The following is a 61,332-nucleotide window of genomic DNA, read 5'->3' as shown; positions in this document are numbered from 1 at the left end:
AATTTCTTAACCACTATATTCCTCTAAAAATGTTGGCCCGTGATACCAAAGCGTGTCTCAAATTTGGCCCGCCGTAAAAAAAGGTTGGAGACCCCTGTCATAGACAATATATTATGTCAATGATTTTTAAGATTTTTTTATCAACAGAAGTGTTTTGCATAAGTACATTTAAAATTACATTATACAATACACCCAGGTGATTATTAACTTATTCATTTTAATTATTGTCTTATAGTCACTATCAGTGGAGTCTTCTTTTAGTTTTGAAAGATGTATGATATTGATTAAAGAAAACCTGGAATTGCAAAGAAAGATAGCAGAAATAGACCACATGTTGGCAGTTTGTAATGCTCTGGAAAACAAAAATGTTTAAACAAGAAAAAATCTTACATTTAAGTTTGACTTTAGGTAAATAAATTCACTATAATATTAAAACTTGCAATGTTGTACATTTGTAAGACGGAGACAACACATGCAAGTATAATATTCTCCGTAATATAACTTATATTGTGATTTTACTTAAATTATTTTTTACACTGTCTTACATGTATCATGGAAATTTAATATTTAAACTTTCTTTTGTATTTTTTTTTTATTTTAAAAGCCACTAGTATATAACATTGATAACTTGACAATTATTTTAAAATTTGTAACATTTATATTAATATAGTCGTATATAATTTAAATACAACATTTTATATAACATAGTAACATAATACACTTGGACTGGTATCTTTTAATCTGTTAATTTTCAAGAGGATACAATTTATTTTCAACCCTATCATTTATATATTATATATATACGTCTTATTTTTTTTGTAGTTCCGTTTACCAAAATGTTAACATATTATAAAATAAGATAAGAGGAAAATTCAATTGAAAAAAAATAAAACAATAGATTACTAATAACAATATTTAATATGGATAATCAATTTTAAATCAATTTTTCTTTTTCTTTAGAGTAGCAGTACCATACATAGTGTTTTTACGTTTAACTGCACAACTCAAACTAACTAAGGCAAATGATAGAATAGTCAAAAAATAATTAACAATGAATTCTTTAATATTACAGCAAGAGGGGAAGGATATATTTATATCATTACATATTTTATCTATTATAATTTTTGAGTTATTGTGCATAGTATAATTTTAAAATGTCTTATAGACGATATCACAGTTTAAAATTAATTGAAAAACAAATGAATTTGGATACATCAAGCCACCTTTATCCAACTGCTTTACATAATAATTATAATTTAATTTTGAATCCTTTAAAGAGTTTTTTTATAGAAATATTTTACATTCTTCACATAATGATTTTTTAAGCAATTTATTTACAACAGCTCCTCCAATAAAAAATAACATATTTTGATCTTGCATATTTAATTTCTTAAAGCTATCTAAACTATAAGTATCTAAAAGTATAGAAAGATCAATTTCAGCATTTATATTAATAACAGGAACACTAGAATTAACTTTTTTCACTTGGGTTTTCTTCTTTAAAAAATAGTCAATGAGGAAAACGTCAGTGTCAGAACAGTATGAAGATTTTTTCTTATCCGAAACGAATTGTGAAATTGTTATGATGTTTAGAGCTCTTAAACACACAAGAGCAGATGGTGTTGTTCCTCCTCTGCGACGAACTTGTGAAAATACATTTTCCAAGGCATCTTGATTGAATCGGCGGGTTAGTGCAAAATCATAACCACACATTATCAAATAATCTGTTACATCTATTACAGATAGGGTTGATAGAATTACACCGCAATTTAGAGGCCTTCAACTTTTACCAAATGATATACCTTCAAAGATGTTAATTATTTTATATAAAAAACTGTGCTTTTCCGTTTAATTGCGTTTGGTGATACTTGTTTTTCTTACTCTTGAATTCATTAACTGGAATCACTGATGCACTTGCCTTATAAACCAAGCAGTAGTAAGGGCTTCTTCGTGAATCAGTTTTAACTTTACTGCTAATTCTAAACCTGCAGCAGTTTTCAATGAAAAAAATCAGATTGCAGCTCCTACATTCATCTTATCAAAACTCGAGGGATTGAGATCTTCGTTTTTAAGATGATGAAGGAAGCAAAAAGGCTTTTCCGCAGATACTTCTGCTTTCCAAAGATCACGAATATAAACTCCTGACACAAATGAAGAAGGCATTTTTTCAAATTCTTGCAATTTCTTAGATATATGAAGTCCTGTGCGAAGTATTGCACTTTTCAAGTTCTTGAGCAAGTGGCAAACATCCAGAATTATATAAATACTATGATTGTTACACTGAAATGTACTTTCTCGATCACCATTTGGTTTTATTGTCACTCCCAAAAGAGACCACAATCCTCTATTATTAGAACCCATATCTGATGTAACAGATAAAACAGTTAGACCACAACTTTCAACAAATAAAATACTATCTGTAATTAATGTCTTCATGTGTTCTCGGTTTGTTGTCTTATCAGTCACATCACAGGCAATAACCTGCTTCCAGTTATATTTAACTCCACGAGCAAGAACTACTGTAATGTGATTGCCTAATGTTTTTTCATTGTTCCCTAAAGTTACATGCCCAAAGTATTTGTGTAAATTTTTATCATAATCTTTTGTTGAGTGGAAATCATCATTTCATCTACAGATAGGGCACAGAATTTATCAAGATCATCCATATACTGAACTTTCTGAATGAGTGGATCCTTCATGTGATTGTAAATACCTGTTTGTAGTGGGTACTGTTGCAATTTACGGTTTAATGTGCTATATGAAGGTATAGGAAACGTTTGTGTAAGTAATTATACCCACTCACACCAACACTGAATCTTAGCTTTAGTGATTTGACAATAGTTTCTTTAGACCATTCATGCATTTTGTTGGTTAACAACGCCATAATTTGGTCTTTATTCAAAAATGTTTCTAACAACTTTGATCGATCCTCTAGTTGTTGTTTAAAATTTTCATTTGTCTGTTCTAGATATTTAACAAACTGCTCATTTGCTCTTTTGAAACGGTCGTTTTTAGGAATACTAGGTTTTTAGATTTTGTAATGAAGGGTGAGATTATTCTGAAGGATGGCAAATAAAAATGTTAAATATTTAAACATGACACATTTTTGTTACTTTAATTAACATTTCTTCTTTAAAATACATTACAATAAACGTCCAAGTCAACACACAATACATACATTATACATAATGATAAATTGATATATTCAATACTAATGCGGGCGACATAGGAAGAAATCATTAATACATATTATTTAACAATAATTTATAAGTTAAATAATGAGCTTCAAAAAAAAATATTTTTGTGAACCTTTTTCTTTTTTAAACATACTTAAAAACTTATGGCAAAATGAAATATCAGAAAAAGCTAAAAGCTTTTGCCAAATTTATAAAACTGATTTAGATTAAAATAAAATTTGCCTAGGGCAAATCCGTCTCTAACACATAGGTCACATAGGTACCTATTATAGCAATAATAATGGATCAAAATATAATAATAATTACTATTATTTTCATTACAATATTCTTGAAATTTCGACATAATAATAACGAGAGACGACGTGCACTCCACGTTCACAACATTTTAATTAAACAAAAAGAACGTCATATTCTCTAAAATACTAGTGTAAAATAATAATCATAAAAATACTAATAATAATCATAGAATTAATAATAATAATATTAATAATAATAATAATAATAATAATAATAGTATCTACATTATATAGGTAATTATACAATTTACGATAATTTGATTGTTATAACTAAAGTTCCAGTTTACCCATATGGTTTTCCATGTCTTTACTGAGTATATGCAGTTTTGATTTTACTTTCAAGTAGTCAGTTGTAAATTCACATGGAAAATTGATTGCTGTTCTTTAGTAATGATTGTTGTTAGTTTTTGGTCTCCTGAAAATTGATTTTCATGACTTAACACTCTTGAAGTTAACCACAAATTATATTATAATATATATTATTTATGAAAAAAAAAGAAATTCAAAATACCTTTATTGCTTTTTTTGCAAGATACCCAGAAGACATAAATTGTGGTACAGTTTAAGTAGTGGTGTTATTGCCATCACCATTATTCACACCAGATGGTAATAATTCTTGTTTAACACATGTTTCTATTCTTTTTTTTGTCATAGGAGACTTATTGATTTTATTAGATGGTAATTTGAATTTAGGAATTTTTGGACGCTCGTCCCAAGCCTCTGAAAAAAAAATGTATAACATTCAGAATTAACATTATGTTTGATTCTTATCTAGCTATTTAAAACAAAAAGTTATGAATTATGGATATTGAATATAGAGTAGAACTATCTTTATAAAACTAAAAAATAATGTACAATTTGTAAATAGGAGTATATAAAAAAATCTGATTCATTTTTAGCATACCCATTAAATGTGATACTTTATTATAACTAATATGATATGGATTGGGCAAATCATATTTTTGGTATTTTTTGCGGTCAAAGTGTTTTAAACTAATTTTTACACCGAGAAGTATATCATTCATCCATTTCACATTAACCACTGGTATTTTAAAATCTAAAGCTTTGTTTATCATTGCACCTTCTAATCTATAAAAACAAAATATATAAGTACATTTAATTATTTAGTAGAAAATTATACAATTTTAATTAAATAATATAGTAAGACACAATTTATATTTATAGTTAATTGCGAAAATCATTTAAAACAGTGGTCCCAATCTTTTTTAAGACTGTCGCCCCCCAAGGATGAATATTAACTAAACTTATTTTAAGCCCATAAGTGCATGCATATTTTGTACTTTTAAATGCACTAAATTCCTAGTCTTACTAATAAATGTGGGACGTTGGGACATAGGTAATCTATAACCTATATTCTAGCCTAACCTATCCTATATATCTAGAGCAGTGACAGGCGTTACAGATTTTGCTATAATGATCTTTTTACCCATAAGAAATTTATCGATTGTGAAAACAATCATACGTTGTAGCGCATAGTATCTATATTTTAGGTTTAGTATATTACAGTAAAATTCAGTTTTATTGTAAAGACATACACTCACCTACCGAGTCAAAATTTTTAATTATTTTTATTGTTGACTAAAAATTTCAATTTAATTATTCTGTTGGGGGAAAAAACTATTATAAATTTTTAACGGAAATCTGACTTATTCAAACTGATACTCATATTTGACGATGGTAGAAATATGATAAAGGTGACTTATTTGAAGGTTTTCCATGATAAGTCAAATCATATGGTATATGTTATATAATCATAAATTATGTATGGTTTGATATTTTAATTAAATATAAAAACATGTGGACGCATACAACAAGAGTATCAAATTTTTTGTGAATCTCATTCGACACTAAGTTTAATTCATACCAGCGCCCTCAAAGCCTTTTTATGGCCGCCTAAAAGACTTTTATTAAAAAATAAAATTTTGTTTGAAATAACTAAAAATTATCATATGTAGATATACGTGCAATGAGTAACAACCAAAATCATGATTCAATTCAGCTCGCTATATACGTATGTAGGTATAAAGTTTTTAAAACAGCCATATCAAACTCAAATTCTCTTGGTGAAAAATTTGTTCCCCCCAGTGTATTAATGAAAGTGTAAATTGGCCAACTACAAAAGACTGAACCATTTATATAATTATATTTTTCTAATATACTCAAGAGCTTCATAGTCAGGGTTGGGATTTTATAGCACTTAAAATTGCATAAATATGCTCTATAATATTACATTAAATATCGCTAAATATGCGCTAAAAATATGCAATAAAAACAACAAAATATACAAAAAAAGATATTAATAATTAATAATATTTAATCACTTACAAATTATTATAGGTAGTTACTTAAGATTTGAAATAATTTAGTCACTCTGATCAGAATCCAAATGAATTGACTAAATAACCCATTCAACGCTCGTTCGTTGATAGACGGCGATTGATAATCGCAGTAGAAATCGACAAAAAAAAACCAAACTAATTTAGCAGATAACAAAAATTAGAAACAAATACCTTATACCAAATTATCATAAGCTCTGTTTTTAGCTTACTCTGCTATTTTTTAAACATCTCATATGAAATATGCAAATGCTGTAAAATCCTAACTGTTGATAGTATTATGAAATATATCCACTCATTTATTATTTTTATTTTCATGCATAATGCGCCACGAGGTCTGAGTCCATGTGTACCACCCTACAACCATTAAATAATAACTAAAACTTAAAAACATGTTTATATATCATATAAGTGAAAAAAATATGGGAAATATAAAATATAAGAATTGTAGTACATAACTTGCAGGATTTTCTGAGAAACTAAATACTTTTTAAAGTAGATAATGAATGTTCACTGGTAAAATAAGAATCTTCATGTATCTATACAGTATGTTTAACTATGAAGGGAATACAAAAAATATTTAGAATGCCTGACGCTTAATTTTATTTAGAGTTTTTTACTGCATAAAAGACTTATTATTAGGGGCTTCATGCCCTTAAAAACCTTAAACTATGCATGCACTTATGCCCCGGAGAATCACTAAATATGCTATTAAAATATGCAAAAAAAAAACATAATACCTATTGGATAAAACCTTTTTATTTTAATATCTAGATAATCTTTTAAAAATTATAAATTGTAATTTATAATAATAATCTTGTATATTAACAAATTATTGATAATTTTCTTTTCCGATTTTTTTTCCTTTTACATCATGTTTTAGTGAATCACGCACATGGTGTACCAATAAGTAACAATTAGAATGATCAGCGAGGAAAACAAACACTAATTTTAAAATATTTATTTTCTATAAATAATTAATCATACTAATATCTGTCCATGATATGTATTGAAAAGTATGTTTTTTTTATTAAATTATAAAACTTACACCTACAAATTATAAAAAAATTTTCAAAAATGCACTTATAAATGAAAACTAGTCAAATATGCAAAATATGCAACTATAAGTTTTAAATATAAACTCGCATTGCTATGAAACAAATTTCTATATTACCTAGCCATGTATTTAATGATTATTTAAAAACATGCAAACTCCTAGAAGTCCCTAGCCCTACTTATTATTATACCTTTTTTTTAAAATATAACATTTAAAAAAAACTATATACACAAAAAAACAAATTTATTAAATTGTACCCCTCCATTTGAAGTCTGTAGTGAATTTTAATGACTTAAATTTTTTAATCAACTTGTTAAGTTTTTTTCTATCTAATATTATGTCTAATTTAAATACTATTATGTAAAAGGTAATATTCAAAACAATCATTTAACATATAGCACAGGGATGGCAAATAGTATTTGTTCAACATGGCAATTTATGACACAGTTAAAAATGCGCCACTATTTATATTTGTTAACGCATAGAATTTTTGAAAAATATAAATGAAAAATTAATCATAATAATATAGAAATTAATTATTAAAAAAATCAACTTTTATTAATTGTTAGAAAAATTTTACTTCATGTTTAAGATTTTTTTATGTCTGGTTAATATGGGTTATTGCTATCAAGGTATATTAATTTATATAGATACATAAAACTATGAAATTCTTTTGGGTGCTATCAAAAATTTTTCGCTTGCCATTTATTTGCCATCCCTGATTTAGCGTATTATTATAGGTACCTCATAAATCTCAAAATTTATATTTATCTTAAAATACTTTTAATACCTATATAATATGATTATAAAGTGTATTAATAATAAATTCTTACTTCAGAGCAATTACGATGTAAGTACTACGGGAAATTTTATTGTTGACCGTAGCACCAGTCACTTCAACCATTGCTCTAACTTTATAATAGTCATTTTTGCTAAAATTGGCAATGGCTATTTGTTTATTTTGGTATGGCAAATTATCTTCACTGAAACATAAAAATAAAAAATAATTTATAATTATTTTTTTTAATTCTGCACAAAGCAAAAAAAGGTTTAAGATTTTATAATACCTAATAGTGATCTCTTTTTTATTTTATTTTTTTTGACAACAATTATCATATACAATTGTTAAAATTGAATTTGGATGGTTCTTTAAATAGGTCACTTTTTATTCATTTAATAGCTATTAAAGTACTAACCACTATATTATAAACTCTATACTCTGTTCAAGTTAAGAAACATATTCTTCGGCAACCAGTTTTCGTCGGGCAGCAGCCAGGCAACACCCAATTGTCCCCAAACCATTTCAACTATTTTACACTTTCCATGAAGTATTGCCACGCCACTACGCATACTACGTTAGCTGTCAATTATGTTTCTTAAGAGGACATTGCACCCGCATGTGTTGTCTCCGTTTTACAATGTATAACATGGCAAAAACTGTTTTGTGCAAGAAGGCTGCAGAGTCATAACTAAGAAACAAAATTTTCACTAAATAAAAAAGAGAACTTAAGCTGTGCAATATCGTTTTTTTATTTTTTTGTTAATGGAGTTTGAAAAACACAAAGAATAATGGATTTTGAAACAATAAGAACTTTTTTCATATAAGTGATATCAAAAAAAAACAAACAATATTGCACAGCCAAAGTTCTTCTTTTTATGTGGTGAAAATTTAATTTATTAGTTATGACTGTAGCTTTCTTAGTTCTTTACCACGCAAAACAGTTTTTGCTATGTTGTACATTGTAAAACGGAGACAAAACATGCGGGTGCGACGTCCTCTTAACTTCAACACAGTATAATTAAATATTAATAATATAATAAAAGCAATATTTTCGCCATCAATTTTATCAACCTACCATAATATTAAGAGTAAAATAAATTACTAATTGCAATAAGTTATAAATAATATGTACTTAAGTAAATAAAATATAAAAATATATCTCAAACTGACAGACCGTATCAGCTCAGAATCGTTTTTGGTATACAATGGTCAATGATATATCAATATTATACACCTATTAAATATAATATTATGTGCTACAGTGTAAAGTAGTAATTATTATACTAAGTTATCTACAACTTAATTTATGGGTGACTATTTATATTTTTATTCCCAAGTAAAAATTAATCAGTTACGATAATGAAATAGGTAATAGACTAAATTTGTATTTATTTCAGTTGTTAGTAAAAACTAGATTGCAAAACAACCAAAATTGAATTTTTGTTAAATTATTAAAGAAATACAAATTGACCTGGCTTAATTATTTACTGTGATACATCTATATCTGTAAATATCCAGTCAAACCTCTATAAAACAAACTTGAATATTTGTTGAAAAAATTTGTCAATTAGAAGTTTCTTAGAGTGAATTGACTTCTTATAAAATTTAAAGGTGAGATTATCAATAAAAATAATTATTTCATTGTATAGAGTTTTGTTAAATTGAGATTCCACTTCACATATAAAAATAAAACAAAACATATTTTACCTGTATGGTATCGGTAAATGATGAGCTAGCCAAGGTTTTATTATTTTCTTTGCACCAATAATATCCCCGAGCCAGTAATCAGTTACGCATTTTTTATGTTGATTTAAACCCTGAAAAAATTAATTTGTCAATAATTATTATAGGTATTTACATAAGATAGCAATATGTTATTTTTACTCTAAGAACTTCAACATTTTTTTGGGAGATACCAATCACATGTGTAACCATATTTGTATAATGATATGCAATGGTTCCACCATGCTCCTGAATACAATGTTCATTAAAATATAAGTGATTGGTCGCTCCTGCTACTTTTCTAAGATCATCGACAATCCAAAAATGACAATTTGATAGAAAACCATCAGGGGATGCTGCAAATTAAAAAAATAAATAATGGTATTAACTTTAATCTATGTATTAAATTATATTTTATTATCTATTAAGACATATATTTTACACACAATTAAAACTTAGCAAGTATTAAAAGATAAACGTTAGTATAATAGGTATGCTATACATTTTTTTAAGAAACTATATAAAAATATTAAGGTAAGACGAGGATTTATACTCATATTTTTTTGGCTTAACTCAAAACTAATGACAGTAACTAGGTACTTTAAATTTTCACCAAATGTTGATCAGAAATTTTAAAAATATTTTGTCTCATATTGAGCTGTTTATAGCCATGACAAATGTTCAAATTTATAAATAATTTTTCACCACTTTTAAAGCTTAGGATCATTTTTTAGAAGCATTTAAAATTAAAATGTTATAAAATTTATCAAAATCCCAAAAATTTGCAAACTATTTTGTAGTTAAAGAATTTTAAAATGTTCAGATTTCTAGCTGTGGTTTGAAAATGTAAAACAAACTTTCTAATAAGTAGTTCATACTCTAACCAAAAAATCTAAAAAATAAATAAGCACAATATTTTGTTTTAGATATTTTAAGTTATTTGACCGAAATTAGATGCCTATTTAAACAAAGAATAACAATTCTAGTTATTTTGTTATAATTTAAAAATATTATTTATAGGTACTTTAAACTTTTTAAGCATAACTAATATACTTAATATACACAATGCGATTTTCAAATGTCATGTTTTCGGCAAATATTAACTGAACTTACTAATAATAAAAACTGTATATGCAATAACATCATAAAATACACTTGGTAATATAGGTTGACAGACTTTCTTCGCTCAGAATTGTTTTTTGTATACACTGATTTTAAATAATTTAATTTAGATTTAACACATCCATTATAGTGGCTTACAAGACATCGCACCCACATATGTTGTCTCAGTCTTACACACTTGCGGCATAGCAAAAACTGTTTTGGCGTGAAAAAATGTTTGATGTAATGGACAATTAATATGAAAATTAAAAAAATGGTTATAACGAAGGTGCAGGCTGTGCTGTCGGTAAACGGAATTTGTAGAGCCTAGAAGCGCTTTATTATGACATTTTCATTGAAGGATGACTATACCAACCCATTAGATAAATTGAAATATGATGAAAATTGATAACAAACCTAGATAATTATTTCCGAATGACAAAAACATCTGCACATGAGCTGGGATTCATTTTATCTGGGATATCATTACACACGGCATTGTACTTTATAATAACATTTACTAAAAATATATATATTAGAACAAAGCCACTTAATATTTACTAAATATTTTAATAATAATAAAGTTAATTTAATTTATGTTTATTTAATTAAGCTGATATGAATCTTATGGTTTTTTACTGTAGAATATTATTTTTATCCAGAAAAAGATTTATATTATATATCTTACGCTGAAACTTAGGAGACTGTATTTGACGTGGAAGTGTTATTTTCCTTCTAGTATTCTGAAATGGATTCATAAATTAATTCAAATAAACATATTAAGTAAACAAAATTTTTTGCTCTTTTTTTTTAATGACCTTCAATTTGAAATACATAGATACCTATGTCGGAGACATTACATAAATTTTTATTAGATTTTAACACTTGACTGTAAATAAATTATGTTTTTGAATTGAAATTCAAATTGAAGGCGAAACATGTACATTATATATCACACAACATTATAATTGTTCATTATAATAAAATATATTATACATATAAAAACTTTAAATATACCTTTGACGATGTACTTGGTTGTTCAAACGCTATTTCTGATTTTAACTTTTCTATTTCAGATTTTAATTTGCTAAATAATAAATAATATGAAATTAATAAAAAATTGCTGAATCAGAACTTAACCTCAGATATTTAAATTAACATAAAAATATTTATATACTTGAGCTCAGCCGAATTCCTTGCCTGATATTCGTATACCTCTTTTTGCAATAAAATCCTTTTACTTCTCTCTTCGTTAAATTTGTAATCTTCAGATGCACTGTGTAAAAATAGATATAATTAAAATTACGTAAAAAAATTTAGAAGTTTTAAAATTGCATTATTTTATGAACTAACAAAATTACTTACTCTTTCTTTGGATTTATATTAATCTCATTACTACCATTAAGGTGATCTGAATATATGGCATTTATCTCATTAAAAGCAATTTGGCTTTCTTTTAAATTATCCTCAGAGGTATTAAGTTTTGATGTGAGATCATTCATTCTGAACTGGTACATTATATTGGACATCTTAACATTACTTAATTGCTTGCTAAAACAAAGATTCTAAATTAATTAATTGTAATTTTTTATTTTTGATTATAATTAATACAAATAAGTTATTGATAAGTGTTTTTAGAGTTTCAGTTATACGAATAGAAACTATTATATAATATATATTGTTCATTTATCCTGCTGATTTTTTCCTGTGATAAATTATTATTGATTTATTATTTTTTTAATACATTTTATTTTTAATTTTCATTGCTTAATGAGTTCATTAGAAAACCAAATTAAGAATTGAAATTTTAATTATTTTTCTATAAAGTTTAATTTCTTACAAAGCATTAAATATTTATATAGTATATTATATATATTTAATTTAAATATTGTACGATTTATTAATCTGCCAGACTTCAGTAAATAAACGTAGAAGACCAAATTGTAAATTAGTTTAAGAATTGAAAAGCTTATAAATTAAGTCTATTGATAGTGTCTTAATTAAAATTTAAAAAATCTATTTTAAATGAGTTTTATTTTTAATCAAAATTATTATGAATCAGATTAGTACTGAACATTGATATCCAAGTTGATATACTAAATATATATACTAAGTATACTTTGATTTGTTCAAGTTTTGTTCAATATTTTCAATATTATTTGTAAGTATACAAATATTTACTGTAACGAGGCCATTTCTTCTGTGGTTATAACTGTAAATAATTGACTGTCCGTTGGAAAAAGTTTGATGACTTGGGCTATATGGCTTTTACAAGTCGGACATGAGCGTGCTTTAAACCTTTGGACATACAATAACATTAAAAATTAAATTTTTTCTTACAATAAATTTATATTAAAATATTTAGCAATATTAAAAAATGTCTCACCTATACCATTTCCTAATACAATTTAAGTGGAATATGTGTCCACATTCTGTAGAGTGAGAAGATTCTCCTAAAAGTTCATCGCAAAGTGTGCAAGAGAACAATCTCTCTAAAAACAAAATCCAAAAAGAATTAATTAATTTGAATTCAATTATATATATTCAAAATTATGTATATCATTCAAATGAATTAATATAACTTAAAATATAAAAGTAGCTTATTTCATACATAAAAACATAAGACACATATGAAACCTTCATAGATTGTAAATTTTATCATAATATTTTAATATAGTGACTATACATTTTTTCAACAGTAAATTATCTTTTTGAAGAACTAATACTATCCAATGACACAGGATAAACGATTTAAAAAATAATTGTTGTAACTAAAATAAAAACTTTGTGTTTATTTATCCCTGGGAAACATAGGCGGTCCAACGGGTGAAGCTTCTGCAGCCTGTGCTCGTTAGCTTTTAAAATTGTTAAATTATTGACAATATAATATTTATAATAATTTATTTATTTATTAAATTATTCATCATTATAAGTATGCATAGTACGAAGAAGTTATAAACTACCTACTTGATTTATTTAAGCCAAAATGTAAAACTAAGACAAAAAGTTGGACATCTGTAATCTCAGTCTGTTTCGAAGCAAGTACCATGCCTGGTAGTACTGTAGGAAACAAGCTAAGTGTAAAGTGGAAAATAAAAATAATGTTCTACATGTCCATAGCAGTATGCTTGCTGTCTTAATTTGGCCCTAGTAAATTCTCAGTGTGAAAAGGAAAATTCATTGTCCAGTTTTAAAAATAATAGATGCATATTTAATTTTTTTGGAACCTACTTTACAATTGATTTATATTTTTATCAAAGGAAGTCCTACTAGACATGTTATTTAAGAAAATATAATTGCATCATTCAGTCATGAATTTACATCATTTAAATCATTGTCTACACACGTGTTTGTGTGCGTGTGTGTGTGTGTGTGTGTGTGTGTGTGTGTGTGTGTGTGTGTGTGTGTGTGTGTGTGTGTATACAATGCAACTGCGTATAACTACAAAATATATTGAAATATATTTTAGGTATACAAAATAATGATAATAATTTACTGCACTCACCGTTTGATTGCTGCATGCTGGTACAATTATTACTCGACGGAGATCGGCGACCGCTAAGCGTAAATTACGTTACGTAATCCAAAGACTACAGTACAGTACAAAACCGAAAACAGCGCTGCGAATCAACTGTGCAAATCAAATAATTATAAAAATAAAATGAATCGCAAACAGAACGCGTAAGTTAAGTTTTGCTAGCCTTACCAGATGCAGATGGGCAACCTGTATATTTTCGGGAGTAAACAAAAACTATGAATATTATCACCGCGGCCAAATCAGTGTGGCCACAGTGCAGGTATAACATTTCGTTTGCTCCATGACAAAAAAATGACGCGATTGCTACCTGTCACCAACATTGAAATTCATACTAACTAGTAACTACCCGATTTAGCCTTCCATTCTTTAGGATCTGACTTTTACATCCCTTAGGAGTTGAGTTATCTTGGCCTCTAGTTGCTGTTTGTACGATTTCCGTGTGACTTATTAGTTGACCTCTGACCAAGTATGTAAGTTATTTAATATTCTTTTAGTACCTATAGTCTATACAATTAGGTTGTGCTATAAAATTTAAAAATGGATAGTAAAGAAACGGGAATGCGTTGCTCTGTACAATTTTGCAAAAGTAAAGCAAGTACTAGGAATATAAGTTTTTTCCAATATCCAAAAGACGATCGTCTAGCATTATGAATAAAAAATTGTGGTTCCAGCAACATACTCTACACATTCCAATTCAATGCTGTCAAATGCATCCACTGTATTCACCTAAAAAAAATATTAAATTATATAAAGGTACCTAAATGGCTAAATATTTAAAAATATTATTATGATGGTTAATGTACAGTTCAAAATCTTTTAACAAATTAAAAGTTTCTTCCTGAACTGATGCGTTTGTTGAAGAATTTTTAGAATACAATATAGCATCTTTAGTTTTGTGACATTCTTCATTATTTAATATATCAGAATCTTTAATTATTTAACTTGTGAAACACTCATTGTTTTCAAAGAAATTATCTTCTAAATACAGAAACTGTATATGTGTTGCTTGTAAAAACGAAATCTGAATGTTTCCCCAAAATATATCATCGGAGACTAAATAATGTACATAAATGAAATAATTTTAAATGTGAGCTGTTAACATTAAAAAAAAGTAGCCATCAAACTTATAATGACTAAATAAACTTTAATTTAAAATCTAATGCTATAATATTATTACTTGCTGATCCAGCCATTCCCTTTAGATAACTAAACATATTTTCAATAATATCTTGGTTTAATTTTCTTGTAAGAATATATGAAACTTCAATTTGTTTATGATCATTAAACAAATTCAAGAGTGATGTATTCGATATTATTATTCCTATAAAGTATAAATTAACAAACATTTATATTCATTTTTATTCAACATCATACTTATTTGTATAATTAATGTACCTTTTTGAAAAGGAAGTAGTGTTTTTTTGTCGTGAATTCTCATATTTTGAATAAATGTTGTCATCTTATTAATTAATTGTTCTTGATTCTCATAATCTAAACCAAAACCCTTTGACACCTTGTCATATTTATCCTGAGTATTAAATAAATCAAACCATTTATTAAATAAATAAATAATTTCAGAAGCCTAAACAAAACAAAACAAAAATGTAAAAATCAAATTTTTTCTGAAGAAAATGTTACCTACTTACATCTTTCCAATCATTTATTTTTAGGAGGCCTTTTGCACCAAGGAAAGTGATTGCTTTTGAAACAGTATTCAAAAATACCTGTGTGGCCAATTTCACATTCATTCTAGTGGGCCCTTCTAATGAAATGTGTCTTTCACTGACCTTATGTGCAAATTTTAAATCATGACCATCATTTATTGCCATTATTTCTTTAATAATCTATTTCCCAACATATTTTCGATTGAGCAAAACAAATCCTCTTTAAATATTATAATATGATTAAATATAGATTTTTTTTTAAAATCTTACTTGTCAATGAAATGGTTTTGTGCCAACTTTAACAAACGCGGAATATCTGCAAATACATGTATTTGTTTGCACGTTTTTGGATGGCGAAATGAAGTATTTTCAATTGTAATTATATTCCAAACGACTCGAAACGCTTGGGGCGTTAGCTTTAGCTGAGGCAAAATAAATATAATTTTAACATAACATATAAATACCTAATTATTGAATTACCTACAGCGGTAAATCCGGGACGTCATCGTCCGTCACGTACAGACTGTGTCGTTTTTTAAATAAGTACCTAACCCAGAGGTTCCCAACTTTTTTTGACTCACGGCACCCTTAATCGTTTTTTAAAAATCCGGAGGCACCCTATGTTCTAAATTTTTATTTATTTTTGTTTATGAATTAATTAACAATATTAATTTATAATTAAAGAACTTGTAGAACTTATGTGACACTTGGGCTTGTTTTTTTTACACAAGTCTTTTATTTGTGATCGAATAGTTGAAAGACATACTCTCATTTCTTCTTTAATGAACTCCATTTTTATTCGTTTATTTGATTTTATGTTTACAAGAGTGGAAAATCCTTGTTCACATAAATATGAAGTCGAAAACTGCGGTAATATTTTTAGAGCTTTTTTTGCCAATTTCTAAGTGAGTTTTTTCAACCTGAATCCAAAATTCATTTAATGAAACATTTTTGTATTTTAATAAAAGAGTTCGATTGTTTCGTATTTCGGCGAGCTCTTCTTCTTCTTCAAGACTGAATTTGGTTAAACTTATATTTTTATCAAATGGGTCATTCATCCAATCATACTCGGAAATATCTAAATCAGGAAAATACTTGTCTATATTTTCTTCTAAGGCAGTTAAATGCGCCATTACAAATGTCATAATTTCGGAACTTTTTTGTGTCACAGTCCACAGATAATGAAGGAAACATCTCAAATTGATTTTTTTGCACACGTTTTTTCCAGATTTTTGTATGATTTATTTGAATTAAGTATAAAAATATGTCTGCTAAGTATGATAATTTTTCCAACTATTTTTCGTTCAACAGTGCTATATTTTTCATGAAATCGTTTTTTCTTAAAAAATATATTTCAAATAATTTCGCAGCACTCTGTGGTTGGGAATCTTTGACCTAATCCAATGCTGAAACTAGAAAAATAATATAACATAATTACAAAATATATTACTGCTGTATGCATAATAGACTACCACAACCACCTTGCCTACAGTTCATGGGTAAGTTTTGGGTGAGACTGTAACGTCCAAAACGTATGGTTATTTCCTGTTGTGTATTTGCTCTTAAGTATACCTTAATATTCAAAAAATCCAGCAATCCGTGTTCTGTATTATTATTTATTGTCTATTGAAAAAGACTAGCTATTCATAGTGTTCAGGCGGCTCTAAACGATTGGATTTTTCATGTATTAAAGCTGACAAAAAATAAACATACTCCTAGTAGTCCAATATTTGAATGTTTAATACTAATCTATGTTTTGTAGGAAAAACTTTTCCATTTATTTTGTTTTGTTAGCACTGTAAAGTACAAGTCAATTTTGAAAAATTAAGTCAAGTCATTTGGAACTGTACTAAGTAAGCTTTCCAAGATGTCCAATATCTGTTTCTTACAAATCATAGAAAATAGGCTGACAAATTCAAATAAACTATGTATAGAAACTATGTACACAATATTATTTGTTGACATATAAAATATTATTACCTAATAACAACTGTGATATATCGCATACCTACATATTAATTAGTAATATTTTTTTTAAGACATACATTCAACATAAGGGCAACATTATGTAACTTCCATTGCACACTTAAGCCCCTATCATAACAAATACAAATACAATTACAAACAATACAAATTTGATACAATTATTTCATGGAATTTTTGAAAAAAAACCTTTATTTTCAAGTCCTTTTAAATTTTAAATTAATTTTATACAAACCCTAGATATTTTGTCAAAGAGTTCATACATGTATAAAAAATTAAAATCGGACATTCCGAAGTATGTGTAATTTACTACCGCTGCGACACCCTTAAAAATAGAAGACATAATTTTTTTCGAACGTTGATATTTATCAAGAATTGATATAATATAATATGAGTATTTACTGTTTGAAAGAATCACCCTGTACCTATACTATACCCTATCTTATAGGTACTATAGTCACCTATAGAACTATTCGATCTATTACTATTATTCCAACAATATAAATAGCATTAGTTAAAAACAGAATTTCATAAATTGTGTGTACCTACCTATTGTTATAAGAATTTAATATTATATTAACTAGATCATGACAAAAGTGTTTAGTTAGGTACCTATGTCCTATGTATGAAATAAGTTTATCACATTTTCTGCGCATCTGGTACAAATTTTAACAATAATGTGTTAGAATAAAGTGTAACTTTAAATATATACACAACATATATTTATGTATATATAGGCATATAAATTGGTTAACCATTTTTTTTTCAAATAATGTCGATTATTTAATTATTCATTTCGTTACCAGAAACACATCATAAAATCATTGCCTTTAGTCAGGAATTGTCATATCTTTATTCTAGACCTGAGTATTTACTATGTAGGTATGCTGCACTAAGTGAAATGTAAACATGAGTCCATTGCAGACGAAGGTAGTACAAAATAAAAAAAATCAAACAAGTGGAGGACTTGAGGCAGTTTTTCCGTATTGTAATTATTATTAAATTAAAGGCCGTTAGTATATTTTGTAACCACCGACTTTTGCACTAGCTATAATATTATTGTATTTTGGGCCGTTTTGATAATTATAAATATGATAATTATAAATAAATAGGTACCTAGGTATGTACGCACAAGGTTAGAGCTACGGATAACATAATAGTATATTATTATATTATAACCCACGAACGATCTTCCGAAAAGAATGGTATGACAATTAATATGCATAGTAATCAAAACTAACTAGTTTTGCTAATATCACATATTATTTTATTTTATTTTTTTTTTTTTATAACAATAGGAAACTACAAGACGCAGTAAAAATAGAAAAACATTAACTCTTCCATTATATATTATTATAGTACGCATACTAAATTACAAACAAATTAATCCATGTGCATAAATAATCATTTTCTTCTGAATTATATGTTGACATTTCAAAATCATAACTAAAACAAGTAGTTCTTGAGTACCTTACTTTTGTGTACAGAGATTGTGTCCACGATAATGTGTTTGGAAGATTTTCGTGGTGATGTTAAAATGTTAGCACCTATCTAATAATATTGATAATATTAATCCATAAACATTTACAATTTGTAAAAATTCTAATTGTAAAAAAATACTAAATTCAATATAACATCTATTTTATATGTTTGTATAACTATTTTATCTTTTGTATCAAGATTTTAATTACAGAAAAACTACTGGTTTGAATTTTGAATTGAGTACCAATATTAAAATTTTTTTGAAAATATCCACTAATTAATTCACAAATAACTAATACGGAGCCAAGGAAGGATCTCATTTGAATAACAGGCATATGTATCATCACAAAAAAATTAGTACAAACAATTTGAATGGAATGATATTAATTTTTCAATAAGTATAATAAACATTTCCAAAAATTCGTATATATAGTTGTAATACAGCTTACAGAATCCGTGTACAATTTATGTTTTACAAACCACTAAACCAGGCTGTGGATAGTTAAAAACAAAACAGAATAAATATGTAATTATCGTATTACATCATAATTCATGTATATTTTTTACAAGTGTCAATTGAATTAAACTAATTATTATGAATAAACATGTACTAATAATTATTAATAACTAGTTTTGTTTTTGATTTCAACGTTTCCGTTATATTGACTTATTATAATAATACATTACTGTAAACGCAGTTTGCTGTCACCGCACCACCTATCCCCGCCGGCATGCTTATATCTTAGTGGTGATGCCCTAGTTCTCCCGGAGAATAAAAAATAAAAATCTGAAATTTTCGAAATCACTACTACCAACTTAGAAAATGAAAAATCCCACCAATCTATCCGCAACTGTAGTACCAACCTACTAACAATATATGTCACCAAAAATTCTCGTATTCAAATGTATTTATTTTCCAATTCGAATTCAAATATTATCAAATAATTATTAGACTTAATTAATAGGTTTCGAAACCTAAATAAGTGCTTTTGGGGCATGTATTTCGGAAAAACCACGAGATAGGGCGTCAGAGTGTCAGACGCGAGAAATCAAAATGTTTCTCGTAATAATCTGCATAACTGCTACATAAAACATTGTTGTAATGTGGAAATAAGATGTTTTAAAAAGATAGGAAGATTTAAAAATTCCCAAAATCATAATAAATTTTTATTATTAAGTAGTACTATGCACCAAACCGCCTTAATAGTTAATAATTAATTTTTTCTATTACCATAACTAAATGAAAAAGAAACTATTACTCTTAATCTTTTTTTTTTACTTATATTAACACAGTTCTTTTTTACAGACATTTTATTTTAAAATTTGGACGAAATTACATATTTAAACCAAGAATAACGATATTTGTTATTTTGTTGTAACTTAAAAAATATTATTCGCGAGACTTTTTAAGTACATTATTATACTGTAAATAGTATATACACAAATCACAACGACATTTTCAAATGCAATTTTTTTGCAAAAAATAATTTAACCTACTCTAATCCAAACGCCTTATAGTAAAATAAATTAAAATAATATCATACAACTTACATACCTAGTAGTATTATAGGCTGACAGACCGTCTTCGCTCAGAAACGTTTTTATATATAATGATTGTTGAATTCAAATTTAACACATCCATTAAGTGCACCTAATGTACAGCAGAACGTTAACCATTGTCCGCTTTTTTGATTTTATTTCTCAATAAAAATAATAGTATACAATTCTACATAGGCTTATGAAAATGTAATGAATTGAGCACATAATCGTATTTAGTACCTAGTACCTACTTACTTTATAATTTAGTACACTAATATTTTAATAATTTTTACTGAGAATTATTAAAGTAGTGTAATACTGTACCACATAAGTACCGCATAATTATAACTTCAATTTGGTAACAATTAAAGTACCTAGTTATATGTATATTCAAGGCTGGGTATTAACGAGTTAACAACTTAGAAGTAAAGTAAAAGTTAGGTTAATTTTAACTAATCAACTTAACTAAGTAGAGGTACTAGTTTGGTGTTATAATTAACTTAAGTGTAACTTAACTCATTTGCCTCTACATTAACTTAAAACAACTCATATTTTTCTTTATTTTCCCATTTAAGTTAATTTTGAATATTATTATTATCCAGAAAAGTATATTGTTTATTACGGGTTTTCGGGTTATAATAACTATAGAAAATATTATCAGAAAAAATATAAGATAATATGTGGATGATTCTAGCGCCTCCAGTGGCGTTTTTTCGTGACGCGTACTGTAATAAAATAGAGGGAAGTGTGTCGGAATGGGGAAAAGAGAAAGACTGTTTTTTATCATTGCCTCTCATTTTGGCAGAGGTCTTATCATAAATAATATACTATAATTAATATATCTATTTATGTTAAGACCTCTATAACCTCAAAATATTTTCATGTTCTTTCCCGTATGATAAGCACAAATGGCCTATCCATTCTTTAATATCTATGGGAATATGGATAAACATAACATAAACTATAAAATATCTTTGACTTCATTTGAAGTCTTAATTTTTTCATTTTTGATTTTATATTATTTCATATTATTTTTATTAACTCAATAACATTGGTGTCAAACTATTAAATGTATTTAGTTATAAGTTTTTATTATTAATCTCTTGACTGAACAGCGTTCAAAATGGATTCCGACGTAGACTCCGAACTAAAATCAGATTTCACGTCGTACCTACAGCACATATCCCAAAGAAAAGTATGTACCAATTCCGTTTAAAAAAAATTTGTTTATGAATGATTAATTTAATGACCGTTGTATGTGAATGCGTAGAAATATCAACAAAATACATCAACCGAACACAGTTATTCGTCAGCCGAATATCAGCAAGACAATTTGTGTTCTACAATTCAAACATTATTTATACACAGATTTGTTCAAAAGTAAACCTAATGCACTATTTTACCATATTGTGAATCATCCAACTAACTTGGCACAATTTTTTTTCTTTTTAGCGAAATTTCTACTGATGACATTGACATTGAAACTATTGACAAAGATGAGAAGTTATTAACATATAGACCTGATGTTGAAGCTAAATCAATAGAACCATATAGAAATTCAAAATTACCTAGAGACCCTGAAATGTGGGAAGATAATATTAACAAGTATGTTTCCAACTTTCAATATCACTATAACAATTCTGAGTCACTAAATAGATATTTTTCAACTGCTTGATTGTAAATGCAATTAAAAATTGACTTGTATAACTGAATATGATACTTGAATGACATTATCATCCAGGAAATGTTAGAAATTGTGAAAACATTTGATATTGCCTCTTTATTAATGTCAGGAATCAACTTAATTGGACCTAATACGAATAATATGTTAATTAACATTATAATTTGTTATAGACAACGGTGGAATAAACTTGAACGGACTTTGTTTGAAAGAGCTCTATCTATTTTATACTCAAACCGCTTATCAAGATTAACATATGAAGGTACAGTACAAGAGTATGTTCAAAAAATCATATGTACAGAAAAATCAGTGGCTGAAATGCACCATCTATTAACTAATTACACTCATTGGGACATATCATTGATGCAATGGTTACATAGACTATTCATTTCTAATTTACCAGATGACTATCTTGCATCCTACATTGATATATTAGAGGTATTTAAATAGTTATATTATTTTTCTATTTGACTTACCTACTATGTGTGATATTTCTTTAATAGAAATTGAAACAAATTGCTCCATTATTTATAAATGATATGATATCAGCAAATTCAATAGGATGTTTTAAAGAAGAAATTAAATCAAAATCAATTAATTTGGATGAACCTGTTGATCCTTTTAACTTAATGTTGACAACTTACCCACCCGTAAGTATAATAAATGATTACATTTAATGTTATAATTTATATTCAATTTAATAAAGTAATAAAAATATATTTTAGCTAAAATTACCAAAAAATCCTGTTATAATATTAGTGCCAGACTTTCCTGGGTATTGTACACAGCCAAATACAAGGACTTATGATTGGATGAATGCCCTATCATATTTAGCAAAATTAGATGTTGCTTTGGCAGTGAAAGGTAAATAAAACGTTTACACATTTAATACTCATACACTTATTTTGTCAACCAATTTGTATGATATTTTTAAAACAATAATATGAAACATATTATATTATATTTAAGTCATTAATACACTATATCTTTATTCTATTGGGCATGTTTAAGGGTTCTATCTTGCCAGCCCTGTTTTACAAATAATTTCCCAATACCATAATGTTTTAAATCACTTCCTGAATGTAACTCTCATAAAATGTTTCTATCTTTATTGTTATTTATTGATATAATTTAAAAACGTTATTGTTTATATATTATAAAATATTTAACACACTATATATTTTAAACTATTTTTTTCAGGCCAGTTATGTATTAAAATAAAATGATTAACGATAAAAATATTATTAAAAATTAAAATTGTTCTTATGTACCGATATATTTACAAAATACTGAATTTACAGTTTATATATTAAAAATACACAAATCATCATATTTAGAAAAAAATTCTACTTCATAATATTAATTTTACTTGAAAATAGATTGCCTGAAAAAAATGTTGATAACAATGAAGTATTGAAGTATTATGAGTACCTATTTATTATATATACATGTATTAGTTTTTTTGAATCACAAAAATTGAATGGTTAAATTATTATCACACATTTAATGTATGGCCTTGTACATAATATAAATTAATTATTTTTTAATCAAGTTAATATGTGACTATTGTATTTTAGTACCATGGGATTATGAAGAGTACTCTCGTGAAGAAGAAGTAGATATAGAAACCAGTTTAGAAGCCATGGTAGATGCTACAAGAAGTAAAGTTGTATCGGTGCGATTTGAAGATCCCAGCAGGCCTATTATTCTGGCTGGTGTTGGAGTCAGTGCTGCTATAGCTTGTCAAGTAGATATCTTTTATTAATTCATATTTTTAACAACATAACATCATACAAATTATAATAGTAAATATTAAAAAATAAATATTAATATAAATAAGAATATAGTACTAATATTAATATATTACTACGAGTATACTACAGGTATCCCCATAACTATTTTACCTATAAGACAAATTTAAAATGATGCAAGAGTTAAAATTTTAAAGGATCAAAAAGAAAAGGCGAGTAGTTTACTAGTATGAAGAATTTTAATTGAATACCATCCAACTGGTTGAAAAAAAATTAAAAATTAGTTATACGTTCATGCAACCGCGTCAAGCATAAATAGTTGATATAGATTCGTTCTATATAATCCTCAATCATTACATGATAATAATAACAATAAGTATATACAAATAGTTTATAAATTGTATTAAAACAAAATGTTGTGTTAATGTGTTGTAAATGTAGTATACAATTAATGCAAATACAAGCTATTAATTTGTAGTAATACATGTATACAATATTATTGTAATAAATATTAACTTATATGTATTTGTTTATGTTTTTAAGGTAGCTGTTCTAGAAAATGTTGAAGGGTTAGTATGTTTGGGATTTTTTGTTAATTCATCTGAGGTAAAAAGAGGTTATGAAGGCGATTGTATTTTGGGTCTTGAATGTCCTACAGTTTTTGTGACCGGCCAGCTTAGCATATTTTCACCGTATGTTGTTACTTTTTTTATCAGTAAAAATTATTATTAATAGCAAGTTTCCAAAATTTCATAGGGTTTTGGATATGGAAGAATTAAGAGTAAAGCTGAAATGTAAGACCAATCATATACTAGTTGGTGGAGCAAATGATGAATTGGTCATGAACCATACTACTAAGATGAGAGAGGCAGTCACTCAAAAACTTGTTGACAGATGTGTTTTGGTATAATATAAACTTGTCACTATTAAGAAGATGCCACACCAGCATGTGCTGTCTCTGTTTTAGAAATGTAAAACATAGCAGACACTATTTTCGCGGGCAAGAACCACTCAAGCTGTAGTCCAAGTTAAGCAACCATATTTTAACCACACTAGAAAGAGGACAACATTGACTGTGCAAAGTTGTTTTTAATTTTTTGATATCACAAATAGGTACAAAGTTCTTTTTGCTTAAAAATTCTTTATTTTTGATTTTTCAATCTTGAATAACTATTTTTTTAGTCCTGATATCAAAAAAATAATACTTTTGCACAGTAAATGTTCTCCTCTTTATAGTGTGAACATTTTGTTGCTTAGTTTGGACTACAGTCTGAGTCATTCATACCCACACAAAACAGTTTTTTCTATTTCTTACATTTGTAAGACGGAGACAACACATGTGGGTGTAGTGTCCTCTGACGCCTTGTCCTCCGTAAATCCAGCGAATCCGACGATTACTATTCTTATAATGCTGTTCTGTCACAATACAATGCGACCGATATGACGAAATACAAACTGTTTTTTTTTCATCGCATTTGTTGGATTCATGTAGGACAAGGCATTAAAGAGATGCCATACCCACTCTTGCTGTTATTGTCTTACAAATGTAATACATATCAAATTTTAGTTCAGCAAATCATAGATCATTTCACTCTAATATTAAAGTTTACAACACTAAATTGTTTCTACTGAACACAAATTTGGTATGTTGTATATTATTTTGTAAGACAGAAATGACCCATGGTATGGCGTCTTCTTATTAATGAACTTTTAACAAATATTTATAGTGAATATTTGTTTACAGGAAGAAATTGGAAATTTCTTGAAAGACATTTTGGAACCTACCACAAAAATAATTTGTACACCTGATGTTGAAAATAGAGATTTTAAAAAACCTGTGTTCTCCAAAAATAAACCTAATAGTAAGACATTATAATTTTTTTTTTAATACTATTAAACTCGCTGTATTTTACATAACACTCTGGTTACTAACTTGTATGTTATCTTTATATTTAACTAATATTTTTTTTTTTTTTAAATCTCAAATTATAACTTTTAAGTAGATACATTTTATTTTAAAATATGCAAACCTTTAGCACACCTCAACAAAGGAAACAAAAAACGTATGGTTCCTCCCAATAAACAAACTATACAGAGACAAACGGCAAATCGCAAGACTATCAAAACACCAAGTTCTTCTATGGGATCTAAAGTAATTATAAACGACAAAGAACTTATACCTGCTCCTTCATGTTCTCTCAGACAAGAATACAAAAATATTCAGTGTGAAAATGCCAACTCTACTATAAATAGTATTCGTAAGTTATTTTAGAAAAAATAACATTATCCACAAATTTTACTTTTATAACTTTCCACGAGGGCGTGTACGAATATTGTTATGCCTATGTAGACATAGGGAATATAGGGTATTCAATTCCTCCCCCGCCCCGTTTACAACATAGAAAGTATTTAAATGTATTCACAAATCTTCAAAACTACCAAAATATTTTAAAGTATTTTTTTTTTTTATGATGAACCCACACCAATATTAATTTTTGTGTACTACTGTAATTGCAATGGGAATAATTATTAAACAGATACTAAGTCAAGATCATATTGATCATTGTTATAAAAAATGAAGGGTTTAGTGTTATTAATATTATTTAAATTTATTTAAATTTAGAGAAGCAAGAAGAATTATTTATACCAAAATTAGGAAATCAAAAATTTTCTAATCTAACAGAATTATCACAGAAAGAAGACAATTTCAATATCAATGTTTCTCAAACAAGTATGTTCCAGCTCAATACATATTAGTGTTGAGTTGTGTGTATTTTATATTTTCATCCACTAATGATCTATTTTTCTCCAAAATACCATAGCTTCATCTTTAACATTTATGAATGGTTCGCCTGTAATGTTCACACCAGACCAAAAGAATATTGTAGCATGCAGTTCAAATTTCCAGTCGCTACATAATCAAACTGCTGCTCCTGTTATGGAAGAAATCACACCTGATCAAATATTGAATATGCCAATAGTCTTTGCAGATGAACCCCAAGAAAAAGAAGAAGTGAAGCATAGTGTTGATAACAGTTCCGATTTCATTGAGAATTTAAATGAACAGAAAATGATTGTCAAAGAAAAATCTGTAGACGAACATTTTGATGTCTTATGTCCTACTATTTCGAGGACTCCGATTCCCAAACGTCTAAAAATTAAACAGGTATGCATAATAATTAGTAATTACATCACAAGACTTGAGCTGAAATGTTCTAAATAACGATGCAATGTGCTCTTAAAAATATATACATGATATAAAATACCATAATTATCTCTAAACAACATATAAACATATGTTTTAATATTTTATAAATTATACAGTTTTTCAATTTTACAGGTTGCATATGACTCACCTTCCAAAGTCAAGCTAGTAGTAAACAGAGCACCAAAAGGCCTAGTACCCTGTGGTTACCAAATATGCACTGTACCCAGTCAAAATTCGGGAAATATTCAATTAGTGAACAGATTACCCATATTAGGAAATAAAATCAGAAGAATTGAAAGAGAATTAAATTCTGAGGTTGTACCAAAAATTGTCACGATTCGTAACATACAAGACGGTAACATCAAAACTATCAAAAGTATTACTAGACAACAAATACATTTGAATAAAATTAAAACATTGGCGACCACACAAAAGCTTAAGAAAATTATATAATATCAAATTTTAAGACTAAAGTTACACACAACCTTCACAAGCTGCAATTAACAAAAGCAAATGAAATGTTTATATTTATGTTTTTTAATATATAATATTACATACTATTGATGTATTATATTAATTATACTATGTGTCACAAACATATATATGAACACAAATAAATCCGTTTTATTGGAAATTAGTTGGTGGTATTCTATTTGTACGTTTTCCAAATCTTACCATTTGCACTTTGGTCCATGCAAAAAAAGGTTTCCTCAATGCTTTGATTACATGGTGTACGCTTATTCTCCACCAGCGGGTAGGTATGGATGTGTTATCATAAGGTTTACCAAGACAAGGACATTATAGTGTTTTGTTGGCACAACGTTGTAGAAATTCATGTGTAGACGCCAAAACATTTGTTTACTCAAATTTCATCACTCTAAAATAAATATGTTTATACACATTTACACAATTTTCATAAATCGACAAGTGTTTGTTGATTGTTTTTTTATTATTCATCAATCATCAATGTTAACTGGATTCATCGCTATTGGTCAGAGACAACAATATAATGGGACTGTACATCTTTTGTTTGCGCCCCTTCTCAGGCTTGCCGAATAGTCTTCTTTGCTCAGTCATTCATATCAAATGGTTTGCATCAAAAGTCATCAATTCCTTGGAAACAAACAATACAGTGTTATACAATAGGTATTTGTCCAGTTGTCCTCATACAAGCCTACTATTCGAAATACACTTCTACCAGCTTCTTAAGTTTACAAACTCTCAGCACAATATTAATATTTGTAAAATTAATTGTAATTATTAATTAATAATGATTTAACTTCAAAAATGACAGCTTGTATTTATAAGTAAAATTCAATTTACCTATTCAATTTTTCTTATTTCGAGTTTAAATAAAAACCACAAAATATTTAATGTGACCTTTTAAAACTATAATAATTAATAATTATTTAAAACTAATAGCTAGGTATGTATATTATGACTATATTTTATTCTTATTTTATGAACAACAAATAAAATGTCAAACAAAGAACATTTATGTTGCATCTTGAATAGTAGTAAATTACCTACTGTGCATAACTATTAATTATACTACTCACCACCCTTTTGACGGCCGCAAATAAAGGCTTTCAGTAACAATATGATTCTTCTCCATATTCTCTATTGACTTATCTGGATACAGTATCATTGTTTCAAACCGATCTATTATATAGGTACATCAATTATGAAGTTTTTTCTTTCCTCGAGTCCTAGACAATTAAACATGGTTCTTAACTTTTATGTAGTTTTTGGAAGATGATTTCAACATTTTTTCCAAAAATAAAATAAATTTAAGTTTAATTTGAATTTTGAAATTTTTTTTTTACCATGGGCATTTTCATTAAGTACATATTATGTTCTATATACTCTACTTTAGATTTGAGACAATTGGTCCCCACGATAAAACGCCGTATACTGACAATTGACCCCCCTCATAATTGTATATACGTATCAATTCCCTATATTAGTCACTACCTATATTGTACATTTTATGTATTATAAATTGCAAGTCGCAAGTGTCTCGCAATTGTTCCTAAAGTCCATAGGTATCATACTTTATTATTTAATATATACATAGTCAATTATAGTCATCAAAATAATTAAAATGTCATTCTTTCTTTAAATTCATACCTAAAATATCGTCCTAATTGGTTTTTTGGTTACACCGACATAGCGTGCCAACATTGGATCAAGGCTGCGTTTCTTAATATTTGACATTAATTAATATTGGTTTTAGATTGAATTAGAAGCATATTAATCTTTACGGAATGTTGCTTAAAAGTGAAATTAAATCGAATCGTATATTCAAGTAGTGACGTAGTGTTAAACATTAAATGTTGATATAGCATTAAAAATATAATGCTTATGAAGTCATTAATTAACACTAACTTATATTTAATAATTATTGCATAAATCTTAATCAACATAAGACAAACCTTTATAGAATCTAAAACAAATATTCATATACACAGGTACATTTATCTATAATATATTAAATAAAAAAACAATGGTATTTTTTTTGTTTTATAATAAACCTATTATGTGTATACCTTACATAAACATATTATGCATATTATTTATTCAAATTTGTTCAAGAAATATATAATCAAAAACTTTTTATAAGTTAAAAGACGTTATAAAAAATTATTAGTCCGTAAGTTGTATTTGTACTGTACCTATATATTTATTTTTTTTTGATATTGAATAGAGCCTGAAAATGAGATCATTTTTATATACTTTTCAGCAACATCAGTGATGTTTTAATTTCAATTTTTTTCAATTTTTTTTAGATTCTAAGCGGAGCGAGGGACATTTTCAGTTTTAAAATTGATTAGTCTTTTTTTCTATGCATTTCAATAAAACTTTATTTGTTTTTTGTTTGTTTGTTGACATACACAATAATTATTCAGTGAATTTTTACATGTCTGGAAAAATATATAATCAAATAGATAGGTAATAAATATAATATAATAACAAATAATTGATAAATATAGTTTAAAAATTTATTTTTTATATTTTATTTATTACAAAACGGTAAACTATAGTGGCATTTACTATGGCAAAGTATTCCCTTTTTCTTTTATGATTTAATTATAAAAATAAAGGATAATGATCAGTAATTAGTGAGTCTATAACCACTGAATAAATATTATAATGTTTGTGATTATCTCTAATGAATATATGGTCGATACATAAGTGGAAGTTAAAAAACTCTCCCTTATGCGACTGCGGGCAAATACAATCCATCAAACACATTGTGGAGGAATGTCCTCAAACTAAATACAAGGGAGGAATAGAGGGACTTCACAAGGGCGATGACGAAGCAATGGATTGGCTGTCTAAGACCAATGTTCGCCTTTAAATACATTATGAGCTCTTCTTATTATTATTATCTTTGTTATTGTTAATTTTATTTATTAGTTTATTAGCTTATTGTAAATCTATCTACTCTAGTACTCGTTACTTTGCTAATTTAATGTTTAATGTTTATTTAGTTTTATTTTATGTTTATTTAATTTTGCTTTTCACCAATAAACCTACGCCATGTGCAAGAAAAAAAAAAATATGGTCGATGCAACTATTGGTCAAAGGTCTTGTGGGGCAATTAATGTATTGGATAAAGTTAAAAGAATTTAATAAATCATAGTATAGTGTTGTAGAGTTTGTGGTGTCAGATCAATTTATGTTCATATCACCTATTAGTATTAATGTAAGTTGTCTATAGGAGTTAAATATATTAGAAATTATTACCTCGAGATCCTCGATAAATTTTAATTTCCCTTGTGGTTTTATTAGTTAACAATACGAATCATGTATTGAAGAATATACCTTAGATTCTTATTAATTTGTAAGACAATTGCTGATCATTTTCAGAAAGGCCATGTCTTTTTTCACACATCCATTTGTCTTGAACAAACTTGGACATATAATTTTGAATACCATCAGACAATATTACGACTAGTCTTTGACCTTTCTTCATTGTTAGTAACAATACATTTTTACATTAGTCTATTTTACATAAAACAGTTAATAAATATGATATTATGTTTAAATTATTTATGTAGACACCCGTTTGTTGCCTCTACCGAGTAAACTATCTGTATACCGGCCATGTAGTATTCCCTCATCCCTACGGACAAGTTAGCCGCCGACTACGGTTCTTAACTTGTACAAAGTATAGAAAATATTAACTAACCAATATTCATTTTACCAAAGTACAAGCATGCAAATGTAAAATGCTGTTTTGATTTTTCTGATGTATATTATTTTTGTCCCGTTACTAGCAATGAATTATTGTTTTTACTGTTCAATAATGGAATTACAAAAAAAAGTTTTTTAAGTTTAAAAAACACTAAAATAAACTATCCGTGTTTAATCTAAGTTCCACTGTCATAATTAGAAACATCATGTACATACTATTGTTGTGAGAACAAGATCTAAAGAATATTAAACATTTATGATTGATTTATTGATTTAATTAAAGCTAAATCACCACAAAATTGATTATGCTGAACTCAGGATGTGTCCTGAATGACATATTGTTATTAACGTGTAATTTACGGTATATTTACCTACTTATCAATGAAGTTCAATATGTTCATACCAACATTTTCGATAGTAGCTGATACATTACTACTCATAAGATGGGCATGTTTTTCAATTTTAGTAAAGTCTATGTCATCATCACTGGAATCACTTTATGCAATAACTCATTTTGTGACAATAAATAAAATCCATAACTTTTTGAGTTCATATCATATAGTTGTTGGTTGTTCGGCAAGTCAAATCAGTCATCGAAAAGTTGGAATACTTCTGATTTCTGAAGCCTAAAAATGTTAAAAAAGTAATAGTTAAATGATTAAATTAATTCATTAAAATATATTTATTGTACCTCAAACAGTAATTATATTCCACAGAAACACTTGGACAGCTAATTGATCATTCATTCTGGACGCTCCTTCCACCATGATAAGCCTTTTATCCTTAAATTGTCAGTTGACACTGGTGTATTTTACATTTGATCAGTTGGTGGCTGTATTGATTATTACCTAATAATACTTAACTAGGAAGTTGTTTTATTAATTAAAAAATAATAAATACTTACTAATCAAGAAAATAATCTCTAGCTAATTTGATAAAGTGAGGAACATACAAACATGAAACATCAGAAAAAAAAGCAATATTATAATATATTTTTTTGAAGTTTTGGTTGTGGAAATCAATATTATCTACATCGTGGTTTTACAAGTAATAATTTTTAGTCCATACCATATTTTGCCCGACCACAAAATATATTGTTCACAAATATTTTATTATCTTTATATATCTGTGATAAGTACTGATTTTGTGTTTCATCTACTGGTGCAGTTGCACCCAAGGTCTATAGATAATATAATCCGGGATAACACCAGTGCTACGACTATATACTAATACGACATTGTATTACTCCGAAAAAAAATTGTTATTGTCAATATTATAACACTGCTCCGATATCAATTACTTCGAACATAAACTATAACGATATTATATTATATTCCTTAGAGAGCTATAATATAAGAAGGTATACCGCCATTTCGGTTGCTAGAAAACGTGATAGTAGAACAGTACTATCATTTACCATTTCATCAATTAGACTTGTTACTTTGTTAGTGTTACAGTTTCATAAATCATAAGCATTTGATTAAAATTTTTACTAAAATTCGTTGTATAGTCTTATTTAATAACAAATAACAATGAACAAAAACAATTTCTCAAAGAATCAATCACGAAAAATTACTGATAAATATGGTGGTTGTTCAAGTCAGATTACAATTTATAAAGAAACAAATGAGGTAAATAATTAAAATTATTCACTAAGTTTTTCAATTTTTCCCTTACCTATTAGGTTTATAATAAATATAGGTAATATATTAGACATTTAATTATTGCAAATAGGTACATTATGTTCATTACACAATAATTTTAAGTTAATTTTTATCATAGACCAGAGGTCTCCAACCTACGGCCCGCCAAGTTTTTTTCACTGGCCAGCCAAGCTAACTAACGTTTTGAAAATAATATATTTACTATGTTATTTTCATTAAGTTTTTAATTTATTGAATTAGGAACTAAGTACTAACACTGACTAATAATAGAAAAACTCGTTATAAAATAAAAAAAGGATATAAACAAACATTCATTTTTCTAAATAAATCTTATCTATTCTTCAATTTCTTAACCGTTCTATTCCTCTAAAAATAGACATTGTATAGATTTTATTAAAGTATAATCCACGCTCCACGGTGTAAAGTACATCTTCTCAGATTTCAGAACTTCAGAATTTGTAAATGAAAAACAGAAGCACACTACACGGTGTCACAGCTAGTATGATATTAAAATTTATATTTGACTTATTTTTTCATAAAAATATAGAAAACATATGATTTACTTTTAATATTATATTAATTTAGACCATGGATAAATTAGAAATTTGATATTTTAATATATTAAATATTTGTTTTGACTATTAGGCAATCTCAGTGTCATTTTTATCTTCAATGTGACAAGGTAATAATTATAATATTTTCTTAGGTACACTCTTTGTAATCATTTAAAGCTCTTCCATCTTGTATCACTAAAAATAATTTGAAACAAACAATTGCCGCTGGACCCGCAAAACTTTTAATATCTAGCAGATATTCTTTGATCCCAATCACATCTTATAATTTGAAATTCATTAAGCTATTTGTTATTAACATAATTTGTTGACACCAGTTTCTATAAAAAAGTTTTAGTAAATATATTTTGTGTAATTTAATTATTCTTTTCACATTAATCTAAGACCACTCTGTCTGTGGTTGACGAGTTATAAACAATTTTATATCCATTCATTCTATTCAGAGGATGATGGAATCCATAACACATATTAATTGTGATTCAAATAAAAGCTGGCTACACTGGTAAACTGGCATTTTATTTTTTGAAGATATTTTAGATATTACCTCAAAAACAGGATGTACTATGTTTTGAATTCAATTATATCAATGATACATTATAGATGACATTTTCAAGAGATATTGGTATTGAAATACTAACTTGTTTTTTTATTTTTGTATATAAATTACCATTTTTGCCATATTTTGACAAATAAAGAGCTTATAAATATAATAAATGATTTATATCTAAATTTAAATTGGTAGCCCAAACTGTAGCCCCTTCCCCCCCCCCCCCCCCAAAAAAAACCTAGGACATACAATTTTAATTTGCTATTTTGCAATGGTCTGCATGCCTTTAATATATTCAGCCCCCCCCCCCCAAGTCAAAAGTTGGAATTGCACCTATGATTATATGAGTAAGCTTGTTAACAATTTTTAACATCAAAACAAGAAATTTAAATATTTTGTCTTACAGTCGTTCGAACCAATGATAGGTAGATAAATTAATATTATGTGGTGTTCTTATCTTTTGGAATACGTTTTTTGTAACAATTTATTTTAACAATTAAAACATATTATCTGATATTGATGGAAGTTTGGTAGAATTTCTCCTGAATAATAATTAATAAGAAAATATAAAAATGATATATTTATTTTAGTAATATATAAAAAAAATATATCTATATATATATATATTATATATATAAATATGTAACAAAAAAATTATGAAATATTTTTTCAATTTAAAAATATTCTTAAGCCACCTTCGACCATATCACCACAGACGTCACATCTAGCAGGAGGTGTTGAGATGCAGCTCACACAATACCATCCATGGCCACAGTCCAACAGTATGTATTGCGCCTGGTCTGGTACATATTGTAAATGGTGCATACATCCAAGGCACTGACTTCCAGTTGGATTGAGTAATGAAGTATTTGGCATCCATTTACCTTTTAATAAAATTTGTATATTTTAATTATAAAAGAAAAAATCTTCAATTTACTGTATCATTATTAATATTTACCATCTCCTAGGTTAACATGCATTATATGGATGTGTTGTGGGAAATTCTACTTTGCAAACTCCGTATTTATCTAATCGAATCGCACACTCATCGCAGCACCATCCGTGACGGGAAGGCACCAAAATGCTGGCCGAATTTACTTGGCTCCAACTTTCAAGGCAAATAAAACATCTGTCTACAGGGTCATCTTTAGAATAAAAAGTATAAGTGAGTTTTTATTTTTCAATTCTGTTCAAGAGGACGTTACTAGGACATTTGTTGTCTCCGCCTTACAAGTGGGTATCATGGCAAATTGTAAGCTCGGTAGAACACGTTTAGCCAGTGGCGTATTTTCAATAATTTTTTGGGGGAGGTTTTAAAATTTTAAAAAGTCATAATATAATAAAGCTTACTTGTTTCATCTTACTTTGAAACAAGAAATAACAAGAGATAGAATGAATACAAACAATATAATTTTAAAACTGAAAAAATGTCACAATTTTAGTAAAATTAATTTTCAGGATAATTACATCAATTAGAATATCAGTTAATTTGTCAAATAAAATAATAAAATAATTTAAATACAATGTCATCTTTAACTTTACATGTTTCTTCATTTTAAATTTTAAATTGAAAAGGGTAAACGTGTTTTCTTTTTCGCCAGTTCTTCAATTACCTCTGTTAGTGTAATTTTATCTTTTGAATTTATAGATAACATAGCTAACCCGTTTAGTCTTCCCTAAAATAAAAAAAAAATATAGATAATTATTATACTGTTATCTAATTATTTATACTCATACTTTATAAATAAATAAATAGGTACCTCTGAAATAGAATTTCTAAGATAAGTTTTTATCCTCTTCAAGTTTGAAAAAGTTCTCTCATTTGACGAAGAAGAGACCGGGAGTGTAGCCAAAATTTAGAGAAGTTTAAAAATGTTTGGGTAAATAGATATATTACATAAAGTTAAAGCCTCCAAAGCATTTTTTGGTTTATGATTTGTTTGCATAAATTTTCTTTGCCATAACTTATATTCTGATTCAAATATTATGTTAGAAGATCCGTTTTCCTGTAAATCTTCAATATATTTATCTGAAAGATTCTTAAAGTCTTCGAGGTGACCGTTTTCTTGAAACAAAGAGTCAAAATTCGACAAAGTTACTTGATGGTTTATGAACCTATTGTCTAACTCACTAATAAATTTGTCCAAATAAGGAATAAATATTGATGCTCTGTAAAATTGCTCTGGTGAACTTGCTGGAACATTATTTCTATGAATTTGTCTGTTTGAAAGTCTAGGCATTTTAATTTCAATATCAAAACTTTCAGCTAATATTTTTACTTGTCCAAATATATCTTTAAAAACTTCTTCAGCATTTTTTCTGAGATCTTGTAACTCCTGTTTAGTATCATTGGCTAGTATTACTGCTACTTTTAAGTCAATATTTGGATTTTGTAATAATTTTGATAGAGGTAATCCTATACTAAATCCTTTATTTAACACGAACAGAGATACCAAAAATTCTAAATTTAATACAGCGTTTCTAAGAATCCTTGCTTTACCCGATGTTTCACTATCAACCCATTCAGATATTATTTCTAATGATTCAATAACGTGATTATAAAGCTCTATAAAATCATTAACTGCATGAAATCTTTCGATCCATCTTGTTTCGCAACTTCTTTTTAATGTTTTTTTTGATGATATCTCGGAAGAACTTTCAATTTGATGATGTAAAACAGATTTTCTTTTTGGATAAATGAAAAAGTCACGGACTTTACCTAAAGTTGATAAGCAATCTCTTAATTCTGCTGCACTACACGATTTAGAAACTGCCAGGTTTAATGAATGTGCTGAGCAATGTACGTACATTGCCAATGGGTGTATTTTTTTTATGTGTGCTTGAACTCCATTTAATTTAAAATACTCTAACGCATGTCTCCAATTATCATATTTTTTTATGACCAACGAGCCTAGTGACTGATTGTTAATCCCTCCAGAGTATTTGGAAAAAGCTACGCAAAATGTACAGTACGCTCCGTTGTCAATAGCAGAATATACTAACCAAGAATAGCTAGAAAACCATTTAAATTGAAATTTTAAAAATCTTGGTGTTTTTTCTTTTCCAACAATAACTGCTTTTGTAGGAAAAGAAAAATTTTCATCGGGCATCCAGGTTTTATTTAATACTTCTTGTATTTCATTTTGTGTTAAAACTTTTTTTATGTAATTAAAAATATCACGGGTACTATAATTGACCGAAGAAGTACTATGTTCAGCAGATTCATGAACCAACGAATCAGTATTATTTGACGAATGTTCAATATTTTCTTGGGGAGTTGTAATTGACGTAGATGACGGAGATTTGAAAAATGACTGTATATTTAATTGTTTTTTGGAAGACATTTTTTGAAATAGTGAGATAGTCAAATAATTCTTATGGATTCAATTTTAAATTAATTTAAAATGATAATAAAATTGTTTGTAAATAAACACATAAAAACATACAGTTAAGTACACAAGTATCCAGATACAGACTACAGTATAAATATTAAAATAAAATAGTATAACTAATATTATAACTTGATTTATGTATATCAAACTTACTTCTGAATATTACAATACTGAACGAGATCTGATGCAACAACGACAACGACAGCAAAAGAACAAGAAATGAAAATAATGCAACGAAAAGATACTATTCAGTACGAGCTTGCACACACGGGCGGCGACAAGCGTATAGGTCCTATCTGTCAATCGATTCTGGGTAACACAAATTGCAATTAAGATAACGCAGCGATATTCCACACCAAAATAACCCAACGGTTTTAGTCGTTTTAGATAGCTATATTATAGACAGTCTATCTACTCTATCTACACCGTTAAATTATTAGAAAACCCGTAATAAAATATTTATTTAACATTTAGTAACTTTTTTTTTGTTCTGGGGGGGGTTTGAACCCGAAAACCCCCCCCGTAAATACGCCACTGCGTTTAGCTCCGTTAGTTTAAAAATTAGATTAAATTGCCCTCTTCTAAAATTTAAGGCTAAGTTTATTATATGGCATCTCGTAGGCTTTGTATTATATTTTAACTTTAAAGCGAGTTATGAGTATTTCAATATGTAACATAAAATTTACAATTTTAAAATTAAAAATAAATATTAATATTATAAAAAATACATTTTTATAACTCGTTTTAAAATTAAAATATAATAAAAAGCCTATGAGATACTCTACAAAATAATCTTACCTTTACATTTTTTGAGGTAAATTCACTCTAATTTTTAAACTAGTGGAGCTAAACATGATTTTCTGAGATTAAAATTAGGTATCTTACGCACTTCTAAGACAGAGATAACAAATGTCAGTGTAACGTCCTCTTAAATGAAAATTATAATAATAATAATAATAACTTGCCTTCGAATGTAGTGATATCTAAATCAATTGCCTGGTGAGCTGGTTGAGTATTTTGTTCTGAAACAAAATGGAAAGTTATTAAGCTAATGTTTCAGTATTATAACATTTAAAATCAATCTACTGTCAACAAAAGCATCATCCATGCCAAGCTCAACTATTTCATAGACCTCTTCCTCCGCTAATGTATTATCGATATCTGGCTGTTCAACTTTAATACAAATTAAATTGTAGAATAAGTGAATATTTATTCATAAATTATTTATTTTATTTATTATTTTTAAATTTGTTAGAATAATATACAATCTTTAATACAGTTACAATAAGCATATGAGTGTAGAAGAATAAATTACAAAACATTAGTACTTGGGTGGAGAACCAGGGTGACACTCCAACATTTTATTTATAGAAATACTCTAAGGCACACTTTCGTTTTCTGAAAGATCAAAGGGCTCATTTCGGTCTTCATTATTTGCTAATCATACAAACAAAAAAGTCATATTTCGTTAAGACAATATATTTTTTATCATAATTTATTTCTATATGCTTACCTTGAATCTAGATTGGCGCTTCAATATTGTCTGTATTCCCTATAATATTTATATTTAAAGTATAGTAACTAGAGTATATTATGTATTTTTAACTTAAATGTATAGTTGTATATTACCGAGAAGATGGTGATCTTCAATTAATCCAAGGTTACCACCACCTGGTTATTGGCGCACATTTGGATGCCAGACCATTCCATGATTTTCTGGAACTGCTGCTACCCGTTGACAACCACGACCCCTCCTAGGTCTACCAGCTCCACGAATGTGGAATGGCGGCAATACAGGTGGCAGAGGCTGAAGTCCAATCATTGGTAGCTGTCCAGGAATGAAATCTTCGAGAAGGATTTCTATAATTCCATTTTATTGTCATTTAGTTTATACACCCAATTGAAGTTATATGGTACCTACTATTAACTAAAGGGCCTATTTGCATATCTATATACCCTCTCCCCGAATAAGATACTCTTCTTAAATATGCCATTGTAATAATACAGCTATAACGTATGTTTCGTAGAGCATCAGCCAAAATGCAGTTATTTGTGTCTCTGCTAGACACAATAGATCTTCGTACCTTTAAAGTTTGATTTATTAAAATTAAAATTTATTTCAAAAATGTAAGCCATATATAGTTAATTGTCTCACTTGCTGGCCATTGATTGTTTGTAACGTTTCCCTCCGTACTCTACTTTCAACCGATCGTAATCGATCTGCAGAAAATTATAAAAACCAATCAAAATGCCAGCTATTGTCAATATATATTTTTATTAAAAATCAATTACCGTAAAAAGACCAGACCAGACTGGGGGATGTATGCTTATGGTGGACTTAAGCATGCTGTGAAAACTTTCCACAAAATTATTAGTACGGATGTTTACACCGTAAACAGAAAACCCGTATGGAAGTACTGTTGTCAACCGGTATTGTCTGACATAGTCCACTAACTGAACAATACGGTTCAGTACGCCCATACGTGTTGCCAATCTTGTTATTGCCAGAAAACCCCCAAGAATGTGGAAGTCTTCTGGCAATTCTGGCATCTGTTGTGGTGGCAAGTGTGGTAAAGACATAATCTATATAGAAAAAATAAAAATGTTAATATTAATGTAAGAATTTCTCATATCACTAGATCCTAATCCATTGGTCATTAATTGTTATTTCTTATTACCATTTTCAGTATTGTAGCAGCATGATGGTTTTCACGGAATAATGTCACCATGCCATGGGTCTGGACAAAACGTAAAATGCTCTGCAAACAAATAGTGCATTTGAAAATATAATTTCTTTATTGACTAAGGTAAATCACAAATGCTGAAATACATTAAAAATATCAGTGAACTCGTAAACTTTTTTTTAGTTAATAATTTTTTTAAACTACCTAATTTCTTTTAAATACTATTGTATTTTACATTGATATAATATAATATGACGTGTACATAAGTTGTACTAAGTATACTCTGTTCAAGTTGAGAAATATAGTTCAATATAATTTATTATGATTAGAGACCGGACGGAATTCTATGCATTTGCATGTTCATACTGAGTGTATGCACTTATACGAGGGTTTGAAAAGTCGGCGATTCAAATCTTACTGATTCCATAGATCAAATTTAATTTTGCATATATTTCCATATTTGGAGGGTTAGTGCATATTTTTTCGTAAGTGCATTTAACATGCATATTTTTATAGTTTTAGTAAATAATAAAATTATTTCATGTTTTCATTTTGGAAATTAGAATTTTTATATACTGGCAAAAAAAAAAATGAGTGTCGACACTCAACATTAGTTCGATACAGTGTTGATAAACTACTGTTATCTGACAAAAGAAATTACATTAAACATTAATTTCTTAAAGTTGTCGAAAAATTTAACATTTATTTTTTGGCTACACTACAAATTCAAAAAATGTTTCACGTATGTTTTAAGTTTTTCACGTTATGTATTTCTTTAAATTTAAATTATTTCAAAAAATGTATAATGATGTTTTTTTTAATATTTAAAAATGTTGATAATTAAACTTAATAAATTTAATTTAACTTGAAACTCATAAAAATTGTTATACATAAATCTGTTTCATATCTAGATTAAAGAATCCAGAAAAATACTATACAATAATAAAAACATTAATGCACAATTTGATTATTACCTGGCAAAAATGGAACCAGCACCCGATCAATTGGCATTCTGGAATCCCTATTTGTATTGCATTTCGCATGGCTGTTTCAAAGTCTGAAACAATACTTACATTTTGCCAGTCAAAAATATCTTCTGGTAAATTATTTCGCACATATTGCCACAGTCCTAAGTAGACGTTTTGTGTTCTGCGATTTAGTAAAGCATATACCACAGGAACTGACTTAAATTACAAATGTAAATTGAAGAAAATAAAATTTAAATAAACCAAATATGTAAGTAAATTGATTATCTAATGTTAACAGATCTCTCACGACATTGTCCAAGACAGCGTGGATTGTGATCAACTGCTCGGCATCAGCAGGAACTCGCGGAATGACACCAAATGTGCCATCAATTGCCAAGACTCTTGCTTCACGCAGGTATGGAGCAATGCGTCGTAAAAATGCCAAATTTAAAAAAATCAATTCTTCATTGACTATGAACTCTAAGTTTCCATGGAAGAATGGTGCATTATCGTCTACAGAATAAAGTAGACGACTTTGCCATGTTGGTGACACAATAATCTCTCCCATGGCCCTGAGATTATCTGGTATTGGTGGATTCACACTTTGTTGCACATAGCGCATTGCCCGTAGTGCTTGCTCACGAGACACCTCTATAGCTGCATTTGGAAATCTAAAATATTGTTATTCAGGTATTAGTACATTTTGACAACTCTAAATGAAGTATTAAAATAATTTTGTAAATTTGTTTACCTCCTCGCCTCTTCTTCTAGAATTATCCGTGCAGGTGTCCCCTCTGTTAAAGCACGCCGTCTCATTGCATCGTAGAATGCCCCAATCTCTATATCATGCCCCACGTGATGATTGTGTGGTTGATACATTACAATCGGACTATTTTCTGGGAATATCGACATTGATGCAGTAGCAGTGCATCCCCATTCGTAACGTGAACATCGAAGCTGTCTATAAGGTTTTTTTTTAAGGTATATTAATCATATTAAGGTCTATCAACCAGTGTACTCAATATTAATGCATTATATTTTTTATAAGTATTCAATACCAACCGTTGATTAGTGGATTGATGATTTTGCACATATGTATCTCCAACATCATCGGCATATACCAAGTGACCTCTGAGCCCAGGTACTCTCCTCGATGGAGCTCCTTCATTGCCAAGAAGAATATCGACCATTCTATGAGGTGACCGAGATCTCAACCTGAATCTTTCACCATGTTCATCTGATGAATTGTGTACATACATTTTTATATTAAAAATTATCAAGCAAATACTAGTTCAACATTTGTTTTAAATTTACAAATAATTTTATTTTTTGTCACTAAAACGTTGAATTGTAACTGAAAAAGTTAACATATTTATTTTTATGTATATTATATAAATTTAAATATAGAAATATAATCATCAATGATAAATTATTTTTATTAGCTCTTAATAATTAGACTAAACATTAAAGATATTTGAAACTTAATTTTAATACTATGTTACCACTGATCAAGTTCAAAAATGTTTAAATAATTATTTTGACTTACCTGCCATACTGGTAAATCTTGAAAAAATCAAACAAAATCAAAAAGTAAAAATCAAACTAAAAGACACTTTACTATTTATTTACAACTGAGTTGACGCTAATTAAGACTGTATAACATACGACTTGTGGCTTTTATAGAAAAAAATAATAAGTTACCTATGAACCATAAATTACTTTAGTGTTAACGCTGTTAATCATTATTCGTGGGACGTGGCATCATCAACTCTTATTATCTCGACTTTATATTTTGATTACATATTAAACTTAAAATAAAAAATTAGTGTTGTGATGCATGTCCTTTAAGTACCTAATATATTTATGAACTGTGATATAAAACTATTAAACTGTAGGTACGTAACTTCGGTATACATTTGGGAGGGCTAATCTAAAACTTTGGGGCTTAGCCCCCACAAGCCCCCACCTAGCTCCGCCTATTTCTTGGGGGGACGACTTAGACAAATTTAGTCAATTTGCGCCTATGCCTCAATTCATGCTTTGTCATTTCAGATATTTTCACAATGGTGATGATTAGATGATTTGAAAATTTAAACGACCACAAAGCCAAAAAAAAAAACCAATTTCGGTATATTTTTCGTTCAATGAGCAATTCCAGTGTTTGGGTCTTACATAATATTATATCGGTACAATTTTAATTGATACAAGCTGCTAATAATAACTTAATACTAATAGGTAAATAGTACCTAACTACAAAATTGAGATTAAAATTAAAAATGCTTTAGCCTCTTTAGCTCAACATATAGACACATTAGCGTAGTGGTGTGGTGAACATTGATTAATCATAATGCCCAGGATATACTTCAGTAATCTTATAAAAAACCAAATAATCGAAATTAGACATTTTTAAATCATGACCAAAATGTGTTTATAAATGCTATAATTGTCTAACTTAATATTATAAATGGATTTAATAATCATTAAAGTTCTTTTTAAAATTTTTACCTATGTAATATCCAGTATCCTAACATTTACTTACCTACCTAATAACTAGGTAGATACTAGATACTATAATAGGTTAATTCTACAGAAAAAGTTGATAATATTATTCATTGATCGTTTTTACGTGCAATATTTCTATATTAGACATTTCTAAGTAAAATGTAGTTTAAAGATAAATCGCAAATGATCCTTGTCTCCCAGAACATGTCAAGTACCCTTTTTCACCAAAATATGTTTATATCACCATTTTTATAAATTATAAAAATTTCGTGCTATAAACAGGTATAAATATATCAATAAAAAAAAATTGGTAACAGGTTCCCACTTCCTATTTACCTACTATTTAAAATATATAGGTAGTTAGTACTTTGTTAAAAGTTATTCCTTTCATAGCTAACATTAGACATTTTGATAGAAGACTCCCTTAAATGGTCTTACTTCAAACAAAAAAAAAAAGTTTCCCGGAAAGTAACATTAACTTTTTATGAGCGCTTGAATTTAACATTTATATGATATTCATCAGTAAATTAACGAGTTATTTATCTATCAATTTTTGATATTTTGTTGTACCTAATACAAAAACTAATAAGTAATAACCATAGACACTTGAAATTTTCAACAAATGTTAAAATGAGTTAAATGACTATTTTTTAGGTATGGTAATATTTTCAAAAAATGTTTCCTCTTTATGAGCTATTTATAGCCACGAGAAAAATGTTCAAATCTTGTAATTTATTTTTCAGGTAGAAATTCATAATTGTTTTTCTGTTCATAGCTAACTTTAGAAATTTCAATAAAAGGTTCCCAACAAGTTTTACTACCACTATCAAAAATAAAAAGCTCAGTGGAATGTTATAGCAATGAGCAACTTATTTATAGCAATGAGATATTTTCGATTTTTATTAATTTTTATTTTAACTATTAAATTTGATTATTTATACAAGCAAGTACGCTCGGCTGACACAACGTCTCCGGTTAGGTTAGGTCAGAATCAGTGTCAGCCTGGCCCAGGTTATTTTTCAAGAAATAAATGAAATTCACCAAAATGTACCTACTATATATAGCCCAGTGGTATGCTTTTGGATCCATTACATAATTGTATAATAATAATATAATATTATACATTTTATTATTTTAATAATACTAAAATCATAATATCTTAGTCCGTGGTAATATTAAAATTATATGATAATTTTAGAATCTATAATTATGTTGAAATACGTACTGTGATGTTTTATCGATATTATATTACTACATATATATCGATCCATATTATGTAATAAATATCTATAAATTTTTTTTTAAATATTTTTTTGAGTTTTGGTATTTTTGAGAGGCCCTTTGAATAATTTACCTCTTGGGCCCTTTAGATCCCAGGCCGACACTGGACTGAATCGTTTTTCGTACACAATATGATTTATCATTGAATTCAAATACATATAACACATCCGACATCTATTGCAATGACATGATGCTGATCATCATTACAACTTATCCACCTTTTTAACATTTCAGTTGTTCTTCTTAGCCACCATCTCAGTTTACCTCAGTTATATGCTTGTAATAATTGAATATTTGAATGTATTAATTCATGCAAATTGGTAATAAATCATCAATTTGAGTAACACTGAATAGGTAATTTGTTATCTTCTTAATCAAAATTTAGCAATACAATATTATAAACATAATAATATATATACATTATATATTAGGTATATATTTATATGTTAGTGTATGTATACGTGGACTATAATATGAATACAGTTTGTGGTATATAAATATATTACAATTAACGATACCAGTGCAACACAATTTATAATTATTATAATATAAGCATGTATTCACCACTTCATCAGTGAAATACTTACCTACATAATATTCTATTTGTAGGTACGTAATCACTAATCTAGTACATATTCCAATTTCAAAAACTATAATATGGGAATATACAACTTAAATACTTTCTTATAACAATCATCCAACCAAAATTCAATGTTTTCCATATAATCTGTGACCTGTGGTTGTATCACAGAACTATAACGGCATAACGGCTAGATCCAAAAAAAAGTTTTACATTCAATTTCAAATGACAAATTATACACTTGTCTCGCCTTTAAATAGATTAATGAAATTAGTTAATGATGTCCAGGTTGATTTATTTAATTTTCAAGCTTTTGATGGTTCTTGTGATTATATTACCCATTATACATAGTATTATATTAGGTATATATATTATTTTATAATTTATATTATTTATTATTTAATATTTTTTTATTATTATTATTATTATTATTCTATCAAGCTATTATTATTTGAATTATTATCCTAGATATTTTTATTTTATATTAAGATATTATTTTTTGTATTATTATTATTTTCTTATTTGTTTTTGTGTTTAGATTACTGTCATTACAGTCAACTAAATAGATTTAAGTTTACTAATGTAATAACTATTAATTTGTTATTGGGTTCGTCCCGTTTACATTAAAATAAATAAATTAATTAATTAATAACATTAATATTATCAAATATGGTAATATCAATTGATATTACAGTTTATCAATGATAATAATATAATATTAAGAATATCGGAGTAGTTTGATCTACCTTCGTAGTAGTATATAATCGGATAACTGGTATTCGTAGTATTTTACATTCGGAGTAATATGTTCGGAGCATTACATTATCGTGGCAGTAGTAGCAACCCATATAATCCTTGACTTGCACCAGCCTACACGCAGGGGCCAGGACGATTATCAGTGCTTTGCAGTTTGCACTTCATATTCGTTTATCAACGCTCAGTAGCCGACTGGAGGTTATCTGTCATTATTTAATTAAAATTGTTTATCCCGGAGTTTATTCGTTTAAAACTTCATACGATCTGAAATTAGCCTCAGCTCGTTACAGATTACGACAAAGTAAAGTATCGTTTAAAGTTTAAACGTGAACTGACCATTTTATGATACGTTAATTTAATAGTTTTTGTACTGTAAATTTGTACTGTTAAACGAATAATTGGTCAGTCAGGTATTATATGATTAGTGAGTATCTAATTGATGCTAATTATTGTGACAAGTGGCTGCCGGATTAAACAAGTGTATGTGTTGTGCATGTGATTGTAGCGTTACGATGGCAGTTCTAGCTGTAGTATTGGTGAACAAGGCGATTATCAAAGAAGTGAAAATCAAAGATGGATGTATTGGTTACAATAGCGATGTGTATATTGAACAATTCAGACCAGATAAAGGTAGTACAAAGATAAAAATATTCATAGATACACCTCATATTCACAATAAAAATGTGTAAGTAATAATTTAGCACACTTACAGTTTTTAAATTTTTTGAAATAATAAAAATGAAATTTTACTAAATATATTGCACACCATTGGCAATACACCTTTGGTGAAGTTAAATCAAATACCTCAAGCAGAGGACATTGAATGCGGGATTTTTAAGTATTTATAAATATAACATGTAGCTTACATAACCTTTTTTAAAATATTAACTATTGTGTTTAGTGGTATGGTGTGAATTTTTTAATCCCGGTGGTAGTACTAAGAATAGAATCGGATGAACAATGGTTGAAGATGCTGAACGTCAAGGATTGATATAACCTGGAATAACAATAATTGAACCATCATTGGAAAACACGGGTATTTAATTATTTAGTACTTTTAAGTTTTATTTTATCTACTTACTGATATTTTACTATATGAATTGGATTGGCCATGGCTGCTTTGGTTAAGGGATATGGTTCCATGGTAGTGATCCCAATGAAAACGCCACATGAAAAGGTAGATGCTCTACGATTGCTAGGTGCAACAATTGTGCATACACTTACATCAGCTGCTTTTAATGGATTAGATGGTTTGGTACGTGTAGCACTTAAAATACATTTAGAAGATCCTGAAAATACCATAATACTTGATCAGGTAAGAAAATTTGTCAAGTTTGTTGAAAATCAACTAATAACTATTTTTGTTCTTAGTATCGTAACTAATATAATCCACTGGCACATTTTGATGGGACTGGCCAAGAAATATTGGAACAAATAAATAATAAAGTAGATGCAGCAATGGCTGGTACTGGTATAGATGGCACAGTCACAGGCATTGGCAGGAAGTTGAAACAAGCACTTGGAGATAAACGTCGCATAATAGCAGCTGATCCTAATAGTAGCATCTTATCACTGCCTGAAAGTCTTAATGAAACAGATGTATGATGTAGATGGCATTGATTTTGATTTTGTGACAACAGTGTTGGGTAATAATTATTTTATTTTATTTATTTTTATTTTTAGCATACATTACGGGTGTGAGCCCTATTTACATTTAATATTAATACAAGTAATTTATTACAATAGTGGGATATAACAGTGCAATTTACATAAATACACATATACATAAATATACATAAATATTTGATTAGGTTTGTGAGACGGTAAAGGAGGGGTCAGAATTGGCAATAGACATACAGCGCCGAGTGGTTCGTTTAAACCATAGTTAGTGGAGGAGGTAGGTAAATTAAAGGTGGAGTGTTGACGGGTGAAGCGAGGGGGGATATTTAAAGGAATGAGAGAGAGAAGGTGAGGTGAGTCAATCTGCCCATTTATTAATTTGGATAGAAATGTAAGGTTAGAAGCACGCCTACGATCAGCTAGTGAATCTAGTTTTAGATATTCGCGTACTGGTAAATAATTATGAGGAGGACATTCAATACGGAGTACATGACTGGAATATTTTAAGAATTTATTTTGGACACGCTCAAGCATTATTGCGTTTTGTGCAGTATTAGGATCCCAAATGACAGAGCCATATTCAAGAGTAGGCCTAACAAGTGAACAGTACAATGCCATTAGAGGAGATGATAATTTAAACTCAGATGTTATGCGCTTAATAAAACCTAAGATTTTAAGAGATTTGCAGCAGACACGCTCAATGTGTACATTTGGGCTAAGCGTAGGACAGAGAACAAAATCAAGATCAGTGACAGATTTATCTAGTGATTGTAGAATAGTCTCATTAATTGCATATTAAATAATGCCTGATATATTATATTAACATAGACGTAACACAAACTTTCTCACAGTTTTTCGCAAATTTTTTTTATTTATATAAAAATAAATTTAAAAAAAAAAAAGAAAATTATGATTCATGCTCTTTTGTGAAAAATTATTTATGCAAAATATTAAGAGATATTGAAAATGTATTTTTGTATAAATATAACTATTGAGCTATTTATAAAATGTATAAAATAAAATGAAAATATGTTGTTTTAAATATTAATTAGGTATTATATTTCATAACTATAAAAAAATTCTAAGCCTTGGTTAAATGGATATAAACTCTTAAACTCATCAATATTATAATATTCAGGGTTTATCTGCAATGCTAAATTCTTGCTCTATAAAAATCATCAACATTACAACCATGCTCGCTTGTTACATTCATATTTTAAATTTTGTTTTCACCAAATATAGTTTGGATTTAGTTCTTTCATTGTTACCGATGAAAACGTCTCATGTTCCACATCACCGTGTAATTCGTGCTGACAAGTGCAAATAGTTGTATACACATGGTGGATAGGGGCACAGCGGACTTGTGTCCGCCGCATGTAGTCAAATCCCTAATATACCTAAATGAATAAACAATCATATACAATTGGATGATACGCGAGTTACAGGGAATAAGTCAATTTTTATAAATAAAAATATTTTGTTTTGTTTGTAGGTAATTTTACGCTGAGTTGACTGGTGACACTGAAATTTGGATATCTCATTCTTAACAATATTATAAAGAAAGATTTGCAGTGTCACTAGTCAAACCAGCGTAAAATTAACTACAAAACAAAAAAAATATTTTTATTTATAAAATTGACTTATTCAATTTTACCCGCACACCATCCAATTTATCAATCATAAATATTTTTTTAATAATATTTTGCGTTGGGCACATGCCTCTGTGCCTCTAGCCTCTTGCTAATAGCAGCTACTAATATAAACTAAAAAGCTAAAGATTTAAGGATTTTAACATAAAAAATACTTGTTTGTGTCACTATACACAATAGAAGTGAATACAATAATAATTTGGAAGAACAATACCTAGGTAACCAAGAAACAAATTACAGTAGATTCTTAATATGTCGAACGTCGCTATCTCGAATTTTTCGTTATCTCGAACTACTTTGGATTCCCCTTGAAACTACTATTACACTTAATAGTGTTTTGCTCTCGATAACTCGATATAAAATTAATCGTTTTTCGTTATCTTGAGTTCACAAATAATATTTTTGTTACGGATAACATAAATTGTGCAGTGCATTGCATACATTGTGCAGGCAGTGCAGTATAGCGATTGTGATTTAGTGCGTTGGTAGTCACGTTTGTAGTCTTTCGTAGTTCGTTTGTTCGTTTGTAGTGGAATGGAAAAGAAGCGTAAATTAAATGTTCTTTCAATTTCGGACAAAGTTCGTTTAATACAGTTAGTTGAAAAAGGTGACCGTAAAAAATGTGAAATTGCCAAAGAATTCATTTTTTATTATTCAAATTATGTATTTTAGGCATTCGTATTATTTATTATTCATATAAATTATACAACATACATTTATATTAGTTTTTTATTTTTTAATAAAACTCCATATCTCGAAGTTTTCGATATCTCGAACTTTTTTCTGTTCCCCTTGAGATTCGACATAACAAGAATCTACTGTATAATGAAATCTAAATTTTCACTCAAATAGACAACTCTAATTCCAATAATATGTCGCTACTATTACCTCAATTTGCGTTCTAACAAAATATTCAAGTTGTGAACAACATGTACAACCTCTTGATAAAAGCACATTTTTATAATTGTATTTAGTTGATTAAATATTTATAAAATGTGTTCAATGAGTTGAACACTAACGGTCTGTTGTTGCCTATAAAGCATTCAATTCAATAATTATAAATCCTGAAATGTATGACAAATATGTTTAATATTTTTGTCTAAATATTCCCAAAGAATTATTGTTTAAACGAAGGAGTAATATATATCAGTACTATAATCACTCACTTATTTTTAACAGTGATGAATTTTGTTACATAATTAATTTAAACATATCATATTTATTAATTGATTTATATAAAGTAGACTAAGAGTAAAATGTATTGTTGCTAACAATTTACTAAAGAGATATACATTAATAGATTTTAATTCTCTCTGAGTCTGGATAGAAGTCAGATACAGAATAGAGATTGAGTAATGACCAGGGTCGGACTGGGTACCAAGGGCCTCACCGGCAATTTACTTATAAAGGGCCTCAACAATAGTGATAAACAATAATTCGCTTAAAAAAGATGATTAATTTTTTTCACTAAAAATTATCATAAATTAATAAACTTTATAATTTACAAAATCGTTAAAAATGTTATTTATTAATTTAAGGCAAGGAGGAAAATGTAGAAGATTTTATAGAAGAGTATACCTATAGAATCAAACGCTTTGTGTTAATTGTTAAGACATAATATAAACAAATAATGAAATAACAATAATATTTTATTTCATTTTAAATACAACTTTTATAATATTATAATTCAAGGATAGTAATAATTATTAAGAAAAATTTAATTCTAAAATAACAATCGCTTCATTTCATTAGATGTACTTGCAAGCTTATCAATAATGTCATCATAGTTCCATTCGGAAATAATATTTGCCTCAGAATTTATTAAAATTAAGGATTCCAACAAGTCTTGACCAATAAGTGATCTGAGACGAGTTTTGATAATTTTAAGCTTAGAGAAAGAACGTTCACATGAGACTTGGATAAAAGAAATTGTTAATAAAGTTTCATATGCAATATATAAATCTGAGTATGCGCTACTATGTAAATTAAAATCTTTCAATAATTTAATAGCACATGAAATACACTTTTGACAGTTTTGATCAATAGAACAACGTGTTAGAGTTTCTTCTTCATCATTTTCTGAATCAGTGACATTTGATTGATACTCTGTATTATTTGAAATATTATGATAAATAGATGCAAAAGATATTAATTGATCAACTAAACCATCTCGTTCAACACTACTCATTTTTGCTAAAGACTGTAAAGCTCCTTGTGGGATCACACTAGGATCTTCATTTATTCTTTTAAAATTTTTAGGATCCAAGTATGAAGCATCTTGCATAATTGTATTTGAATCACCAAACCTTACACTGATTTGTCTAGATGCAGTATCAATTACAACTTGATAAACACTCACGCGAAACTTGTGTTTATCATTTTCAAAAGCACTTACTGACTCATCTGTTGCAGTTTCATCAAACATTCTTTTAACTTTCCGTGATCGTTTTTGTGATAGTATTGTCTCGATTTCTAATTCAATTTCATTTTTAGTTAAAATATCATTAACAGAACTTGCAAATGATAATGCAGCTTTAAAAATATTTTAAATGTTGATATTGAATCTTTTGCCATATTAGGTAATTGTTTTTCTAAACTATTTAATAATTTATGTGCTGTTAGATAGTCCAATGATACAGTTTGAAGATATTTACTTACAGGTGTAGTGTACTTAAATAATGTTTTAAAAACAAAAGCTACAAGAATTGTGTCAAATTTTAAGAATATTTGCAAAATAGATTGAGCTTCAAAACTAACTTTGGATTCAAATTGATCACTGTACGCTATACTATAAAGTGTTTTTAAAAGCACAACATACCTGTTTACATCAAATATAGTTTCAAGCGCTTTGTCTTTGGCCCACCATCTTGTAATTCCAATTTTTTGTAATCTTCTCAGTGTCTCACGTCCTTCAACCAATTGTTCCAAATTTTCAATCCACTTTGATGTATGTTTATAAGAATTTCCAATAAATACTGCTACCTTTTCTAATAATCCAAAAAATAAGCGTGCTTTTAAGCAACTTGAACATGAGCCAATCATAACTAAATTAAGTGAATGAGCATAACAATGTGTATAAATCATTGAAGGTGACACTTCTTTTAACGCTGCTTGGAGTCCGTTATATCTTCCAGACATATTACTAGCACCGTCAAAAGCTGAACTGATTATATTTCTAATATCTAATCCTAAATTATTCAAAATAGTTTTGACCAATTCAAAATATTGTCTTCCAGCAGTATTACGAATAGGAGTCATACATAATAATCATATATGTATGCATTAATATATTAATATTAATATATATTGTACATAATGTACAATGCCATTTCGTACATATCTAACACAAATTGTAACTTGATCCATTACTCCTACATCTTGGCACGAGTCTACTTCTAAACTAAACTTCCATGCTTCTTTTACTTGAGAAGCGATTGCCAATTGAAATTGATTTCCACAAATATTAATAAGTTTATTAATTGTTGTTTTAGATAAAAAGTTACTAAGTTACCACGCCCTTTAGTATTATGATGAGTTTCTTTTCTTTTTTTACTTGCTTCTATCGATGTATTAACATGGCGATCAAGTACAGGATCATATTTTGCAAGTAGTAAAACTAGTGCAAGAAAATTTCCATGATTAGTATTATTATTACAAGCGAAAATGCTGCTTCATGTTTTCCTCTGAATGCTAGACCCTGAGTTCTAATAAATTTAATAATATCTATTATTCTTCGTAACACTAGCCGTCTTTGTAATACATCTTCACTATGTTTTTTTTCTTCTATGGCTTCCGGAGATAATACAGTGTTTGGAACTAGAAAGTATGAACAAATTAAAATGAATAAAAATATATATTATTGTTTATTTTTTATTTAATATTACCTGATTTATTTTCTTCATCAATATAAGGACCATCAGCTTGTACATCAGCTTGTACATCAGTATTAATTTGGTTTTCTGAAAACATAAAATATTAGTGTTCATGTAATATATAAATATTAAATAATATTAAAAAGTATTCACTACATCTACATTAATTTAAATGGATAATAATTAATTAATAATATTACCTGATTTATCTTCTTCATTAGTATAAGGCCCATCAGCTTGTACATCAGTATTAATTTGGCTTTCTGAAAATATAAAATATAAAAATAACTAAACTACATTAAATTAAATTAAATTAAATAAATATAATTATAATAAAAATTATTTTTAATGTTATATAATATGAATATTTAATAATATTAATTATCATTTTAAAAAAGTTATCAGAGTTATCTTCATAATCTTTATAAAGACTAGTGTCTTGAACGTTTATATTAGAAGTAGATTGCTGATTAGAATCAATAGTTTCTTCAAAAAAATAAACATATTATATATTATTTTATTAGTTTTTACATTCACCTCAGTTTAAACACAAATTTATAAATTAAAAATAAATTTAATTGCTTAACAGTATTTAAAATGTTAAACACATGTAATTTCCAAACGCTTAAAAGCTCATAATTATAATGAGATGAAAATATTAATCAATACCTACCTACTTAAAATAAATACGTTTAACTTCTTGTTTTGTTTTGGAGCATATTATACACATATAGTTATTAGTTATCTTAATATCTTATAATATACTTACGGAATACAAAATATAGTTTTTGTTGACTTGGTGACAAGCCACAAGCAATCAAATCATTTCTTCTTTTGGCTGAACGTTTCGAAGCCCCAGATTGAAATTTACGTTTCTCCATTTAATAATGTAAAAAACAAACATTAAAAAAAACGTATAATAACTAATTAGGTAAACGAGAACACGTATTTAACAAATCGGGTTGATGACGAATGAATAATGATATTTTCAGGGTATATACCATAGAGTAATATAGTAATTACTCGCTATGGTATATACGTATAATTGTGTACTGATTTAAGTACTCCTTAAGCCAATGAGAACTCAGGTTTACAGTTCTAAAAATAAATACCTCTGAAATCCCAATTAATATAATCATATTAACACCGTCGCACTGATAAGACAATAACACAAACTTTGAGACGTAACAAACATGTTTTGTCCGTCTAAACTACTACACTGTATTTATGTTTGATTATTTTTATTTTATAAATTAACATTTGTACATAAATGGCAAATACTGAAATGCACATTACAAATACAGTTCATATTCAATTTTATAATTATGATTTTTCTGTTAGGTAGGGCCCCATATAGTCATACAGATAAGGGGGCCTCACTGGCTAATGCCAGTCTGTTGCATAGGCCAGTCCGACCCTGGTAATGACTAAAGAGTTTCATATCCATAATATAATTGGTTGCCAACAAATAAACAGTTACTAGTAATTAGTAGTAAGCGCAGTTTGTTACACCGTTGAGAAGTTTTTACGATCACCTTAATATGTATCTTTGATGTCAATAGTATTTATAGCCGTGACATAGAGTATAGATTATAAACCATTTTAAATGATAATATTATTATTGAAATAAATATCCGATATCATCACAACTCCCAATATTACTGAATGTATTATATTTTATTGAAAAAAATGTAAACCTTATTTGTATTAACAGCTAAAATTATTTATAAATAATACAACTATCCACTAAGTGTTAAGTGAGCTATTCAGGGATACAATGGCATGCCTGTGTATATAAACATATATTCTATATCCAATCACTAATCACTTGCATACTATTTTTTATTGCAGATATATCAGTTGTAGATGAATGTATACTGATGATAAACACTCTTTTCTGTGGCTAGAAGATTGGCTCGCATAGAAGGATTGTTGTGTGGTAAATATAATATATTAAAAAGCCTACAATAAATACAATACTGAAATAAAAGCATATGAATTAATAGCATGATAATTTATGTTGTATAGGCGGATGCATTTGGCTCTTCAAGTAGCCAAGACTATGAAGAAAGGTCAAAGACTAGTCGTAATATTGTCTGATGGTATTTAAAATTATATGTAAAATTATAAGTTTATTAAATTTAAGATTTAAAAATTTGATTAACTTTTGATAAATTTAACTCATTTGTACTTAATAAGTAAATGTTTTATAGGGTTCCTAACTATTCGGTGTAGTCTACATCAAACTAACTGGCGGATGGTGATTCTACCCACAACGAGACGTTCTACAGCTGTAACTACAAATTTATTTGACACGCTATACCAATACCAATAGTGATTTGTTAACTCTATTTCGATTTTGGTAATTTATTTTCTTATTATATATTATAAGAATCTATTTTTTTTTTTACAGTGTTAAACATCTCGGTAAATGTTTGTGTATATCAAAATAATAGGACAGTTTTTGACTTAAAAATATTGTAACTTGATATAAAACTGTTTTTTTTTTGGTTGAATTATGTTATGTGGGAGGATAACGATGTAGATAATATATTATCAACAATTTGTTATTGTTATTTTGTCATGGAGTTTGTATACGTTGGCTTTGGTAATTGGAAAAAAAAATGCCGGTAAAAAAGTTTAGTGAAAAATGTACCGAAAATCTTATTTTTGTACAGTTCTGCAGTTGTGCTTTGTATTTTAGTGTGTAAGTGTAATGTATAAAATGCTTGTACCTATATTTTCACTTTCCTCGTATAATGTACATAATGCCACTTTAGTGGGGGGCATCGAAAAAATAATATGACTGAAGGATAGAATAACCGATTTTTAAAACTCTATGGACATAAGCATCCAACTATTTGGAAATTAATTAGAAAAATAAAAATGAACATTTCCACAGATGAAGCAAAATTAGCTTTAGATATTGTAGAAAAACATCTGCAAAATGTATGTATACAAATACAAGCGGGCAATATCGGTGTTTTAGATTATCTTACAGCTGTAAGTCATAACATAAGAAAGAGGTGTACCTAATTATAATATTATATTTTTATAGCATTATTATTATAATTATATAGGTACTATAATTGTGTTACATTTTATTATTTTAGACTTGTATTAAATTAAATTTTATTATATTTTAATATGGTATTTAAGTAAATAATTAACATTTTTTATGATATTATATAATTTTTAATGTAACTTTAATGTATTTTTCAATTACATTTTAGCATTTTTACACTTCAATTTTGATATATTTTATTCATTTTTATCGGGACTTTTTTTTCCACGACTCTTGGCTTCTATCATTTCTACATGGAATATGTGTTGTTTGCGATCTATTATAGTAAATGTCTATGATGCACAAAATTGCATAGACCATAGACTAAAATGCTATGCCGGCGGGCAAACTATGTTTACAGTGATGTATTATTATAATAAGTAAATATAATGAAAACGTTGAAATCAAAAACAAGACTAGCTATTAGTAATAATTAGTACATGTTTATTCATAATTAGTTAATTAAATAGTTATTTTATAAAAAAAAAACCATATGTGTTGATTTTAATATTGACATACTTAATTGTAATAATTCTACATTGGCAACAAAGTACATTAATTTAATGATTGAATATGATTTTATTTCTTGTATAAATTCATTTATTAGGGTTAGCCAACATTCTAAATCTTGTATTGACCATATTTTTGTGAAAGGTTTTTCAGTTCAAAATATTAAATCTTTTGTTTTTAACTCAGATTTAACAGATCATTTCATTACTATATTTACTTTTACTAACTCTCAGTGTTTAAACACTGAAGTAAAAATTACTGATTCTAATTATAATAAATATTACATTGGTTTTAAACAACTTGATCAACTTATATTAAATGAGAATTGGCACAAGATATTAAATGTCGATAATGTAAATAATTCAGTAAATATTTTCAATAGTAAAATAAATGATGCAATTATTTAATGTACTAAAGTTTTTAAAAATATTAGAAGTAAAAATCTTAAACTAAAAAAATAAATAACGAAAGGTTTAATAGTTTCTATAAGTAAAAGAGAATTAGTGTTGCATACAGTTGAAAGAAAGCGTCCTTTTGATAGTAAATTTCTAGACTTTTATTTGAAATATAGAAACTTACTTCAATTACTCATAAAAAAGCAAGTAATATGTTTTTTGAAAAAGAAATTTTAAATGCTAAAGGCAATATTAAACAAATTTGGAGTTTAATTAATGAAGCTACTGGAAAAAATAAAGTTACCAATCAATTGTGTTGAAAGTAATAAGTCTACTCTCTCATATGATGAAAAAGAAATTGCAAATGAATTTAATAATTATTTTTGTAATGTAGGCAAAAACATTTCTGATAAAATAATTGAAAAGGGATTTATGTGACTGATTTCAAAGAAGAAAATAAAAATTCTTTTATTCCTAATTCTATATTCTTATTCCCACGTTCTCTTAATGAAATTATAAAGTATATAAATAATCTAAAAGTTTCAACAACTTTTTATGAACATAATTTATCTAATAAAGTTTTAAAAATGACAGCTGCACATATTTCATTACCTCTGTCCCTAATACCTTGCAATATCAACTGGTATTCCTCATTATTTTAAAAAATCAATTATTATTCCTTTGTATAAAACTGGAGATAAAAAACAAAGTAATAATAATTATAGACCTATCTATTTAACTCTTTCAATCTCCAAAATTGTTGAACAGTTATTAAAGAAAGTTATTAAACTTCCTCAATAAATTGAATTTTTTTTCAAACAATCAATTTGGCTTTTTATCTGGAACAGATGCTCTAATTAAGTTTTCTAATTTTATATATACTAACCTGGATAACATCAAAAAAGTTATTGGAATTTTCTTAGATATCAAAAAGCCTTTGAATTTTGGTTATGTTGACCATACAATTTTAGTTAATAAATTAGATTTCTATGGTATAAGAGGAAAAGCCTTAGACTTATTTTCTTCATATTTTGATGATAGGTCACAGTTTGTAAGGATTAATAATACTGTTAATCCTAATTTATTAACAAGACATGGTGTACCACAAGGTACTGTACCTACTTGGTCCTATACTATTTATAATTTATGTAAATGATCTATTTAATTTAAAAATAAGGGCGTCGTTCATAACCGCACACTTTAAAAAAAAAGGCTATCGTTCAAAACTTTTATTCCTTAATCTCGCATATTTTCCCCAAATCAAACCGTTCAATACCGCACATATATCAATAATGTATACATTTATTTAAAATAACATTATCGTTTAGTACCGCACACCAGTTAGTCATATTTAATCATGATCAAAAAACATTAAAAAATTGTATGTACTATTAATAGCAACTAATTTATTGATCACATCATTTGAATCAATTGGTACTCGGTAAATCGTTTTCAACATTCATCAGGATTTCTAAAATGTCTTGGCCCAATGTATTTCTCAAATAGTTTTTATGTATTATTTCGACTTAGAAAAACTCCTTTCACATCCAATCCAACTTATGTCACGGATAACATCACCGTTTATACGCAACGAAGAGACTGGGATATGCATTTGTGTAAAAGTTGTACTTCACAAGCACATCAAAGCAACAAACTACACAATATTTTACATTCATCAATTTTGGATTATGACTGGATGATACTAAATATTATAACAGTATCATAAAAATTAATTTTTTTAATTTTTTTTATTATTTTTTTTTCGGGATTGGGGGGCTTCTGAGCATAATATTGATGGGGGCCTACTGGGAAAATCCGAATTTCCCGATGGGCTTATCCGCCCATGTTCCAGAGACTACGTCTCAAAGTCTCCCTCGACGAGCCCTGCAGCCGACGACAACGTACTAACGCCGCGTCCGACGTAAATCCGGCAAGTCCGACGATTTCTATTTCCATCGTCACTGTTGCCTGTACGACGAAACTGTTTTGTTTTTCGTCGGATTCTCTTAGGACACGGGCACACGGCATGACACGGCCGCCCGACAACAATAATAATATTATTAATTATAAATTATAATAATATTATTATAATAATAATCGGTTCTGTTATTTTCAAAAATACCGTCGTGTTTACGTGTGTCAGTGCCAGCCCCGCAAATTATATTATATTCTGAATATCACTTTAACTATAAATAATCCTAATAATATAATCCCTATAGTACTCAAATGCGACCAGTGTGGAAGTGTGATTTTCTGAGGAAACTGCTTGTGATCGACGAAAATCAATATAGTAGGTAGCAATATTACTATACATACCTATATTGGCTATATTACTCATTATTGGCTTGAAAATACTCAAACATATATTTTATATTCTAAATTTAATTATGAGAAAAATGAATCTGTACCACCATTGATTATAAATACTACTATAATACTTGTATAGTATTAATTATTATAGTCAATTATACTCAATAGTACCACGTAGGCATTGGCGCAACTATGGGGCTAGGGGGGCTTAGCCCCCATGACCAAGATTTAGCCCCCCCAAATATCCCTTATTGATTTAGATATAATCTCCCTATAGGTTATTTTTAATAAATAGTTTTGTTAGCCCCCCCCCCAGAATTTTAACTCTAGTGCGCCTATGCAACGTAGATACCTACTTACTTGGAAAATTGTTTATCGTCGACGGCACGATAATATATCTGTGGTCGACGATAACCGATGACGGTACACAATATAGCTATAGTATATATAACATATTATAAATAGTATAATAATATTATTTTGCTTTCGTCATTTAATTATTAACGAAAATATTAAAAATACTCTTTTGTAATGAACTACGAAAATAATAATTTTGATACAGCCTACAAAAGGTTACATGGACAACGCTCGTATTTAAGCGCATCTCTTTACTTTATAAATATCCGAAATTAATATTTAAAAAAAAATAATATTATTTTGTATCAAATGAAATTTCACATTTATCTATAGATTACAACGTTTTTTTCTGTGTTAGAATGATTAAAATCATTCTTGTCTGAATTTTAAAAACAAGGCTGATAGCCGATAGGTAATATTTTTTTTCACGGGCTTTTACTTACAAAAACTATACTGAATACGTCGGATATTTCTGTATCATGTCGTATATTGTTTGTAACTAAGTAAGTAGGTACCTACCTACTCATTTTGTGCCTGATATAAAAGTACAAATTGGATTTGATTAGTTTATAAATACAAATATAGATTTCTAACAAGACCTTTAAGTTTATAAGCTAATAAAAAAAAAAGTAAGTCTGTTGGAAAATAAAATAAATACGGGGCCCCGCAAAATTCTGCACCGGGCCCCGAAATCCATTGTGCAGGCGTGTGTGTGTGTCGCGTATTAATAATATATTATAATAAATTGTGTATAGTTCGCCGAGACGAAAATATGTTTTGACGGAACACGGAAAATGTAATATCGAAGTGCTGCCGTGGCAGTGCCGGGTACATTAAAAATTATTGTTTGAGCTCGCACAACAGCGGCACAAAAACTCGCTTAAAAAACCCACCACCACGTATACAAGTGTTAGTGTCAGTGGCGTATATATATAGAGGGGAGGCCCTCTAGGCCATAGTGAAATTGCAAGTTCAATTAAAGCATTGCATGTATATTGTATATTATCTACACTACTACACTGTTTACAGTTTTTCACAATGATTAATTTAGC

General features: G+C 27.9%; 3 protein-coding genes, 2 long non-coding RNA genes and 4 pseudogenes across 7 annotated transcripts; 2 read left to right on the top strand and 7 right to left on the bottom strand.

Annotated features, from left to right (window-relative positions):
• Nucleotides 1-3,114: 3,114 nt before the first annotated feature.
• LOC132936724 (PAX-interacting protein 1-like) lies at nucleotides 3,115-14,064 on the bottom strand. Its single transcript, XM_061003483.1, has 13 exons — nucleotides 14,017-14,064; nucleotides 12,898-13,003; nucleotides 12,693-12,809; nucleotides 11,877-12,062; nucleotides 11,689-11,787; nucleotides 11,529-11,598; nucleotides 11,200-11,254; nucleotides 9,573-9,766; nucleotides 9,396-9,505; nucleotides 7,741-7,890; nucleotides 4,398-4,582; nucleotides 4,005-4,213; nucleotides 3,115-3,908 (listed from the first exon to the last, which is right to left on the bottom strand). The coding sequence occupies exons 1-12, from the start codon at nucleotides 14,030-14,032 to the stop codon at nucleotides 4,056-4,058; spliced, it is 1,446 nt and encodes a 481-aa protein (XP_060859466.1). The 5' UTR covers nucleotides 14,033-14,064; the 3' UTR covers nucleotides 3,115-3,908; nucleotides 4,005-4,055.
• Nucleotides 14,065-15,764: 1,700 nt separating this feature from the next.
• LOC132934198 (uncharacterized) lies at nucleotides 15,765-16,381 on the bottom strand. Its single transcript, XR_009662995.1, has 3 exons — nucleotides 16,198-16,381; nucleotides 15,984-16,135; nucleotides 15,765-15,893 (listed from the first exon to the last, which is right to left on the bottom strand). It is a non-coding gene; the product is annotated as an uncharacterized LOC132934198 (long non-coding RNA).
• A 5,459-nt stretch (nucleotides 16,382-21,840) lies between these two features.
• LOC132935325 (KAT8 regulatory NSL complex subunit 3-like) lies at nucleotides 21,841-27,931 on the top strand. Its single transcript, XM_061001848.1, has 14 exons — nucleotides 21,841-21,912; nucleotides 21,988-22,097; nucleotides 22,170-22,322; nucleotides 22,572-22,836; nucleotides 22,902-23,048; nucleotides 23,124-23,262; nucleotides 23,976-24,145; nucleotides 24,693-24,841; nucleotides 24,906-25,053; nucleotides 25,894-26,011; nucleotides 26,153-26,407; nucleotides 26,773-26,880; nucleotides 26,972-27,315; nucleotides 27,490-27,931. Exons 1-14 carry the CDS (start codon nucleotides 21,841-21,843, stop codon nucleotides 27,808-27,810), a joined length of 2,499 nt encoding a protein of 832 aa, XP_060857831.1. The 3' UTR covers nucleotides 27,811-27,931.
• LOC132935326 (uncharacterized) lies at nucleotides 27,858-32,610 on the bottom strand. Of its 3 annotated transcripts, none has more exons than XR_009663212.1 (5): nucleotides 32,462-32,610; nucleotides 32,249-32,405; nucleotides 31,929-32,183; nucleotides 28,917-29,066; nucleotides 27,858-28,470 (listed from the first exon to the last, which is right to left on the bottom strand). It is a non-coding gene; the product is annotated as an uncharacterized LOC132935326 (long non-coding RNA). The 3 variants fall into 3 exon arrangements; XR_009663213.1 differs by having other exon boundaries at nucleotides 32,249-32,389; XR_009663211.1 differs by having other exon boundaries at nucleotides 32,249-32,610.
• A 3,195-nt stretch (nucleotides 32,611-35,805) lies between these two features.
• Nucleotides 35,806-37,038, bottom strand: LOC132938053 (52 kDa repressor of the inhibitor of the protein kinase-like; annotated as a pseudogene).
• Nucleotides 37,039-39,110: 2,072 nt separating this feature from the next.
• LOC132936227 (uncharacterized) lies at nucleotides 39,111-39,554 on the bottom strand (annotated as a pseudogene).
• Nucleotides 39,555-39,713: 159 nt separating this feature from the next.
• Nucleotides 39,714-40,413, bottom strand: LOC132936228 (uncharacterized; annotated as a pseudogene).
• A 915-nt stretch (nucleotides 40,414-41,328) lies between these two features.
• LOC132933410 (uncharacterized) lies at nucleotides 41,329-42,937 on the bottom strand. The gene is made up of 5 exons (XM_060999702.1): nucleotides 42,931-42,937; nucleotides 42,447-42,621; nucleotides 42,136-42,345; nucleotides 41,692-42,064; nucleotides 41,329-41,600 (listed from the first exon to the last, which is right to left on the bottom strand). Exons 1-5 carry the CDS (start codon nucleotides 42,935-42,937, stop codon nucleotides 41,349-41,351), a joined length of 1,017 nt encoding a protein of 338 aa, XP_060855685.1. The 3' UTR covers nucleotides 41,329-41,348.
• Nucleotides 42,938-46,717: 3,780 nt separating this feature from the next.
• LOC132933401 (cystathionine beta-synthase-like) lies at nucleotides 46,718-55,979 on the top strand (annotated as a pseudogene).
• The last annotated feature ends 5,353 nt before the right edge of the window (nucleotides 55,980-61,332 follow it).

This window comes from Metopolophium dirhodum, chromosome 1 (genome assembly GCF_019925205.1).
Source record: "Metopolophium dirhodum isolate CAU chromosome 1, ASM1992520v1, whole genome shotgun sequence".
Classification (NCBI taxonomy): domain Eukaryota; kingdom Metazoa; phylum Arthropoda; class Insecta; order Hemiptera; family Aphididae; genus Metopolophium; species Metopolophium dirhodum.
The sequence above is the reverse complement of the archived record's forward strand: the minus strand, read 5'-3'. Positions and strand labels throughout refer to the sequence as shown.

Excerpts from the sequence above, each read along its gene's own strand:
- LOC132936724 (XM_061003483.1), bottom strand. Across the intron at positions 11,255-11,528 it reads AACCAAGTACATCGTCAAAG|AATACTAGAAGGAAAATAAC; the intron begins GTATATTTAAAG and ends AATCCATTTCAG. Across the intron at positions 7,891-9,395 it reads CATTTACCGATACCATACAG|TGAAGATAATTTGCCATACC; the intron begins GTAAAATATGTT and ends TTTATGTTTCAG.
- LOC132935325 (XM_061001848.1), top strand. The coding sequence starts at position 21,841 with ATGGATTCCGACGTAGACTCCGAACTAAAATCAGATTTCACGTCGTAC. Across the intron at positions 24,146-24,692 it reads GTGCTGCTATAGCTTGTCAA|GTAGCTGTTCTAGAAAATGT; the intron begins GTAGATATCTTT and ends TATGTTTTTAAG. Across the intron at positions 26,012-26,152 it reads CTCCAAAAATAAACCTAATA|ATACATTTTATTTTAAAATA; the intron begins GTAAGACATTAT and ends ACTTTTAAGTAG.
- LOC132933410 (XM_060999702.1), bottom strand. Across the intron at positions 42,346-42,446 it reads CATCAATCCACTAATCAACG|ACAGCTTCGATGTTCACGTT; the intron begins GTTGGTATTGAA and ends AAAACCTTATAG. Across the intron at positions 42,065-42,135 it reads CTAGAAGAAGAGGCGAGGAG|ATATTTTAGATTTCCAAATG; the intron begins GTAAACAAATTT and ends ACCTGAATAACA.